At 44.4% G+C, this 60,948-nt stretch overlaps 1 protein-coding gene across 1 annotated transcript; it reads left to right on the top strand.

The window, feature by feature from the left end:
• Positions 1-3,112: 3,112 nt before the first annotated feature.
• LOC145354058 (uncharacterized) lies at positions 3,113-13,848 on the top strand. The gene is made up of 6 exons (XM_080205188.1): positions 3,113-3,385; positions 5,930-6,076; positions 8,259-8,332; positions 10,023-10,064; positions 10,152-10,195; positions 13,625-13,848. The coding sequence occupies exons 1-6, from the start codon at positions 3,142-3,144 to the stop codon at positions 13,626-13,628; spliced, it is 555 nt and encodes a 184-aa protein (XP_080061314.1). The 5' UTR covers positions 3,113-3,141; the 3' UTR covers positions 13,629-13,848.
• The last annotated feature ends 47,100 nt before the right edge of the window (positions 13,849-60,948 follow it).

Below are 60,948 nucleotides of genomic sequence, written 5' to 3'. Positions count from 1 at the left end.
TCATTGGTCAGAACACTGAATACAGGAGTTGGGACATCTTGTTAAAGACATTGGTAAGGCCGCGCTTGGAATACTGTGTACAGTTTAGGTCACCCTATTATAGAAAGGATATTATTAAACTAGAAAGAGTGCAGAAAAGATTTACTGGGGTGCTACCGGGACTTGATGGTTTGAGTTGTAAGTAAAGGCTGGATCAACTGGGACTTTTTTCCCTTGAGCATAGGAAGCTTAGGGGTGATCTTTTAAAGGCCTATAAAATAATGAGGGGCATAGATCAGCTAGATAGTCAACATCTCTTCCCAAAGGTAAGAAAGACTCATACTGGAGGGCATAGGTTTAAAGTGAGAGGGGACAAATACAAAAGAGTCCAGAGGGGCAATTCTTTCACACAGAGGGTGGTGAGTATCTGGAATAAGCTGCCAGAGGTAGTAGTAGAGGTGGGTACAATTTTGTCTTTTAAAAAGCATTTAGACAGTTACATAGGTCAGTTGGGTATAGAGGGATATGGACCAAACGTGGACAATTGGGACTAGCTTAAAAAAGGGCGGCATGGACAAGTTGGGCTGAAGGACCTATTTCCATGTTGTAAACCTCTAGACTCTAACCATTATGAAATGTTCATTTGAATGTTTTGAAGCAGCTCAGAGTGTAACACGACGTATGCAGAGATCTTGAATATTATTGCTCTATCTGTGATGGTTAGTTTGAAATGGTGATAATTTTCTTTCAGATGTTGTACTAATAAAGTATATTTTGCAAAAAAAGAAATTCTCATGTTGTTATGGCAAGGATTCAACAAGCGGGGAGGATAAATTAATTACAGCTTGAGTATTATTACTGGTATTGATGTTGATTTTATACCCTGCCCTATCCTGCCTCTGTCTCATTTTCATTTAAATTTCCTCACTTTCCCCCCCAACCCCTGTAGTTGAATTTCAACGTCTGATCATCTCGGTGAGTGAGACTACTGTGAATGCAGCAGCCGGAGATCCTGTGCTTCTGTCCGCGAGGCTGTCCGTGGAGGTGAGCAGTGGGAGCTGGAAACACAATGGGAATGATGTCGTAGTGTGGCTCGGGACAAGTGTGGATATAAATAACCTTTACACAAATCGAGTGGAGTTAGTCCATAACTACTGTCTCCTGCTCAAGTCAGTGACTGTTTCAGACAGTGGGGACTACATTGTTACCATGAACTCCCACTCTGACACAACAGCAAGTGCCAGAATCAACCTCCTTGTTTTCGGTGAGTGACAACAATGTTTTCTTTGTTCATATCATGAGGAATAATGAAAAACAATCCTTGTGGTCACAGGCTGCCTGGAAGAAGTGAAATAGTCACATCATGAATATCACAAGTCGAAATCTGGCAGTGAACAGAGCAACAATGAGCAGGAGAAGGCCATTCAGCCCCTCTAGTCAGCTCTGCCATTCAATAAGATCATGACTGATGTGATAGCAGCCTCAAGTCTGCACCCTGCCTATCCCTATTAACATTTACCCCCTTGATTATCAAGAATATACCCCCTTCTGCCTTAAAAATATTCAAAGAATCTGCTTCCACCAACTTTTCAGCAAGAGTCCCAAAAGCTCACCACCCTCTGAATGAAAAAAGTTCTTTTCATCTCTGTTTTAAATGGGCGACCCCTTATTTTTAAACAGTGGCCCTTCATTCTAGATCCTCCGACAAGAGGAAACAGCCTCCCCACATCCACCCTGTCAATACCTCCTCAGGATCTTGTATGCCTCAGTCAAAAATGCATTTTATGACAAAAGATTTTGAAGCCGATTCCAAATGGAAATTGGAGAAATGCTTGAAAAATATTAAGTTGCTGGCTATGGGGAAAAGCAGGGGAGTAGGGATAATTGCTCTTTCAATGGGCCAGGCCAGACACTGTGGTTTAAATGATCCCTTTGCATGGTGCCTGATAGAATGGGTTTCCTCCAATTCCCCCGGTTTCCTCCCACCGTCCGCAAGACGTGCTGGTTAGGTGAAATAGCCATGCTAAATTCTCCCTCAATGTACATGAACACGTCCCAGAGTGAGGTGGCTAGGGAATTTTCACAGTAACTGCACTGCAGTGTTAATGTAAGCCTAGTTGTGACACTAATAAATAAATTTTAAAATGTTAAAATTCACACCATTCAGTCTACCCCAGAATAAGCAACTTCCCATATTTGGTTAACACTGGAAGCTTCAGATCACAATTCCCAGACCAGGCCCTGACTCAGAGTAACTTTACAAACTGTATCTGGTTTTAATTATAAGTTGACCAAAAATCCCAGCATGTTTAACTCTCAGCCAGAATAGCCATTTTGAAGCCAATGTTGCCATTATTGTTGTTAAAATTATTGTTATCATCATTCTTTCTCCATTTACACTTGAATGTCATTGTGACTTATGGGCATAACTGATTTGGGAAAACACATGTACAGTCAAACATAAAGCTGGCTTTATGGATCATACTGCCTGTGATATACATGATTTGGTTTTTCATTTGTCCGGATTGAGGACGAAGATCCTCCAATTTCTACCGGGGCACTTGATCCACAATGTCAGGTTTTACACCAATCAGCAATTTAATAATCTATCCCACACCAACAGACAACACGGTGGCACAGTTGTTAGCACTGCTGCCTCACAACACCAGAAACCCGAGTTCGATTCCCGACTTGTGTCACTGACTGTGTGGAGTTTGCACATTCTCCCCGTGTCTGCGTGAGTTTCCTCCGGGTGCTCCGGCTTCCTCCCACAGTCCAAAGATATGCAGGTTAAGTTGATTGGCCATGCTAAATTGCCCCTTAGAGTCAGTGGGTTATATGTGGGGTTACAGGGATAGGGCTTGGGTGGGATTGTAGTCACTGCAGACTCGATGGGCTGAATGATCTCGTTCTGCATTGTAGGGATTCTATGACCTCTGAGGAAGAGGGAAGTTTAAAATTAAATGATGCAGTACTAGTAGTCTGATACATGTATTAAGTGTTGTTCTTGAATGATATGGTGGGGCTCCATACAGATGCAGCTATTTTATCCTCTTTAAAATGAGATAATTCCGCCCAAGGTTGATGATTAATTCACCGTTTCCATTTGTATTCACAGAACCAATCTCCTCCGTGTATATCACATCCAATGTTTCAAACCCAATGCGAGAGAATGTCTCTGTTTGCCTGACGTGTCATGTAGTTGGAAATTGTAGCAAAAGAATTTGGTTTTTCAATGGGAACGTTGTGGATGGCAATGAGAGGATTATACTTTCTTCAGAAAAGACCAATTTGACGATAATTAGTGTTAATGCAACCAATGTCGGTGACTACCAATGTACTGCACTCAGCCCTTTTAGTGAAAAAGCAAGCGGAGTCTACTCTTTATACATTGAAAGCGAGCACAGTGAGTTTGCATTATTTCTGTAGAATAATACATTCTAGACATTGTCTGATAACTGCGGCTCCTTGGGACATTTTGCTGCTGTGTATATCTTTTAGAATACATCTGTTTCAGGGAGAATGCCTCACTGTCAGCAACTTGACGTAGATTCCATTCCTCAATCATTCAACTCATGTTCTTGCGCCGTAACTCACCAGAAGTGTGAGCTGATGAAGGTGTGGCGAGGACAAATGGATATCTGAGACCTGAGTTAACGTCAGATCTGACACTTTTATCTCATTAAGCAATGAGGTTTAGGGTTCGGAAGGAAACCAAGGAATAATCGGAAAGGAAAGGCAAAATGGATATCACTGATCCTTCACCTCCCCGAGATATCTATCGCTGCCTCTTCCCCGCGTATTTACCCTACCAATCCCCTTAACCTGAACATCTTAGGATACTAAGAAGCAATTTAGCATGGCCAATCCACCTAACCTGTGCATCTTGAAACATTAAGGGGCAATTTAACATGGTCAATTCATCTACACATCTTTGGGCTGTGGGAGGAAAGCAGAGCGCCCGGAGGAAACTGATGCAGACAACAGAAGAACGTGCAAACTCCACGCAGACAGTGACCCAAGCCAAGAATTGAACCCGGGTCCCTGGCACTTTGAAGCAGCAGTGCTAATCACTGTAAAAGATTTGCATAGTGGGGTAAATACATGGAATAGGACTTGGGTAAGGTGCTCTGTCGGAGAGTTGATGCAGATTGAATGGCATCCCTCTGCATTATAGGGATCCTATGATATTATGAAATTCAACCTGCCAATTATTGCCCCATGTGCCTATTCCCAATCAGAGAATCAAAGGATAGGGCGGAAGGCGAGACCAGGATATTGAGTTGGATGATCAGCCTTGATTATAATGAATGGTGGAGCAGGCTCAAAGGGCCGAATGGCCTCCTCCTGCTCCATTTTCTGTGTTTCCATCATAAAGTGAGGAAGAATCGCATCACATAATGGCCAATGGGATGGGAAACCCACTCCCTCAAGAAGTTGGAGATATTTCGGGGTTGAATTGATACTGTCAATAGGTACATTTGCTAAATTAAGGCTCGATAATTGTGTCCAATGATAGGGAAGAAAAGCAGGGAAATGAAGTTCAGTGACAGACCAGCCACACTCTAATTCAATGCTTCACAAACGTTTTGGAGGAGTGATTCCCAACTGAATGCCTGAGACACTTGGAATCAAAATTCCGGGGTGTGGAGAGTTGTTGAGCTGAGTTGGAGTGCGGAGGCTTTACTTGTTGGAGGTTGGGGGTTTGTGAAGGGTGTATTAGCCCTTCCTCAGTAGAGGTTGGCGGTGGAACAGGAGTTGAGAGTTGGGGTTTTGATAAAAAGACAGGTGCCAAAATCCTACTGCCCTGCCCACCACGGTAATCAGAGCGAGGGGTGGACAACGACAAGGTCTGTTGACCTTGGGCAGGATTTTACTGTTTTGAGATGAGCGAGGCTGGAAAAACCTGCCAAGGGTTTCCACAAAAAACCCCAACACCTATCCATTCACGGGCTTTTTTCAGAGCAGCAGTTGCACCTCAGGGAGTTGTCCATTACGCCATGTCCACCATGAAAAAAGGTGCCAAGATTTAAAGGGATCTGACTATTACAATTCGGTCTTTGCTAACTCTCCAAAGACTTTGCAAACTGTAGGCCCTGATCCCTCCCTGGACTTGCGAGTATGGCTAACCTATAATCTCAACTCAGGAATCTATGGAAGAGTTGGGGCCCATGGTTTGTAAAGCCCTGCTCCAATTTAATGAAAGAACAGGCTCTAGGGTTGAATGGCCCACTCCTATTGCTATATTCCTTAAGTTTAATACAGAACTAAACCAATCCTGGGGCAGGACTTTATAGCCTCGTTCATCTCAAAACCATAAAATTCCACCTTGGTCAACCAGGTGGCATGTTAGCGCAGAGGTTAGCACTGCTGCCTCACAGCGCAGGGACCTGGGTTCAATTCTGGCCTCAGGTCACCGTCTGTGTGGAGTTTGCACATTCTCCCCATCACTGCATGGATTTTCCTCCAGATTCTCTGGTTTCTTCCCACAATCCAAAGATGTGCAGGTTAGATGGATTGGCCATGCTACATTGCCACTTAGTGTCAGGGGATTAGCTAGGGTAAATGCATAGGGTTATGGGAATACAGCTGGGTGGGATTGTGGTCAGTGCAGACCTGATGGGCCAAATGGTCTTCTTCTGCACTGTGAGGATTCTAAGTGCATGGGGTTACGGGATAGGGCCTCAGTGGAATTGTCGCTGGTGTAGGTTCGATGCGTCGAATCGCCTTCTTCTGCACTATAGAGACTGTATGATTTCTATGACCTCCATGGTCTGCCCCTCACCCGCTTTAATTCCCATGGCGAGTGTAATGGTAAAATTCTGGCCCTGGTCACAATTGATAACTCTTGACAGTAGCTATGGAAACAGTTATCTCAGCATCAATATTTGAATTTATTTAAACTAAGCAGGAATAATCAATTTGCTAATGCCATTGTATGTTTTCTTAGGCTCCTCTCTTCCAGGTGCTGAAAGTTGCAGCAGCGACAAATGGGTAGCTGCTGTGGCAGTTTTGGGAGTGATCTTGGTCGCTGCTCTCGTCACTGTCACTGTATTGGCCTTCAAAATGCAGAAAATGGCACAGGAGGAAAGGTCAGGTGAGTCAACTCTGCAAAGAAAATGATTTGTTCTCTCTGAACATTGAACAGCTACTCATGTTGATTGGTATTAAAACAGTAACAAGTTATATCAAATAACCCTGACACCAACGGTTTAAAGTACAGATAACAATGAGAGCACGTGACAAGATCATACATGATGATAACTAAAACTGAAGCTTCATATTGTGTCACCATTATCATCTGTTGGAGAGCTGACAGAGGAGAAAGATGCTACTCTGTTAGATAATTTAGTTCAAGCATCAGTGCGATTCAGCTAAATCTGTAAACGTGTCCACCAAAGTTTCCTTTTGTAGAATCCCTAGAGTGCAGAAGAGTCTGCACCAACTCTCTGACAGAGTATCTTACCCAGATCCTCTCCTCCTGCCCTATCCCCATAACCCTACACATTTCCCATTGTTAATCCCCCTAACCTACAAATCTTTGGACGTTAAGGGGCAGTTTAACATGGCCAGTCCACATAATGTACTGTTGTTGTTCGTCCATCGTCAACGATGAGGACCTCGACACCATTAGTCGTTCTGAGGCTGGCTGCGGTTTGTCCGAGATGACTGATTAGGCCAATTTGGGCACGGAATGTCCTGGCACATATTGGACAGACTTGTGTAGACTCTGTAGTTGTTGCACTGGTGGCTCTGGGCTTGCACAGCTCGTGCTTAAATTGTGCTTCAGCAATACACCTTGCTTCGTAAGCTTGGCAGCCTTTGTGGATGAGGTAGCACCAGGCAGAGTGGTTTTGTGCCAGCGTTTCCCAGGTTGTCATGTCTATGTCAAGCAACTTCAGAGGGGCCTTGAGTGTGTCTTTGAAACATTTCTTCTGCCCTCCATGCGAGCGTCTTCATGTCCACATAACATACTGCAATAAGTCTTTGGAGATAGAGTCACTTCACCAAAATCCCTTTATTTACAAACTCTAGCAATCTACCTCTGGGGGGTGTCAGAGGAACAGACACTCTGGTTAAGTACAAGGCAAAGACTCCCTCATTGGCCCATCAATTAGATCCTTAATCAGGGAGCTCATACTCTGATGGGCCAACCTCAATGTCCTGACTGAAGCCATTACACCTACACATCTTCGAACTGTGGCAGGAAACTGAAGCACCCGGATGAAACCCACACTGACACAGGGAGAACGTGCAGACTCCATACAGACAGTCATCCAAGCTGTGAATCAAACCTGGTTCTCTGGCACTATGAGGCCACAGTGCTAACCACTGTGCCATCGTGCTGCCCATTGGCTACACTTAGTTAATGCTGAATAATTGGTGAGAGGGTGACTGAGTTCGATGGTAGTTCATCCAACCTCTTTTTTTTATCCTGTTTATTAACTTATAGCAACAATTATGATGAATAACAGTATAGAAAATAACTCATAGTGCGGCAAGAATTTAATAAACTGACATTTGGAAGAGAATGAGAAGGGAAAGGAGTAGTGGGAGCAAGAAGAAGGAAAAATAAGACAATCAGCAGCAATCAGAGGGCAGAAGGTCTTTCTCAAGAGTACCTGGAGATGAGAGATGAACAGGAGTGGGATCATTCGATGTTGAAATGTACAATACAATATCATAACATTCACCTTTGAAGCATCTCAGAGGCACAGAATAACAGAATGGTTGGAAAACATAATGGAGGCCATACGGCACATTGTGTCTGTGCTGGATGTTTTCGAATGGGCAATTTGCCTGTGCCTCACCCCTCCCCATCTTCTCCCCGTAACCCTCCACATTTCTTCCTCTTTAGATTCTAACACAATTCCCTCTCCAATGCCACGATTAAACCTGCCTCCATCGCGCCCTCACCCAGATTTCAGATCCCACCAACTTGCTGCCAAAACATCCCTTTCCTCACGTCACACTGCTTTTCCCTTTTGCTACTCACCTTAATTGGGTGTTTTATTGCTTTTCAATCATTCCGGTCACCCGCTCACAAGTACATGCTCTGTCCCCTCTCCTTCTCCCCTATGTACTCTATGAACAGTATGTTTTGTCTGTGTAGAGCACAAGAAGCAATACTATTCACTGATCCCAATACTTGTGACAATAATAAATAAGACCTAATCAAAATTTCCAACCCCCCCCCCCCATCTATTCTCCTCATCATTTTGAACGCCTTTCTCAAATCTGAAGAAAAAGCTTGAGCCGTGTGTTTGATGTGATTTCAGGACACTTCATTCTTCGGACAGTAAGCGGATCATCATCAGCAGATGAAAACTGTAGTTCAGCGGTAAACAAGGAGGTAAGTCCTTCTGTAAATCTGTTAACCAAGGGATGTTGCGACTGCTCTCATGGTATTCCAGAATGAAAAGGAAAGTCAGAACTGTGGGGAGTTGTCTCCGATGATAAAGAAGATTGGGAACAGGAGCACAGGTTTGATTAATTGGGGGGGGGGGGCGGAGTAAAGAACCGTAGAGCAATTATTAATCCACACAGCAGCTGGTTAACAACCCGGAATGCATTCCCTGTGGGAGTAGCTGAGGCAGATGGATTGGTATCCTTCAAAAGCTACATTAAAGTTTATTTATTAGCGTCTTGAGCAGGCTTACATTAACACTGCAATGAAGTCACTGTGAAAACCCCCTTGTCACCATACTCTGGCACCTGTTCAGGTCTACTGAGGGTGAGTTCAGCATGGCCAATGAACCTCACCAGCACATCTTTTGGACTGTGGGATGAAACTGGAGCATCCAGAGGAAACCCAAGCAGACATGGGGAAAGCATGCAGACTCCACACAGATAGTGACCCAAGCCAGGAATTGAACCCACATCCTCGACACTGTGAGGCAGCAGCATTAACCACTGTGCCACCGGGTAGTTGGATGTTGACTTGGCAATGAAAGAAATGGCAGAGTGGTTGGGGATGAATGGGGGAGTGGGTCTAATTGGATAGTAATTTCTATGAGCCAGCACAGTCACTGTGGGCAGAACGGCCTCCTGCTCTCCTATAAAATTCTGTGAATTGGTGAAGGCCCAATAATGAGGCAGTGGTTGGGATTTGCTTACTTTATTTGATCTGCATTTTCCTCTCATTCCTTCAATAGGGAGTTGCTATGGGAAGAGGCAGCAATTGATATCTTGGGGAGGTGATCGCATTGTGGTATTGTCACTGGGTTAGTAACCCAGCAGAATTCTCTGAGGATCTGGGATGGCGAAATTTGACGTCAATTTTAAAATAAGTATCTGGACTTAATAATGTCAATTATGGCACAGACCCATCGGTTCAATTCCAACTTGGGTCACTATCTGTGCGAAGTCTGCATGCGCTCTCCGTGTCTGTGTGGGTTTTCTACGGGTGCTCTGGTTTCCTTCCACAGTCTCAAAGACGTGCTGTTTAGGTGCATTGGTCATACTAAATTCCATCTCAGTGTACCCAAACAGGCACTATCAAGTCAATTCTTTAATGGATTTTTTTCGTGGGGGCGTGCGTTTCATAGATCAAAGTTGCTGTGCCTTCTGAAGTCTTAGTTCTTCACATTTTGATATCCCTCTTCAAGCCCTCAAATGTGGAGGTTGTAATACATTGTGCACCTGGAGTGACTGGTTTAGGGGACTCATGGTTAGGGGACTCACTGCTGGATTCAATTTGTGTTCCTTTAAAACTGTTGGATGTGCTGCCTACAAAAAGTAATCAGTTTTCAAACAAGAATACAGCTCCTCTTCTATTTTTGTCCTTGGTTTCTTTAGAAAAATAAAGTGAGGAAAAAGTGTGTAAGAAACAATACATTTCATTGTATACTAATACATGTGACAATTATAAATCAAATCAAAGCATACCCATGATTTCCAGATTCCAAGTCCCACACTGGGAGTACTTTCATTCTTGCATTGTTAGCATTAATTCTTCAAATGGTAGAATCACGTTTTCTAAGAGATTAATTGAGAATATTGCACCTCTTATTATCTTTTGCAATATTTATAATTCTTTGCAGCAAGAATGGAGAAATCAGGATCAGAACGATTCAAACTACATGGTATGTTTCCACTTTACTTTGTTCATTTCAGGCATCTTTATTGGTGAAACTAATAGAAACAGACTTTTTTTGTCTCTCTTTCTGAAGGCCCTCCAGTTCAATGATGAGTCAGTTTATGATCAGCTTGACAGGTATGTTACTTTCATTGTTCCTGAATAACTAAACAAAGTACATTTAAATAGTCATTTGGTGGTACAGAGAATTGCTGAAAAAAGACACATGCTGTCGAAGCTTTTCATCTAGCACTCATCAGGTCAGATTAACAAGATCTCCGAATCTCAAAGGCAGAAGCAAATTACATGAACAGTTGAAGTTTAAGTTAATTTATTAGTGTCACAAGTAGGCTTGCATTAACACTGCAATGACATTACTGTGAAAATCCCTAATCGCCACACTACAGCACCTGTTCAGGTACACCGAGGGAGAATTCAGCATAGCGAATGCATCTAACAATCATGTCTTTTGGACTGTGAGAGGAAACTGGGGCACCCAGAGGAAACCCACACAGGCACAGGAGAACTTGAAAACGCCACAGAGTCACCCAATCCAGGAGTCAAATCCAGGTCCTTTTGCAGTGAGGCAGCAGTGCTAACTGTGCCACCATGCCGCTCCCATTTAACTATTCTTGCAAATCGGTCCTGCTACGTTGAACAGATCATGGCATAGTGGTAACATCACTGGATTAGTAATCCATTTGACTGATCATTTGACTCCAGAGCCACCATGCTTTGGATAGACTCTCAACTGCTCCTTGAGATGGTGTGACAATTCATTCATTCGGTTCAAGGACAATTGGAGATGGGCAAAAATGTGATTTCACTTGCCAGCAATCCCCCATCCCAAAAAAGAATAAGAACAAAGACAAAAAGCTTCAGCAGCCTGTCTCAGCAATTTAACTGTTATTATTAGTAGATTTTACGATCCACCCCCATCCCCACTAGGATCAGATAGAATGAAATTCTGGCGGTAGGTATAATGGGCACTCCATCTGGAATGCCCTTTGGCAAGTCTAACAGCTGATATCAAAGGCAGGAAGGAGTACTGGACAGCTGGGTAGGGGACTGCCCATTTGCTATTTCCCCCACCCTCAGCAGTCCACACCCCATTAAAACACTTGGGTCATCAAAGTCTCAAAGAGACCGGCTTAAGCAGCTCTCTCTGAAAGTGTCTGGAGACAAGGGGCGGGGCAGGCTCAAAGGGCTAGATGGCCTATTCTTGCTCCTATTTCTTATGTTCTTTCTTATGAGGCATTTTTATAAACTGAAGATCCTTTCTTAGTGAAAGTTGTTATCCATCCCAGATTGCAACAGATGCAGGCTGTGGGAATGTAGGCAGCATTTAATTTTGCCTTAGTACAATCTGTTTCCCTCAAAAATCTACTTTATACATGACATTTGTGAAAATACATCACAAAATATTCAGACTTGAAAATTAAGGAAGTGTGACAAAATTCAATTTGTCTCCATATTCCACTGTGCCAAAATATATAGAACCATAGAAAATGGAGCAGGAGTAGGCCATTCAGCCCTTCAAGCCTGCTGCACCATTCATTCTGCTCATGGCTGATCATCCAATGCAACAGCCTGGTCCCTCCTTCCCCATTTTGCCTCAAGTGTTATATCTAACTGTTTCTTGAAAACAAGTAGGGCGGGATTTTACAGCCACACTTGACCTAAAACCATAAAATCCCGCCCAAGGTCAACAGCCTTTTTCATGGTCTGCCCCTCGCCCGCTCCAATTCCCGTGGCAGGTGGGGGTAAAATTCCAGCCACAATGTTTTGGCCTCAACCACTTTCTGTGGTAGCGAATTCCAAAGGCTGTCCACTCTCTGGGTGAAGAAATTTCTCCTCATCTCTATTCTTCATAGCCTACACTGTATCCTCAGACTGTGACCCCTGTTTCTGGGCAGCCTCACCAATCGGAACACCTTTGCTGCATTTACCCTGGCTTGTCCTGTTAGTATGTTATAAGTTTCTATGAGATCCCCACTCATTCTTCTGAACTCTTGTGAATACAGTCATAACAGACTCAATCTCTCCTCACATGTCAATCCTGTCATCCCAGGAATCAGTCCGGTTAAACATTCTTTGCACTCCTTTTACAGCAAGAACATCCTTCAGTTAAGGAGACCAAAACTGCACACAATATTCCAGGTGTGTCCTCACCAATTCCCTGTATAATTGCAGCAAGACATCCATATTCCTGTATTTGAATCCTCTCGCTACAAAGGCCAACATACCACTTGCCTTCTTTACCATCTGCTGTACCTGCATGCTTACCTTCAGTGACTGGTGCACAAGGACACCCAAGTCTCGGTGCCCATTCCTCTCTCCTAATTTATGGCCATTCAGATAGTGATCTGCCTTCCCATTTTTGCTACTGAAGTGGATGACCTCGCATTTGTCTACATTGCATCTGCCATTCATTTCCCATTCACTCAGCCTGTCCAAATCACACTGAAGGATTTCTGCATCCTCCTCACAGCTCACCCTCCCACCCAGCTTTGTGCCATTGCGGGATTCTAGAGATTTACAACGTACATTCCCTAGCAAAGAAGGGCATAATGATTTCAAGTTTAAAATGACAAAGTGCAATAGAATTCAGCTTTTCCCCGTGAAACACATTCCATTCTGAGCTTCCTCAATGCCATTAAAATACTCGAGTTAAATTTCCCTTAGACCCATCCTTATTGAGCATTAGTGCAAATGGGCAAGGCCACTTTTTATGGTCTTGTTTGTGGTTGGTGTGCAGCATCTGGAGAGTGCTGCAGTATCAGGGGTGCTGTGCTTTAAGTGGAACATTTTACAACCGCCTCTCAGGATGTTCATTCAACATCCTGTAGGACCAATGACAAAGTGCTGGAAAATGGGAATAGAATGGATAGTTGCTTGATTTCTGACACAGACACAATGGGCCAAAGGCCAGTTTTTGTGCTGTGGGTTCCATGGCACTGTTCCCAAAGAGAACTAGGGGAGGAGACCCAGGCCAATGTGACTGGAAGATTCTACCACCAGTCAATGCCAGGCCACCTCCCACTGCCAGGAAACATGCCATGGCCATGCTAAATTGCCCCTTAGTGTCAGGGCGACTAGCTAGGGTAAATGCATGAGATTATGGGGATAGGGCCTAGGTGGGATTGTGGCTGGTGCAGACTCAATGGGCCGAATGACCTCCTTCTGCACTGTAGGATGCTATGATCATTGAGTCATAATCATTTGGTCCATCGAGTCTGCACTGTCTCTCTGACATAGTGTTATATCCAGGCCCTTTCCCATATCCTAGCATGGCCAATCCACCTAACCCGCACATTTTTGGACTGCGGGAGGAAACGGAAACACCCAGAGAAAACCCACGCAGACACGGGAAGAATGTGCAAACTCACACAGACACTGACCCGAGGCTGGAATTGAACCTGGACCCCTGGCGCTGTGAGACAGCAGTGCTAACCACTGTGCCACCATGCCACCCTATAAATCACCATAAATGCACATCACCAAACATCTCTGATAATGCCCCGAGGGTGCTATGTCAATGCAAATCTTCCTCTTTTTACATGGCAGCTGAACTCACTCTGAAGGGATGGCGGGAAGGCTGCTGGCCAAGCCAGTGAAATCAGCCGATGGCAAGGTGATGTTGGAAATGCATTGAGAAGGTTGAAGAATGGGATGGCCAAAACTACACCACATCAACCTGGAGTCTGCTGACACTGACAACAGAAACTGATCAGTTCGGGGACGAGAGCGCATCAAACCATCCCGCTGTCCCGTCACCTCGTGGGTCGGGAACAGAGTTATACCGTCACTATACCACTATAATCTCTCTGAGGGCCAGCGCTGCTTCTCACTGTTAGTCTCAGGTGTCAGCTTTTGCATAGAGCATTGGAAGTTGAATTATAATGCTTGTTTCAGTAAGAATGTTCGGGTACGTGTAGTGATACAAAAAAGGGAACATACTGGATAAACTCTGCAGGTCTGGCAGCATCTGTATATCGTTTCCCCTGCCCTATCCCCGTAACTCCGCACATTCACCAGAGGTACCCCATCTAACTGACACGTATTGGGATACCAAGGGGCAGTTTAGCCAATCCACCTGACCTGCACACCTTTGGACACTAAGGGGCATCTGTGGGGAGAGAAACAGAATTAACAAGTGAGATTCTCTGGCCTCCCCATGGCATGTTTCTCAGCCGTGGGAGGTGGCCCATCACTGATCCCATTGCGGTCAATGGGATTTCCCATTGAATCCACCTCACTCACCAGGGCTGGAGGATCCCACCAGTGGGGACAGCCAATAGACCTTGCCCAACATTTCAAATCTGCATGACCCTTTTTCAAAACCACAAAGGGGCCAATATTTTACCCCCCCCACCTCTCTTTCATTCTGTAGATGGCTGGTATACACTTGAAATGTGTGCTGGGAGTTTACAATCTCACTCAGGTGAAACTTGTAAAGTCCTTCCCAAGGCCAACAGAGGATTCCGTTCTGCAAGCCTCACTCGCCCCGATTCCGGTAAAATTCCGGCAGTTAACTCCAGGAATCTCCAATCTCGCTCACAATCTCCAGTTCCGCTGCAGTGAGTGGAGATTTGACTGAGTGCCTAATTCTCTGTTTGCCGCTGGCAGTGGCAGTGGGGGGAATGGTGGGGGGGGGGCAAATTTTCCATTCAACGTGGGGGTGGGGGGTTGAGGAGGGCAAGCAACACCGGGAAATTCGGGCCTCTGTTTTTCCATTTCCACAGATGCTGCCTGAACTGCTGAGTTTATTCAACATTTTCTGTTTTCATAGTAATACAATTATTTTTTAAAAATGATACTCCTGATATTGAAGTGCTGTTTGTATTGCTTAGTTTTCTAATTGTAAATCGATTTCTAAAAGGTCATGTTTAATAGTTTGCTCAGATTCAACTCTCCAGGAAAAGTCTTCTGCTGAAGTTCTGGTGAACTGTTATATTTACATTCATGTAAATTCTGTATTAAAATATAATGACAATGTGGACCCATGATTATTAAACTCCACGTTACTGTATCTACTCTGTGTCCAATCTAGTCAAGGCTTTTCAGATCGCAAGGAGCTAGAAAAGTCCATCGGGTGAAGGGAATAGCATGTTTCCCATGACAGATTTAGGTTTTTAAAGAATTTTTTCTTGGAACGTGGATGTCACTGGCAAAGCCATCATTTGTTACCCATCTCCAACTGGCTGAGAACTGACGGACAGTTAAGATTCAACCGCATTGCTGTGGGATCTGGAGTCACACAGGCCTGACCAGGTAAGATTTCCTTCCCTGAAGGATTGTATACTAATACGTGTAACAATAAAAAATCAAATCAAAGACATTACTGAATCAGATGGGTTTTTACAGCAATTAATTCATGGGGCCAGCTTTTCAACCCCTGATTACGCATTTAATTTTAAATACCACCAGCTGCCATGGTGGGATTTGAACCCGTGTCCCTACAGCACTAGCCTAGGCCTGTGGATTACTGGTCTAGTGACATTAACACAGACCCCGCCCAAAGAAATAAAGGGACATGAGAGGATGTTCCATCACCAGGGACTGGTTGGGCCAACTGACCTGCTTGTGTGCTTTTTATCCTATGGAAGCTATGCTAATAAAACCTTTCCTCATATCCCAGTAAATCCCCCACATCCCACTCACCCTCTGGATGGTTTCCTTCCACAGTCACTGCAGGATCACTTCAGCGATGCCTTTACACCTCCTGCACAGATGCCTCATTCCCTGGGTTCCCCGGCCATCTGTGTGACTTTATTTGTCTCAGGCTCAAACCCTGTAGCAGTGGATTGTACTTGCTGAAAATCAACGTCAATTTTTTGAAGCCAAATTTGTTTCTGACCTCAGGGATGGAGAGGGGAGGGGGGCGGGGGTGTGGGGTGGGGGTGGGTAGTGCTGGGAGGACTGGGGTTACCTCCCTTCATTTGACCAAAATGACCTTCTGTGGAAATTAGTTTGGGAAAAAGAAATAAAATGAAAACTTTCCTTTTCAAATCCGAAGGACGTCATAGATGTTAGAATGTAGTCAGTGATAACATTGGATCTGTTGTAATGTGACCAATAGTAACAAGCTGTAAGGATCAGCAGACCCAGTAAACCATTTAACCAATGACAGAATGATGTGATGATCAGCTGACCAGCTGATTTCGTATGAACAAGAATCTGTTGAGAATTGTTAAATTTCATTGAATGGCCCTGGGTGAGGCCTCAAGTTTGGAGTAATGAAGTTTCTTTATTAAACTTTTTCTTTGATTTTGTTAGATTTTTAGTTCTTTCTGAATTAACAATAGGAACATAAGAACATAAGAAATAGGAGCAGGAGTAGGCCGTCTAGCCCTTCGAGCCTGCCCCGCCATTCAATAAGATCATGGCTGATCTGTTGTGGCTCAGTTCCACATTCCCGCCCTCTCCCATAACCCTTAATCCCCTCTCTTATCAAAAACCCATCAACCCGCGTCTTAAAAATATTAAGCGAGGTAGCCTCCACCACTTCAACGGGCAGAGAATTCCAGAGATTCACCACCCTTTGAGTGAAGAAGTTCTTCCTCAACTCCGTTCTAAACCGCCCCCCCTTTATCTTGAGGCTGTGCCCCCTAGTCCTACTGTCCTTTCTGAGCGGGAGGAGTCTCTCCACCTCTATCCTATCCATCCCATTCATCATCTTATACGTCTCAATGAGATCTCCCCTCATTCTTCTAAACTCTAACAAGTACAAGCCTAGTTTATTCAGCCTCTCCTCATAGCTCAACCCCCTCAACTCCGGCATCAGCCTAGTACACCTCCTCTGCACTCCCTCCAAGGCCAAAATATCCTTGCGTAAGTACGGCGCCCAAAACTGCGCACAGTACTCCAGCTGCGGCCTCACCAATGCCGTATACAGCCGCAGCAAGACCTCCCTACTTTTATATTCAATCCCCCTTGCTATGAAGGCCAGCATCTCATTCGCCTTCCTGACCACCTGCTGCACCTGCAAGCTGGGTTTTTGCGACTCATGCACAAGGACCCCGAGGTCCCTCTGCACCGTCACCTGCTGTAGTTTTTCTCCACGTAAGTAATAGTCCTTCCTACCATTATTCCTACCAAAGTGGACCACCTCGCACTTGCCAACATTAAATTCCATTTGCCAGTTCCTGGCCCATTCGCCCAGCCTATCTAGATCCTTCTGCAGACTCTCCACACCCTCCGCGCAATTTGCCGTTCCACCAATCTTGGTGTCATCAGCAAATTTCGACATCCTACACTCGGCTCCCTCCTCCAGATCATCTATATAAATGGTAAATAGCTGAGGCCCCAGCACCGACCCCTGAGGCACTCCACTAGTCACCAACCGCCAATCCGAATAGCACCCATTGACCCCCACTCTCTGCTTCCTATTTGACAACCAATCTTCTATCCACGCTAACACCCTACCCCCACTCCATGTCCCCTGACCTTCTGCAATAACCTCTTGTGAGGTACCTTGTCAAACGCCTTCTGAAAATCAAGAAAGACCACATCCACCGGCTCTCCTCTATCCACCGCCCTAGACACATCCTCATAGAACTCCAGTAAATTTGTCAGACACGACTTCCCCTTAACGAAACCGTGCTGCGTCTGCTCTATCAAGCAATTCCCCTCAAGATGCCTCGCTATTTCCTCCTTGATGACGGACTCTAACATTTTACCTATAACAGACGTTAAACTAACATAGGAATTAAGAGCAGATGTAGGCAAATTCAGCCCTGTGATCCTGCTCCACCAGTCAAACAGATCATGGCTGATCTCTCCCTGATCTCAAATCCACCTCCCCATTGTTCCCCATATCCCCTTATCCCTTTTTTATTAGAACATGTTGCTTTATTGTATTCATACAGCGTCTTTCGCAACCCCAAACACTTTGCAGCCAATCTGGCACTTTTTGTCCACTACAGACTTTGAAAGATGTTTGGCACGGTGCAGCCAATCTTGGGGAAATGTCCCTGCTACTCCAAGTTAAACCACTTCCCGGTTCGCTTTCCAGGTCACGTATTATTCAAAGTAAACAAATTTCTGTTTGTTGACTAATGTCTAATCCTTGCAAGGACAAGGTTGAACAGTCACCGACAGTAATAGTGAAGGCACTCGTCTTGAGGTAGGGGTGAAAAGTGTAAAGTTGATTGTATCTCACTTATTTATCTCTCCAACCCGATTAGTGTGCAGTAGGGAAGTAATGGGGAAAACCAACAAAACAGGAAGACAAATTCTCTGCAAGTCACTGGCAATGAGTGAACACCACACTGCATTTGTGATTTCCCGATATGTTCCAACAGAGAGAATTGTCCCTCCAGTCACAGGATAATATCCCCTTTCCATTCCTCATGGGATGAAACTGTTTTAGGTTAATCGGAATAGTAATCCAGAGACCCAGGGTAATGCTCTGGGAACTTGTGTTTGAATTCCCCCATTGCAGATTGTGAAATTTGAATTAATGGAGTCTTAGGTCGGGATTTTACGGCCTCGTTTGACCGAGACCAGAAAATCCACCCCGAGGTCAACACACCTTCTTGTGGTCTGCCCCTCGCCTGCTCTATTCTCATGGCAGGTGGGGTGGTAGAATTTTGATGCTAGAGTTTTACAGCTCAAAGAGGCCCTTTGGCCCATTGCATCTGTGCAAGCCATCAAACACATATCTATTCTAATCCTATTTTCCAGCATTTGGTCTGTAGCCTTGTATGCCATTCAATCAAAAATAAAACTTGGAATGAAAGTAATGTCTAATGAGTGTTGCTCTCTTTATTGAACTCTTCTTAGATGTGTCCTTATTATCCACTGGTATATAATCGTTAAAATGGTTTTAATATGTTTTACGCTGTGAGCCTTAAAACTGGCCATCATGTACCCATAATAGGATAGCACAGTGGTTAGCACTGCTGCCCCGCAGCACCAGGGACCTGGATTCGATACCCAACTTAGATCACTGTCTGTTCAAAGTCTGCATGTTCTCCCTGTGTCTGCATGGGTTTCCTCCGGGTGCTCTAGTTTCCTCCCATAGTCTGAAATGTGTATTGGTTCGATACATTGACCGTGCTAAATTCTCCCTCAGTGTATCCGAACAGGGGCCAAAGTATGGCAGCTAGGGGATTTTCACAGTAACTTCATTGCAGTGTTAATGTATTTGTGACACTAATAAATAAACTTTAATATGTTCTTTCCTATTTTCCTCCGATTCCTATTTTTTCTTAAAAGTGATTTTAAACTTTTAGTGGAGAAATAGGGACTTCTATACCCTGTTTCTAACTTACAGTAAAGATACATTGTTTTTATCATGTCTAATTCTGTTTTGCTGAGCTAAGTTTTACGAATGTCTTCCCAACAGACATGGAGAAATGGTACCAAGCCGTAGCATCATAGATTCACCTAGGATTCCTTTGTAAGTGAATATGGTAGTGACGAGATATATCTTCCTTAAAAATTCTTTGCAAGCTTTAAGACTAATTGACTCAGGCCCTGGTGTAAAGAATACGTCTGTCTGCAATCAAGTTTGTTAACCTAGTGCTGCCCACGTATTGAGGTTTCTGGGAAAAGGTGGCTGTCTATGAATCTATGTCATTTTCTCAATTCTGCAATAAAATGTCCGAAGTATCTATGAATCCCACTTGAGATTTGTGACAATACTGTGCCTTTAAGAAATGTATTTGTGTCATGTTTCTTTTGAAGGAATTTTATTTATTCAGTCTGACTACGGTGCTGATTTGTCATGCTGAGCCTGCAGAAGAATAATTGTTCTGAGTAAATGGGTGTTTGTTTTAATCTGAGCTAATGCATTTCAGTTATGCGTAGAGATTTCCCCCTGGGGTTACAGAGTAGGAATTAATTAGGTAGATTGACAAGAGAGAGTCATGTGAATGGGCAGAGCTAGACCTACAGAAAGACAAGCAGGCCATTGTTGTTTGAATTTGCAAGGGACAGCAGCTCTTTCTCTCTCTCTCTCTCTGAGAAATTAAAGCCTGGGGCTTGTTAGAAAATAGTTACCTCTCTCTCCAGAGGTTTGCAAAAGGCAAGAGGTGTTTTCTCCCCTCGCCCCTCTCTGGAGTTCTGTTTTTTGAAGACAGGTTTCTCTCTGGAGTTTGGTTGTTTGAAGACAGGTTCCTCTCCGAAGGCTGCTGTCTAAGAGCCAGGAGACAGGTATCTTTCTGTATCTGTGTCCAGAGATGTTAAAAGACTAGAAACTCGTGTAATCATGTGTGATTTTGCTAACTGATTCTGAAGAGGAGTTTACATCTATGAAGAATATTCCTTAAATTGGAAAGTAATAGAGATAGGCTGGCAGTTAAGAATTATATCTTGTCATGTTTAAGTATCTCAATTGATAAAACTTATGCTAATGCTTTTTGTTATAGTTGAACTGCATTGTTGAATAAAGTTCATTTTAATAAAAACTTCATGGGTCAATAGAATCACACCTAGAGCAAAACATGTCATTTTTATTTTATTCATTCATGGGATATGGGCATTGCTGGCTGGCCAGCATTTATTGCCCGTCCCTTGTTGTCTTTGAGGGGTAGTTGAGAGCCAACCACATTGCTATGTCTCTGGAGTTGCATGTAGGCCAGACCAGGGAAGGATTGCAGATTTCCTTCCACGAAGGACATAATGAAGCAGATGGATTTTTCCGACAATCGACAATGGCTTCATAGTCATCAGAAGATTCTTAATTCCAGATTTTTAAAATTGAATTCAAATGCCACCCTCTGCTGTGGCAGGCTTCAAACCCGGGTTTTCAGAACAATAGCTGATTTTTCTGGATTAATAGCCTAGTGATAAATACTACTAGGCCATGGCCTCCTCATATGCTTACACTAATGACAGAATCAAATCGGTGTCTAACTTTATAATACACCTTTGACTTTCTGATCTGGTCCCCGATACCAGAAGTTTTAAATGTATAATACCCTCCCCTATTGATGCCCAATAACAGCCGCGTATACCATCTACAAGATGCGATGCAGGAACTCGCCAAGGCTCCTTAGGCAGCACTTTCCAAACCTATGATCACTGCCATCTAGAAGGACAAGAGCAGTAGATACCTGGGAACACAGACATCAGCTCACACCCACCTTTTCAAGGTGCAATTAGGGATGGGCAATAAGTGCTGGCACAGCCAGTGATGCCCACATTGGGCAATTAAATAAGAATCATTGTGATTCTCAGTTATTCTTTTAGTGAGGTAAAAGTCCATGTTTGCTTTAGTTAATACCTAATCTGGTCCATTGACCAGGCATATCTAGCTGCTCTCTCTCTCTATGACAGGAAATAACATTACCCCGACAAGATGGAGAGAGTCCAACTCACTGCCCTGGCTGTCTGGTTATTCCTACCCGCTGGTGAGAGTGAATTTTATGATCTGTGTTAAATACCTCTACAACATTTTTAGCCTTTACAAGGTACGGTATGGTAGATTGTTGCATAAGGTTAAATCTCACGGGATCCAGAGCAAGGTAGCCAAAACTGGCTTGATGGCGGAAGACAGAGGGTGGTTGTAGAGGTTTGTGACCAGCGATGTGCCTCAGGGATCAGTGCTGGGTCCACTGTTATTTGTCATTTATATTAATAATTTGGGTGAGAATTTGGGAAGCATGGTTAGTAAGTTTGCAGATGACACCAAGATTGGTGGTATAGGGGATAGTGAAGAAGGTTATCTTGGATTGCAATGGGATCTTGATCAATTGGGCCAGCAGGCTGATGAATAGCAGATGGAGTTTAATTTAGATAAATGGGAGGTGATACATTTTGGCCGAATGAACCAGGGCAGGACTTACTCAGTTAATGCTTGAGCTTTGGGAGCATTAGAGAACAAAGAGGTCTAGGGGTGCATGTTCGTAGCTCCTTGAAAGTGGAGTTACAGGTTGGCAGATTGGTGAAGAAGGCAGTCGGCATGCTTGGTTTCATTGGTCAGAACACTGAATACAGGAGTTGGGACATCTTGTTAAAGATATTGGTAAGGCCGCGCTTGGAATACTGTGTACAGTTTAGGTCACCCTATTATAGAAAGGATATTATTAAACTAGAAAGAGTGCAGAAAAGATTTACTGGGGTGCTACCGGGACTTGATGGTTTGAGTTGTAAGTAAAGGCTGGATCAACTGGGACTTTTTTCCCTTGAGCATAGGAAGCTTAGGGGTGATCTTTTAAAGGCCTATAAAATAATGAGGGGCATAGATCAGCTAGATAGTCAACATCTCTTCCCAAAGGTAAGAAAGACTCATACTGGAGGGCATAGGTTTAAAGTGAGAGGGGAGAAATACAAAAGAGTCCAGAGGGGCAATTCTTTCACACAGAGGGTGGTGAGTATCTGGAATAAGCTGCCAGAGGTAGTAGTAGAGGTGGGTACAATTTTGTCTTTTAAAAAGCATTTTGACAGTTACATAGGTCAGTTGGGTATAGAGGGATATGGACCAAACGTGGACAATTGGGACTAGCTTAAAAAAGGGCAGCATGGACAAGTTGGGCTGAAGGACCTATTTCCATGTTGTAAACCTCTAGACTCTAACCATTATGAAATGTTCATTTGAATGTTTTGAAGCAGCTCAGAGTGTAACACGACGTATGCAGAGAACTTGAATATTATTGCTCTATCTGTGATGGTTAGTTTGAAAAGGTGGTAATTTTCTTTCAGATGTTGTACTAATAAAGTATATTTTGCAAAAAAAGAAATTCTCATGTTGTTATGGCAAGGATTCAACAAGCGGGGAGGATAAATTAATTACCGCTTGAGTATTATTACTGGTATTGATGCTGATTTTATACCCTGCCCTATCCTGCCTCTGTCTCATTTTCATTTAAATTTCCTCACTTTCCCCCCCAACCCCTGTAGTTGAATTTCAACGTCTGATCATCTCGGTGAGTGAGACTACTGTGAATGCAGCAGCCGGAGATCCTGTGCTTCTGTCCGCGAGGCTGTCCGTGGAGGTGAGCAGTGGGAGCTGGAAACACAATGAGAATGATGTCGTAGTGTGGATCGGGACAAGTGTGGATATAAATAACCTTTACACAAATCGAGTGGAGTTAGTCCATAACTACTCTCTCCTGCTCAAGTCAGTGACTGTTTCAGACAGTGGGGACTACATTGTTACCATGAACTCCCACTCTGACACAACAGCAAGTGCCAGAATCAACCTCCTTGTTTTCGGTGAGTAACAACAATGTTTTCTTTGTTCATATCATGAGGAAATAATGAAAAACAATCCTTGTGTTCACAGGCTGCCTGGAAGAAGTGAAATAGTCACATCATGAATATCACAAGTCAAAATCTGGCAGCGAACAGAGTAACAATGAGCAAGAGAAGGCCATTCAGCCCCTCTAGTCAGCTCTGCCATTCAATAAGATCATGACTGATGTGATAGCAGCCTCAAGTCTGCACGCTGCCTATCCCCGTTCACATTTACCCCCTTGATTATCAAGAATATACCCACTTCTGCCTTAAAAATATTCGAAGAATCTGCTTCCACCAACTTTTCAGCAAGAGTCCCAAAAGCTCACCACCCTCTGAATGAAAAAAGTTCTTCTCATCTCTGTTTTAAATTGGCGACCCCTTATTTTTAAACAGTGGCCCTTCATTCTAGATTCTCCGACAAGAGGAAACAGCCTCCCCATATCCACCCTGTCAATACCTCCTCAGGATCTTGTATGCCTCAGTCAAAAATGCATTTTATGACAAAAGATTTTGAAGCAGATTCCAAACGGAAATTGGAGAAATGCTTGAAAAATATTAAGTTGTGGGCTGTGGGGAAAAGCAGGGGAGTAGGGATAATTGCTCTTTCAGTGGGCCAGGCCAGACACTGTGGTTTAAATGATCCCTTTGCATGGTGCCTGATAGAATGGGTTTCCTCCAGTTCCCCCGGTTTCCTCCCACAGTCCGCAAGACGTGCTGGTTAGGTGAAATAGCCATGCTAAATTCTCCCTCAATGTACATGAACACGTCCCAGAGTGAGGTGGCTAGGGAATTTTCACAGTAACTGCACTGCAGTGTTAATGTAAGCCTAGTTGTGACACTAATAAATAAATTTTAAAATGTTAAAATTCACACCATTCAGTCTACCCCAGAATAAGCAACTTCCCATATTTGGTTAACACTGGAAGCTTCAGATCACAATTCCCAGACCAGGCCCTGACTCAGAGTAACTTTACAAACTGTATCTGGTTTTAATTATAAGTTGACCAAAAATCCCAGCATGTTTAACTCTCAGCCAGAATAGCCATTTTGAAGCCAATGTTGCCATTATTGTTGTTAAAATTATTGTTATCATCATTCTTTCTCCATTTACACTTGAATGTCATTGTGACTTATGGGCATAACTGATTTGGGAAAACACATGTACAGTCAAACATAAAGCTGGCTTTATGGATCATACTGCCTGTGATATACATGATCTGGTTTTTCATTTGTCCGGATTGAGGACGAAGATCCTCCAATTTCTACCGGGGCACTTGATCCACAATGTCAGGTTTTACACCAATCAGCAATTTAATAATCTATCCCACACCAACAGACAACACGGTGGCACAGTTGTTAGCACTGCTGCCTCACAACACCAGAAACCCGAGTTCGATTCCCGACTTGTGTCACTGACTGTGTGGAGTTTGCACATTCTCCCCGTGTCTGCGTGAGTTTCCTCCGGGTGCTCCGGCTTCCTCCCACAGTCCAAAGATATGCAGGTTAAGTTGATTGGCCATGCTAAATTGCCCCTTAGAGTCAGTGGGTTATATGTGGGGTTACAGGGATAGGGCTTGGGTGGGATTGTAGTCACTGCAGACTCGATGGGCTGAATGATCTCGTTCTGCATTGTAGGGATTCTATGACCTCTGAGGAAGAGGGAAGTTTAAAATTAAATGATGCAGTACTAGTAGTCTGATACATGTATTAAGTGTTGTTCTTGAATGATATGGTGGGGCCCCATACAGATGCAGCTATTTTATCCTCTTTAAAATGAGATAATTCCGCCCAAGGTTGATGATTAATTCACCGTTTCCATTTGTATTCACAGAACCAATCTCCTCCGTGTATATCACATCCAATGTTTCAAACCCAATGCGAGAGAATGTCTCTGTTTGCCTGACGTGTCATGTAGTTGGAAATTGTAGCAAAAGAATTTGGTTTTTCAATGGGAACGTTGTGGATGGCAATGAGAGGATTATACTTTCTTCAGAAAAGACCAATTTGACGATAATTAGTGTTAATGCAACCAATGTCGGTGACTACCAATGTACTGCACTCAGCCCTTTTAGTGAAAAAGCAAGCGGAGTCTACTCTTTATACATTGAAAGCGAGCACAGTGAGTTTGCATTATTTCTGTAGAATAATACATTCTAGACATTGTCTGATAACTGCGGCTCCTTGGGACATTTTGCTGCTGTGTATATCTTTTAGAATACATCTGTTTCAGGGAGAATGCCTCACTGTCAGCAACTTGACGTAGATTCCATTCCTCAATCATTCAACTCATGTTCTTGCGCCGTAACTCACCAGAAGTGTGAGCTGATGAAGGTGTGGCGAGGACAAATGGATATCTGAGACCTGAGTTAACGTCAGATCTGACACTTTTATCTCATTAAGCAATGAGGTTTAGGGTTCGGAAGGAAACCAAGGAATAATCGGAAAGGAAAGGCAAAATGGATATCACTGATCCTTCACCTCCCCGAGATATCTATCGCTGCCTCTTCCCCGCGTATTTACCCTACCAATCCCCTTAACCTGAACATCTTAGGATACTAAGAAGCAATTTATCATGGCCAATCCACCTAACCTGTGCATCTTGAAACATTAAGGGGCAATTTAACATGGTCAATTCATCTACACATCTTTGGGCTGTGGGAGGAAACCAGAGCGCCCGGAGGAAACTGATGCAGACAACAGAAGAACGTGCAAACTCCACGCAGACAGTGACCCAAGCCAAGAATTGAACCCGGGTCCCTGGCACTTTGAAGCAGCAGTGCTAATCACTGTAAAAGATTTGCATAGTGGGGTAAATACATGGAATAGGACTTGGGTAAGGTGCTCTGTCGGAGAGTTGATGCAGATTGAATGGCATCCCTCTGCATTATAGGGATCCTATGATATTATGAAATTCAACCTGCCAATTATTGCCCCATGTGCCTATTCCCAATCAGAGAATCAAAGGATAGGGCGGAAGGCGAGACCAGGATATTGAGTTGGATGATCAGCCTTGATTATAATGAATGGTGGAGCAGGCTCAAAGGGCCGAATGGCCTCCTCCTGCTCCATTTTCTGTGTTTCCATCATAAAGTGAGGAAGAATCGCATCACATAATGGCCAATGGGATGGGAAACCCACTCCCTCAAGAAGTTGGAGATATTTCGGGGTTGAATTGATACTGTCAATAGGTACATTTGCTAAATTAAGGCTCGATAATTGTGTCCAATGATAGGGAAGAAAAGCAGGGAAATGAAGTTCAGTGACAGACCAGCCACACTCTAATTCAATGCTTCACAAACGTTTTGGAGGAGTGATTCCCAACTGAATGCCTGAGACACTTGGAATCAAAATTCCGGGGTGTGGAGAGTTGTTGAGCTGAGTTGGAGTGCGGAGGCTTTACTTGTTGGAGGTTGGGGGTTTGTGAAGGGTGTATTAGCCCTTCCTCAGTAGAGGTTGGCGGTGGAACAGGAGTTGAGAGTTGGGGTTTTGATAAAAAGACAGGTGCCAAAATCCTACTGCCCTGCCCACCACGGTAATCAGAGCGAGGGGTGGACAACGATAAGGTCTGTTGACCTCGGGCAGGATTTTACTGTTTTGAGATGAGCGAGGCTGGAAAAACCTGCCAAGGGTTTCCACAAAAAACCCCAACACCTATCCATTCACGGGCTTTTTTCAGAGCAGCAGTTGCACCTCAGGGAGTTGTCCATTACGCCATGTCCACCATGAAAAAAGGTGCCAAGATTTAAAGGGATCTGACTATTACAATTCGGTCTTTGCTAACTCTCCAAAGACTTTGCAAACTGTAGGCCCTGATCCCTCCCTGGACTTGCGAGTATGGCTAACCTATAATCTCAACTCAGGAATCTATGGAAGAGTTGGGGCCCATGGTTTGTAAAGCCCTGCTCCAATTTAATGAAAGAACAGGCTCTAGGGTTGAATGGCCCACTCCTATTGCTATATTCCTTAAGTTTAATACAGAACTAAACCAATCCTGGGGCAGGACTTTATAGCCTCGTTCATCTCAAAACCATAAAATTCCACCTTGGTCAACCAGGTGGCATGTTAGCGCAGAGGTTAGCACTGCTGCCTCACAGCGCAGGGACCTGGGTTCAATTCTGGCCTCAGGTCACCGTCTGTGTGGAGTTTGCACATTCTCCCCATCACTGCATGGATTTTCCTCCAGATTCTCTGGTTTCTTCCCACAATCCAAAGATGTGCAGGTTAGATGGATTGGCCATGCTACATTGCCACTTAGTGTCAGGGGATTAGCTAGGGTAAATGCATAGGGTTATGGGAATACAGCTGGGTGGGATTGTGGTCAGTGCAGACCTGATGGGCCAAATGGTCTTCTTCTGCACTGTGAGGATTCTAAGTGCATGGGGTTACGGGATAGGGCCTCAGTGGAATTGTCGCTGGTGTAGGTTCGATGCGTCGAATCGCCTTCTTCTGCACTATAGAGACTGTATGATTTCTATGACCTCCATGGTCTGCCCCTCACCCGCTTTAATTCCCATGGCGAGTGTAATGGTAAAATTCTGGCCCTGGTCACAATTGATAACTCTTGACAGTAGCTATGGAAACAGTTATCTCAGCATCAATATTTGAATTTATTTAAACTAAGCAGGAATAATCAATTTGCTAATGCCATTGTATGTTTTCTTAGGCTCCTCTCTTCCAGGTGCTGAAAGTTGCAGCAGCGACAAATGGGTAGCTGCTGTGGCAGTTTTGGGAGTGATCTTGGTCGCTGCTCTCGTCACTGTCACTGTATTGGCCTTCAAAATGCAGAAAATGGCACAGGAGGAAAGGTCAGGTGAGTCAACTCTGCAAAGAAAATGATTTGTTCTCTCTGAACATTGAACAGCTACTCATGTTGATTGGTATTAAAACAGTAACAAGTTATATCAAATAACCCTGACACCAACGGTTTAAAGTACAGATAACAATGAGAGCACGTGACAAGATCATACATGATGATAACTAAAACTGAAGCTTCATATTGTGTCACCATTATCATCTGTTGGAGAGCTGACAGAGGAGAAAGATGCTACTCTGTTAGATAATTTAGTTCAAGCATCAGTGCGATTCAGCTAAATCTGTAAACGTGTCCACCAAAGTTTCCTTTTGTAGAATCCCTAGAGTGCAGAAGAGTCTGCACCAACTCTCTGACAGAGTATCTTACCCAGATCCTCTCCTCCTGCCCTATCCCCATAACCCTACACATTTCCCATTGTTAATCCCCCTAACCTACAAATCTTTGGACGTTAAGGGGCAGTTTAACATGGCCAGTCCACATAATGTACTGTTGTTGTTCGTCCATCGTCAACGATGAGGACCTCGACACCATTAGTCGTTCTGAGGCTGGCTGCGGTTTGTCCGAGATGACTGATTAGGCCAATTTGGGCACGGAATGTCCTGGCACATATTGGACAGACTTGTGTAGACTCTGTAGTTGTTGCACTGGTGGCTCTGGGCTTGCACAGCTCGTGCTTAAATTGTGCTTCAGCAATACACCTTGCTTCGTAAGCTTGGCAGCCTTTGTGGATGAGGTAGCACCAGGCAGAGTGGTTTTGTGCCAGCGTTTCCCAGGTTGTCATGTCTATGTCAAGCAACTTCAGAGGGGCCTTGAGTGTGTCTTTGAAACATTTCTTCTGCCCTCCATGCGAGCGTCTTCATGTCCACATAACATACTGCAATAAGTCTTTGGAGATAGAGTCACTTCACCAAAATCCCTTTATTTACAAACTCTAGCAATCTACCTCTGGGGGGTGTCAGAGGAACAGACACTCTGGTTAAGTACAAGGCAAAGACTCCCTCATTGGCCCATCAATTAGATCCTTAATCAGGGAGCTCATACTCTGATGGGCCAACCTCAATGTCCTGACTGAAGCCATTACACCTACACATCTTCGAACTGTGGCAGGAAACTGAAGCACCCGGATGAAACCCACACTGACACAGGGAGAACGTGCAGACTCCATACAGACAGTCATCCAAGCTGTGAATCAAACCTGGTTCTCTGGCACTATGAGGCCACAGTGCTAACCACTGTGCCATCGTGCTGCCCATTGGCTACACTTAGTTAATGCTGAATAATTGGTGAGAGGGTGACTGAGTTCGATGGTAGTTCATCCAACCTCTTTTTTTTATCCTGTTTATTAACTTATAGCAACAACTATGATGAATAACAGTATAGAAAATAACTCATAGTGCGGCAAGAATTTAATAAACTGACATTTGGAAGAGAATGAGAAGGGAAAGGAGTAGTGGGAGCAAGAAGAAGGAAAAATAAGACAATCAGCAGCAATCAGAGGGCAGAAGGTCTTTCTCAAGAGTACCTGGAGATGAGAGATGAACAGGAGTGGGATCATTCGATGTTGAAATGTACGATACAATATCATAACTTTCAGCTTTGAAGCATCTCAGAGGTACAGAATAACAGAATGGTTGGAAAACATAATGGAGGCCATACGGCACGTTGTGTCTGTGCTGGCTGTTTTCGAATGGGCAATTTGCCTGTGCCTCACCCCTCCCCACCTTCTCCCCGTAACCCTCCACATTTCTTCCTCTTTAGATTCTAACACAATTCCCTCTCCAATGCCACGATTAAACCTGCCTCCATCGCGCCCTCACCCAGATTTCAGATCCCACCAACTTGCTGCCAAAACATCCCTTTCCTCACGTCACACTGCTTTTTCCCTTTTGCTACTCACCTTAATTGGGTGTTTTATTGCTTTTCAATCATTCCGCTCACCCGCTCACAAGTACATGCTCTGTCCCCTCTCCTTCCCTTCTCCCCTATGTACTCGATGAACAGTATGTTTTGTCTGTGTAGAGCACAAGAAGCAATACTATTCACTGATCCCAATACTTGTGACAATAATAAATAAGACCTAATCAAAATTTCCAACCCCCCCCCATCTATTCTCCTCATCATTTTGAACGCCTTTCTCAAATCTGAAGAAAAAGCTTGAGCCGTGTGTTTGATGTGATTTCAGGACACTTCATTCTTCGGACAGTAAGCGGATCATCATCAGCAGATGAAAACTGTAGTTCAGCGGTAAGCAAGGAGGTAAGTCCTTCTGTAAATCTGTTAACCAAGGGATGTTGCGACTGCTCTCATGGTATTCCAGAATGAAAAGGAAAGTCAGAACTGTGGGGAGCTGTCTCCGATGATAAAGAAGATTGGGAACAGGAGCACAGGTTTGATTAATTGGGGGCGGGGGGGGAGTAAAGAACCGTAGAGCAATTATTAATCCACACAGCAGCTGGTTAACAACCCGGAATGCATTCCCTGTGGGAGTAGCTGAGGCAGATGGATTGGTATCCTTCAAAAGCTACATTAAAGTTTATTTATTAGCGTCTTGAGCAGGCTTACATTAACACTGCAATGAAGTCACTGTGAAAACCCCCTTGTCACCATACTCCGGCACCTGTTCAGGTCTACTGAGGGTGAGTTCAGCATGGCCAATGAACCTCACCAGCACATCTTTTGGACTGTGGGATGAAACTGGAGCATCCAGAGGAAACCCAAGCAGACATGGGGAAAGCATGCAGACTCCACACAGATAGTGACCCAAGCCAGGAATTGAACCCACATCCTCGACACTGTGAGGCAGCAGCATTAACCACTGTGCCACCGGGTAGTTGGATGTTGACTTGGCAATGAAAGAAATGGCAGAGTGGTTGGGGATGAATGGGGGAGTGGGTCTAATTGGATAGTAATTTCTATGAGCCAGCACAGTCACTGTGGGCAGAACGGCCTCCTGCTCTCCTATAAAATTCTGTGAATTGGTGAAGGCCCAATAATGAGGCAGTGGTTGGGATTTGCTTACTTTATTTGATCTGCATTTTCCTCTCATTCCTTCAATAGCGAGTTGCTATGGGAAGAGGGAGCAATTGATATCTTGGGGAGGTGATCGCATTGTGGTATTGTCACTGGGTTAGTAACCCAGCAGAATTCTCTGAGGATCTGGGATGGCGAAATTTGACGTCAATTTTAAAATAAGTATCTGGACTTAATAATGTCAATTATGGCACAGACCCATCAGTTCAATTCCAACTTGGGTCACTATCTGTGCGAAGTCTGCATGCGCTCTCCGTGTCTGTGTGGGTTTTGTCCGGGTGCTCTGGTTTCCTTCCACAGTCTCAAAGACGTGCTGTTTAGGTGCATTGGTCATACTAAATTCCCTCTCAGTGTACCCAAACAGGCACTATCAAGTCAATTGTTTAATGGATTTTTTTAGTCGGGGGGCGTGCGTTTCATAGATCAAAGTTGCTGTGCCTTCTGAAGTCTTAGTTCTTCACATTTTGATATCCCTCTTCAAGCCCTCAAATGTGGAGGTTGTAATACATTGTGCACCTGGAGTGACTGGTTTAGGGGACTCATGGTTGGGGGACTCACTGCTGGATTCAATTTGTGTTCCTTTAAAACTGTTGGATGTGCTGCCTACAAAAAGTAATCAGTTTTCAAACAAGAATACAGCTCCTCTTCTATTTTTGTCCTTGGTTTCTTTAAAAAAATAAAGTGAGGAAAAATTGTGTAAGAAACAATACATTTCATTGTATACTAATACATGTGACAATTATAAATCAAATCAAAGCATACCCATGATTTCCAGATTCCAAGTCCCACACTGGGAGTACTTTCATTCTTGCATTGTTAGCATTAATTCTTCAAATGGTAGAATCACGTTTTCTAAGAGATTAATTGAGAATATTGCACCTCTTATTATCTTTTGCAATATTTATAATTCTTTGCAGCAAGAATGGAGAAATCAGGATCAGAACGATTCAAACTACATGGTATGTTTCCACTTTACTTTGTTCATTTCAGGCATCTTTATTGGTGAAACTAATAGAAACAGACTTTTTTTGTCTCTCTTTCTGAAGGCCCTCCAGTTCAATGACGAGTCAGTTTATGATCAGCTTGACAGGTATGTTACTTTCATTGTTCCTGAATAATTAAACAAAGTACATTTAAATAGTCATTTGGCGGTACAGAGAATTGCTGAAAAAAGACACATGCTGTCGAAGCTTTTCATCTAGCACTCATCAGGTCAGATTATCAAGATCTCCGAATCTCAAAGGCAGAAGCAAATTACATGAACAGTTTAAGTTTAAGTTAATTTATTAGTGTCACAAGTAGGCTTGCATTAACACTGCAATGACATTACTGTGAAAATCCCTAATCGCCACACTACAGCACCTGTTCAGGTACACCGAGGGAGAATTCAGCATAGCCAATGCATCTAATAAACATGTCTTTTGGACTATGGGAGGAAACTGGGGCACCCAGAGGAAACCCACACAGGCACAGGAGAACTTGAAAACTCCACACAGTCACCCAATCCAGGAGTCAAATCCGGGTCCTTTTGCAATGAGGCAGCAGTGCTAACTGTGCCACCATGCCGCTCCCATTTAACTATTCTTGCAAATCGGTCCTGCTACGTTGAACAGATCATGGCATAGTGGTAACATCACTGGATTAGTAATCCATTTGACTGATCATTTGACTCCAGAGCCACCATGCTTTGGATAGACTCTCAACTGTTCCTTGAGATGGTGTGACAATTCATTCATTCGGTTCAAGGACAATTGGAGATGGGCAAAAAAATGATTTCACTTGCCAGCAATCCCCCATCCCAAAAAAGAATAAGAACAAAGACAAAAAGCTTCAGCAGCCTGTCTCAGCAATTTAACTGTTATTATTAGTAGATTTTACGATCCACCCCCATCCCCACCAGGATCAGATAGAATGAAATTCGGGCGGTAGGTATAATGGGCACTCCATCTGGAATGCCCTTTGGCAAGTCTAACAGCTGATATCAAAGGCAGGAAGGAGTACTGGACAGCTGGGTAGGGGACTGCCCATTTGCTATTTCCCCCACCCTCAACAGTCCACACATCATTAAAACACTTGGGTCATCAAAGTCTCAAAGAGACCGGCTTAAGCAGGTCTCTCTGAAAGTGTCTGGAGACAAGGGGCGGGGCAGGCTCGAAGGGCTAGATGGCCTATTCCTGCTCCTATTTCTTATGTTCTTTCTTATGAGGCATTTTCATAAACTGAAGATCCTTTCTTTGTGAAAGTTGTTATCCATCCCAGATTGCAACAGATGCAGGCTGTGGGAATGTAGGCAGCATTTAATTTTGCCTTAGTACAATCTGTTTCCCTCAAAAATCTGCTTTATACATGACATTTGTGAAAATACATCACAAAATATTCAGACTTGAAAATTAAGGAAGTGTGACAAAATTCAATTTGTCTCCATATTCCACTGTGCCAAAATATATAGAACCATAGAAAATGGAGCAGGAGTAGGCCATTCAGCCCATCAAGCCTGCTCCACCATTCATTCTGCTCATGGCTGATCATCCAACGCAACAGCCTGGTCCCTCCTTCCCCATTTTGCCTCAAGTGTTATATCTAACTGTTTCTTGAAAACATGTAGGGCGGGATTTTACAGCCACACTTGACCCGAAACCATTAAATCCCGCCCAAGGTCAACAGCCTTTTTCATGGTCTGCCCCTCGCCTGCTCCAATTCCCGTGGCAGGTGGGGGTAAAATTCCAGCCACAATGTTTTGGCCTCAACTGCTTTCTGTGGTAGTGAATTCCAAAGGCTGTCCACTCTCTGGGTGAAGAAATTTCTCCTCATCTCTATTCTTCATGGCCTACACTGTATCCTCAGACTGTGACCCCTGTTTCTGGGCAGCCTCACCAATCGGAACACCTTTGCTGCATTTACCCTGGCTTGTCCTGTTAGAATGTTATAAGTTTCTATGAGATCCCCACTCATTCTTCTGAACTCTTGTGAATACAGTCATAACAGACTCAATCTCTCCTCACATGTCAATCCTGTCATCCCAGGAATCAGTCCAGTTAAACATTCTTTGCACTCCTTTTACAGCAAGAACATCCTTCAGATAAGGAGACCAAAACTGCACACAATATTCCAGGTGTGGTCTCACCAATTCCCTGTATAATTGCAGCAAGACATCCATATTCCTGTATTTGAATCCTCTCGCTACAAAGGCCAACATACCACTTGCCTTCTTTACCATCTGCTGTACCTGCATGCTTACCTTCAGTGACTGGTGCACAAGGACACCCAAGTCTCGGTGCACATTCCTCTCTCCTAATTTATGGCCATTCAGATAGTAATCTGCCTTCCCATTTTTGCTACTGAAGTGGATGACCTTGCATTTGTCTACATTGCATCTGCCATTCATTTCCCATTCACTCAGCCTGTCCAAATCACGCTGAAGGATTTCTGCATCCTCCTCACAGCTCACCCTCCCACCCAGCTTTGTGCCATTGCGGGATTGTAGAGATTTACAACGTACATTCCCTAGCAGAGAAGGGCATCATGATTTCAAGTTTAAAATGACAAAGTGGAATAGAATTCAGCTTTTGCCCGTGAAACACATTCCATTCTGAGCTTCCTCAATGCCATTAAAATACTCGAGTTAAATTTCCCTTAGACCCATCCTTATTAGTGCAAATGGGCAAGGCCACTTTTTATGGTCTTGTTTGTGGTTGGTGTGCAGCATCTAGAGAGTGCTGAAGTGTCAGGGGTGCTGTGCTTTGAGTGGAAAATTTTACCACCACCTCTCAGGATGTGCACTCAACATCCTGTAGGACCAATGACACATTGCTGGAAAATGGGAATAGAATGGATAGTTGCTTGATTCCTGACAGACACAATGGGCCAAAGGCCAGTTTTTGTGCTGTGGGTTCCATGGCACTGTTCCCAAAGAGAACTAGGGGAGGAGACCCAGGCCAATGTGACTGGAAGATTCTACCACCAGTCAATGCCAGGCCACCTCCCACTGCCAGGAAACATGCCATGGCCATGCTAAATTGCCCCTTAGTGTCAGGGCAACTAGCTAGGGTAAATGCATGAGATTATGGGGATAGGGCCTAGGTGGGATTGTGGCTGGTGCAGACTCGATGGGCCGAATGACCTCCTTCTGCACTGTAGGATTCTATGATCATTGAGTCATAATCATTTGGTCCATCGAGTCTGCACTGTCTCTCTGACATAGTGTTATACCCAGGCCCTTTCCCATATCCTAGCATGGCCAATCCACCTAACCCGCACATTTTTGGACTGCGGGAGGAAACGGAAACACCCAGAGAAAACCCACGCAGACACGGGAAGAATGTGCAAACTCACACAGACACTGACCCGAGGCTGGAATTGAACCTGGACCCCTGGCGCTGTGAGACAGCAGTGCTAACCACTGTGCCACCATGCCACCCTATAAATCACCATAAATGCACATCACCAAACATCTCTGATAATGCCCCGAGGGTGCTATGTCAATGCAAATCTTTCTCTTTTTACATGGCAGCTGAACTCACTCTGAAGGGATGGCGGGAAGGCTGCTGGCCAAGCCAGTGAAATCAGCCGATGCGAAGGTGGTGTTGGAAATGCATTGAGAAGGTTGAAGAATGGGATGGTCCACATCAACCTGGAGTCTGCTGAAACTGACAACAGAAACTGATCAGTTCAGGGATGAGAGCGCATTAAACCATCCCGCTGTCCCGTCACCTCGTGGGTCCGGAACAGAGTTATAGCGTCACTATACCACTATAATCTCTCTGAGGGCCAGCACTGCTTCTCACTGTTAGTCTCAGGTGTCAGCTTTTGCATAGAGCATTGGAAATTGAATTATAATGCTTGTTTCAGTAAGAATGTTCGGGTACGTGTAGTGATACAAGAAAAAGGGAACATACTGGATAAACTCTGCAGGTCTGGCAGCATCTGTATATCGTTTCCCCTGCCCTATCCCCATAACTCCGCACATTCACCAGAGGTACCCCAGCTAACTGACACGTATTGGGATACCAAGGGGCAGTTTAGCCAATCCACCTGACCTGCACACTTTTGGACACTAAGGGGCATCTGTGGAGAGAGAAACAGAATTAACAAGTGAGATTCTCTGGCCTCCCCATGGCATGTTTCTCAGCCGTGGGAGGTGGCCCATCACTGATCCCATTGCGGTCAATGGGATTTCCCATTGAATCCACCTCACTCACCAGGGCTGGAGGATCCCACCAGTGGGGACAGCCAATAGACCTTGCCCAACATTTCAAATCTGCATGACCCTTTTTCAAAACCACAAAGGGGCCAATATTTTACCCCCCCCACCTCTCTTTCATTCTGTAGATGGCTGGTATACACTTGAAATGTGTGCTGGGAGTTTACAATCTCACTCAGGTGAAACTTGTAAAGTCCTTCCCAAGGCCAACAGAGGATTCCGTTCTGCAAGCCTCACTCGCCCCGATTCCGGTAAAATTCCGGCAGTTAACTCCAGGAATCTCCAATCTCGCTCACAATCTCCAGTTCCGCTGCAGTGAATGGAGATTTGACTGAGTGCCTAATTCTCTGTTTGCCACTGGCAGTGGCAGTGGGGGGAATGGTGGGGGGGGGGCAAATTTTCCATTCAGCGTGGGGGTGGGGGGTTGAGGAGGGCAAGCAACACCGGGAAATTCGGGCCTCTGTTTTTCCATCTCCACAGATGCTGCCTGAACTGCTGAGTTTATTCAACATTTTCTGTTTTCATAGTAATACAATTATTTTTTAAAAATGATACTCCTGATATTGAAGTGCTGTTTGTATTGCTTAGTTTTCTACTTGTAAATCGATTTTTAAAAGGTCATGTTTAATAGTTTGCTCAGATTCAACTCTCCAGGAAAAGTCTTCTGCTGAAGTTCTGGTGAACTGTTATATTTACATTCATGTAAATTCTGTATTAAAATATAATGACAATGTGGACCCATGATTATTAAACTCCACGTTACTGTATCTACTCTGTGTCCAATCTAGTCAAGGCTTTTCAGATCGCAAGGAGCTAGAAAAGTCCATCGGGTGAAGGGAATAGCATGTTTCCCATGACAGATTTAGGTTTTTAAAGAATTTTTTCTTGGAACGTGGATGTCACTGGCAAAGCCATCATTTGTTACCCATCTCCAACTGGCTGAGAACTGACGGACAGTTAAGATTCAACCGCATTGCTGTGGGATCTGGAGTCACACAGGCCTGACCAGGTAAGATTTCCTTCCCTGAAGGATTGTATACTAATACGTGTAACAATAAAAAATCAAATCAAAGACATTACTGAATCAGATGGGTTTTTACAGCAATTAATTCATGGGGCCAGCTTTTCAACCCCTGATTACGCATTTAATTTTAAATACCACCAGCTGCCATGGTGGGATTTGAACCCGTGTCCCTACAGCACTAGCCTAGGCCTGTGGATTACTGGTCTAGTGACATTAACACAGACCCCGCCCAAAGAAATAAAGGGACATGAGAGGATGTTCCATCACCAGGGACTGGTTGGGCCAACTGACCTGCTTGTGTGCTTTTTATCCTATGGAAGCTATGCTAATAAAACCTTTCCTCATATCCCAGTAAATCCCCCACATCCCACTCACCCTCTGGATGGTTTCCTTCCACAGTCACTGCAGGATCACTTCAGCGATGCCTTTACACCTCCTGCACAGATGCCTCATTCCCTGGGTTCCCCGGCCATCTGTGTGACTTTATTTGTCTCAGGCTCAAACCCTGTAGCAGTGGATTGTACTTGCTGAAAATCAACGTCAATTTTTTGAAGCCAAATTTGTTTCTGACCTCAGGGATGGAGAGGGGAGGGGGGCGGGGGTGTGGGGTGGGGGTGGGTAGTGCTGGGAGGACTGGGGTTACCTCCCTTCATTTGACCAAAATGACCTTCTGTGGAAATTAGTTTGGGAAAAAGAAATAAAATGAAAACTTTCCTTTTCAAATCCGAAGGACGTCATAGATGTTAGAATGTAGTCAGTGATAACATTGGATCTGTTGTAATGTGACCAATAGTAACAAGCTGTAAGGATCAGCAGACCCAGTAAACCATTTAACCAATGACAGAATGATGTGATGATCAGCTGACCAGCTGATTTCGTATGAACAAGAATCTGTTGAGAATTGTTAAATTTCATTGAATGGCCCTGGGTGAGGCCTCAAGTTTGGAGTAATGAAGTTTCTTTATTAAACTTTTTCTTTGATTTTGTTAGATTTTTAGTTCTTTCTGAATTAACAATAGGAACATAAGAACATAAGAAATAGGAGCAGGAGTAGGCCGTCTAGCCCTTCGAGCCTGCCCCGCCATTCAATAAGATCATGGCTGATCTGTTGTGGCTCAGTTCCACATTCCCGCCCTCTCCCATAACCCTTAATCCCCTCTCTTATCAAAAACCCATCAACCCGCGTCTTAAAAATATTAAGCGAGGTAGCCTCCACCACTTCAACGGGCAGAGAATTCCAGAGATTCACCACCCTTTGAGTGAAGAAGTTCTTCCTCAACTCCGTTCTAAACCGCCCCCCCTTTATCTTGAGGCTGTGCCCCCTAGTCCTACTGTCCTTTCTGAGCGGGAGGAGTCTCTCCACCTCTATCCTATCCATCCCATTCATCATCTTATACGTCTCAATGAGATCTCCCCTCATTCTTCTAAACTCTAACGAGTACAAGCCTAGTTTATTCAGCCTCTCCTCATAGCTCAACCCCCTCAACTCCGGCATCAGCCTAGTACACCTCCTCTGCACTCCCTCCAAGGCCAAAATATCCTTGCGTAAGTACGGCGCCCAAAACTGCACACAGTACTCCAGCTGCGGCCTCACCAATGCCGTATACAGCCGCAGCAAGACCTCCCTACTTTTATATTCAATCCCCCTCGCTATGAAGGCCAGCATCTCATTCGCCTTCCTGACCACCTGCTGCACCTGCAAGCTGGGTTTTTGCGACTCATGCACAAGGACCCCGAGGTCCCTCTGCACCGTCACCTGCTGTAGTTTTTCTCCACGTAAGTAATAGTCCTTCCTACCATTATTCCTACCAAAGTGGACCACCTCGCACTTGCCAACATTAAATTCCATTTGCCAGTTCCTGGCCCATTCGCCCAGCCTATCTAGATCCTTCTGCAGACTCTCCACACCCTCCGCGCAATTTGCCGTTCCACCAATCTTGGTGTCATCAGCAAATTTCGACATCCTACACTCGGCTCCCTCCTCCAGATCATCTATATAAATGGTAAATAGCTGAGGCCCCAGCACCGACCCCTGAGGCACTCCACTAGTCACCAACCGCCAATCCGAATAGCACCCATTGACCCCCACTCTCTGCTTCCTATTTGACAACCAATCTTCTATCCACGCTAACACCCTACCCCCACTCCATGTCCCCTGACCTTCTGCAATAACCTCTTGTGAGGTACCTTGTCAAACGCCTTCTGAAAATCAAGAAAGACCACATCCACCGGCTCTCCTCTATCCACCGCCCTAGACACATCCTCATAGAACTCCAGTAAATTTGTCAGACACGACTTCCCCTTAACGAAACCGTGCTGCGTCTGCTCTATCAAGCAATTCCCCTCAAGATGCCTCGCTATTTCCTCCTTGATGACGGACTCTAACATTTTACCTATAACAGACGTTAAACTAACATAGGAATTAAGAGCAGATGTAGGCAAATTCAGCCCTGTGATCCTGCTCCACCAGTCAAACAGATCATGGCTGATCTCTCCCTGATCTCAAATCCACCTCCCCATTGTTCCCCATATCCCCTTATCCCTTTTTTATTAGAACATGTTGCTTTATTGTATTCATACAGCGTCTTTCGCAACCCCAAACACTTTGCAGCCAATCTGGCACTTTTTGTCCACTACAGACTTTGAAAGATGTTTGGCACGGTGCAGCCAATCTTGGGGAAATGTCCCTGCTACTCCAAGTTAAACCACTTCCCGGTTCGCTTTCCAGGTCACGTATTATTCAAAGTAAACAAATTTCTGTTTGTTGACTAATGTCTAATCCTTGCAAGGACAAGGTTGAACAGTCACCGACAGTAATAGTGAAGGCACTCGTCTTGAGGTAGGGGTGAAAAGTGTAAAGTTGATTGTATCTCACTTATTTATCTCTCCAACCCGATTAGTGTGCAGTAGGGAAGTAATGGGGAAAACCAACAAAGCAGGAAGTCAAATTCTCTGCAAGTCACTGGCAATGAGTGAACACCACACTGCATTTGTGATTTCCCGATATGTTCCAACAGAGAGAATTGTCCCTCCAGTCACAGGATAATATCCCCTTTCCATTCCTCATGGGATGAAACTGTTTTAGGTTAATCGGAATAGTAATCCAGAGACCCAGGGTAATGCTCTGGGAACTTGTGTTTGAATTCCCCCATTGCAGATTGTGAAATTTGAATTAATGGAGTCTTAGGTCGGGATTTTACGGCCTCGTTTGACCGAGACCAGAAAATCCACCCCGAGGTCAACACACCTTCTTGTGGTCTGCCCCTCGCCTGCTCTATTCTCATGGCAGGTGGGGTGGTAGAATTTTGATGCTAGAGTTTTACAGCTCAAAGAGGCCCTTTGGCCCATTGCATCTGTGCAAGCCATCAAACACATATCTATTCTAATCCTATTTTCCAGCATTTGGTCTGTAGCCTTGTATGCCATTCAATCAAAAATAAAACTTGGAATGAAAGTAATGTCTAATGAGTGTTGCTCTCTTTATTGAACTCTTCTTAGATGTGTCCTTATTATCCACTGGTATATAATCGTTAAAATGGTTTTAATATGTTTTACGCTGTGAGCCTTAAAACTGGCCATCATGTACCCATAATAGGATAGCACAGTGGTTAGCACTGCTGCCCCACAGCACCAGGGACCTGGATTCGATACCCAACTTAGATCACTGTCTGTTCAAAGTCTGCATGTTCTCCCTGTGTCTGCATGGGTTTCCTCCGGGTGCTCTAGTTTCCTCCCATAGTCTGAAATGTGTATTGGTTCGATACATTGACCGTGCTAAATTCTCCCTCAGTGTATCCGAACAGGGGCCAAAGTATGGCAGCTAGGGGATTTTCACAGTAACTTCATTGCAGTGTTAATGTATTTGTGACACTAATAAATAAACTTTAATATGTTCTTTCCTATTTTCCTCCGATTCCTATTTTTTCTTAAAAGTGATTTTAAACTTTTAGTGGAGAAATAGGGACTTCTATACCCTGTTTCTAACTTACAGTAAAGATACATTGTTTTTATCATGTCTAATTCTGTTTTGCTGAGCTAAGTTTTACGAATGTCTTCCCAACAGACATGGAGAAATGGTACCAAGCCGTAGCATCATAGATTCACCTAGGATTCCTTTGTAAGTGAATATGGTAGTGACGAGATATATCTTCCTTAAAAATTCTTTGCAAGCTTTAAGACTAATTGACTCAGGCCCTGGTGTAAAGAATACGTCTGTCTGCAATCAAGTTTGTTAACCTAGTGCTGCCCACGTATTGAGGTTTCTGGGAAAAGGTGGCTGTCTATGAATCTATGTCATTTTCTCAATTCTGCAATAAAATGTCCGAAGTATCTATGAATCCCACTTGAGATTTGTGACAATACTGTGCCTTTAAGAAATGTATTTGTGTCATGTTTCTTTTGAATGAATTTTATTTATTCAGTCTGACTACGGTGCTGATTTGTCATGCTGAGCCTGCAGAAGAATAATGGTTCTGAGTAAATGGGTGTTTGTTTTAATCTGAGCTAATGCATTTCAGTTATGCTTAGGGATTTCCCCCTGGGGTTACAGAGTAGGAATTAATTAGGTAGATTGACAAGAGAGAGCCATGTGAATGGGCAGAGCTAGACCTACAGAAAGACAAGCAGGCAGTTGTTGTTTGAATTTGCAAGGGACAGCAGCTCTTTCTCTCTCTCTCTCTGAGAAATTAAAGCCTGCGGCTTGTTAGAAAATAGTTACCTCTCTCTCCAGAGGTTTGCAAAAGGCAAGAGGTGTTTTCTCCCCTCGCCTCTCTCTGGAGTTCTGTTGTTTGAAGACAGGTTTCTCTCCGGAGTTTGGTTGTTTGAAGACAGGTTCCGCTCCGAAGGCTGCTGTCTAAGAGTCAGGAGACAGGTATCTTTCTGTATCTGTGTCCAGAGATGTTAAAAGACTAGAATCTCATGTAATCATGTGTGATTTTGCTAACTGATTCTGAAGAGGAGTTTACATCTATGAAGAATATTCCTTAAATTGGAAAGTAATAGAGATAGGCTGGCAGTTAAGAATTATATCTTGTCATGTTTAAGTATCTCAATTGGTAAAACTTATGCTAATTCTTTTTGTTATAGTTGAACTGCATTGTTGAATAAAGTTCATTTTAATAAAAACTTCATGGGTCAATAGAATCACACCTAGAGCAAAACATGTCATTTTTATTTTATTCATTCATGGGATATGGGCATTGCTGGCTGGCCAGCATTTATTGCCCGTCCCTTGTTGTCTTTGAGGGGTAGTTGAGAGCCAACCACATTGCTATGTCTCTGGAGTTGCATGTAGGCCAGACCAGGGAAGGATTGCAGATTTCCTTCCGCGAAGGACATAATGAAGCAGATGGATTTTTCCGACAATCGACAATGGCTTCATAGTCATCAGAAGATTCTTAATTCCAGATTTTTAAAATTGAATTCAAATGCCACCCTCTGCTGTGGCAGGCTTCAAACCCGGGTTTTCAGAACATTAGCTGATTTTTCTGGATTAATAGCCTAGTGATAAATACTACTAGGCCATGGCCTCCTCATATGCTTACACTAATGAGAAAATCAAATCGGTGTCTAACTTTATAATACACCTTTGACTTTCTGATCTGGTCCCCGATACCAGAAGTTTTAAATGTATAATACCCTCCCCTATTGATGCCCAATAACAGCCGTGTATACCATCTACAAGATGCGATGCAGGAACTCGCCAAGGCTCCTTAGGCAGCACTTTCCAAACCTATGATCACTGCCACCTAGAAGGACAACAGCAGTAGCTACCTGGGAACACAGACATCAGCTCACACCCACCTTTTCAAGGGGCAATTAGGGATGGGCAATAAGTGCTGGCATGGCCAGTGATGCCCACATTGGGTAATTAAGTAAGAATCATTGTGATTCTCAGTTATTCTTTTAGTGAGGTAACACTGACCTCAACCACTGTCCATGTTTGCTTTAGTTAATACCTAATCTGGTCCATTGACCAGGCATATCTAGCTGCTCTTTCTGTCTCTATGACAGGAAATAGCATTACCCCGACATGGAGAGAGTCCAACTCACTGCCCTGGCTGTCTGGTTATTCCTACCCGCTGGTGAGAGTGAATTTTATGATCTGTGTTAAATACCTCTACAACATTTGTGGCCTTTACAAGGTACCACATGGTAGATTGTTGCATAGAGTTAAATCTCACGGGATCCAGAACAAGGTAGCCAAAATTGGCTTGATAACAGAAGACAAAGGGTGGTTGTAGAGGTTTGTTTTTCAAACTGGAGGCCTGTGACCAGCAATGTGCCTCAGGGATCAGTGCTGGGTCCGCTGTTATTTGTCATTTATATTAATGATTTGGATGAGAATTTGGGAAGCATGGTTAGTAAGTTTGCAAATGACACCAAGATTGGTGGCATAGTGGACAGTGAAGAAGGTTATCTTGGATTGCAACGGGATCTTGATCAATTGGGCCAGTGGGCTGACGAATGGCAGATGGAGTTTATTTAAGATAAATGCGAGGTGATGCGTTTTGGTCGACTGAACTTACTCAGTTAATGCTTGGGCTTTGAGAGAGTTTTAGAACAAAGATTTCTAAGGGTACATGTTCATAACTCCTTGAAAGTGGAGTTACAGGTTGGCAGACTGGTGAAGAAGGCATTCGGCATGCTTGGTTTCATTGGTCAGAACATTGAATACAGGAGTTGGGACATCTTGTTAAAGTTGTACAAGACATTGGTAAGGCCACACTTGGAAAACTGTGAACAGTTCAGGTCACCCTATTATAGGAATGATATTATTAAACTAGAAAGAGTGCAGAAAAGAAATACCAGGATGCTACCGGGACTTGATGGTTTGAGTTATAAGAAAAGGCTGAATCAACTGGAAATGTTTTTCTCTTGAGCATAGGAAGCTTAGGAGTGATCTTTTAAAGACCTATAAAATATTGAGGGGCATAGATCAGCTAGATAGTCAACATCTGTTCCCAAAGGTAGGGAAGACTCATATTAGAGGGCATAGGTTTAACGTGAGAGGGGAGATACTTTCACACAGAGGATGGTAAGTGTCTGGAATGAGCTGCCAGAGATAGTAGTAGAGGCGGGTACAATTTTGTTCTTAAAAAGCGTTTAGACAGTTACCTGGGTAAGATGGTATAGAGGGATATGGGCCAAATGTGGACAATTGAAACTAGCTTAAAATAAAGGTCGGCATGGGCAAGTTGTGCTGAAGGGCCTATTACCATGTTGTAAACCTCTATGACTCTGTAACATAAGAACATAAGAACATAAGAAATAGGAGCAGGAGTAGGCCAACTAGCCCTTCGAGCCTGCCCCGCCATTCAATAAGATCATGGCTGATCTGTCGTGGCTCAGTTCCAAATTCCCGCCCTCTCCCCATAACCCTTAATCCCCTCTCTCATCAAAAACCCATCAACCCGCGTCTTAAAAATATTTAGCGAGGCAGCCTCCACCACTTCAACGGGCAGAGAATTCCAGAGATTCACCACCCTTTGAGTGAAGAAGTTCCTCCTCAACTCTGTTCTAAACCGCCCCCCCTTTATCTTGAGGCTGTGCCCCCTAGTCCTACTATCCTTTCTGAGCGGGAAGAGTCTCTCCACCTCTATCCTATCCATCCCATTCATCATCTTATACGTCTCAATGAGATCTCCCCTCATTCTTCTAAACTCTAATGAGTACAAGCCTAGTTTATTCAGCCTCTCCTCATAGCTCAACCCCCTCAACTCCAGCATCAGCCTAGTAAACCTCCTCTGTACTCCCTCCAAGGCCAAAACATCCTTGCGTAAGTATGGCCCCCAAAACTGCACACAGTACTCCAGCTGCAGCCTCACCAATGCCCTATACAGCCGCAGCAAGACCTCCCTACTTTTATATTCAATCCCCCTCGCGATGAAGGCCAGCATCCCATTTGCCTTCCTGACCACCTGCTGCACCTGCAGGCTGGGTTTTTGCGACTCATGCACAAGGACCCCGAGGTCCCTCTGCACCGTCGCCTGCTGCAGTTTTTCTCCATGTAAGTAATAGTCCTTCCTACCATTATTCCTACCATTATGAAATGTTCATTTGAATGTTTTGAAGCAGCTCAGAGTGTAACACGGCGTATGCAGAGATCTTGAATATTATTGCTCTATCTGTGATGGTTACTTTGAAATGGTGGTAATGTTCTTTCAGATGTTGTACTAATAAAGTATATTTTGCAAAAAAAGAAATTCCCATGTTGCTATGGGGAGGATTCAACAGGCAGGTGATGATATGATAATTACAGTTTTGGTAATATTATTGATATTGATGCTGATTTTACACCCTGCCCTCTCCTGCTTCTGTCTCATTTTCATTTAAATTTCTCAACTTTCCCGCCCACCCCCGTAGTTGAATCTCAATCTCTGACCATCTCGGTGAATGAGAGTTGTGTGAATGCAGCAGCCGGAGATCCTGTGCTCCTGTCTGTGAGACCGTTCGTGGAGGTGAGGAGTGGGAGCTGGAGACACAATGGGAGTGATGTCATGGTGTGGATCGGGACAAGTGTGGATATAAATAACCTTTACACAAATCGAGTGGAGTTAGTCCATAACTACTGTCTCCTGCTCAAGTCAGTGACTGTTTCAGACAGTGGGGACTACATTGTTACCATGAACTCCCACTCTGACACAACAGCAAGTGCCAGAATCAACCTCCTTGTTTTCGGTGAGTAACAACAATGTTTTCTTTGTTCATATCATGAGGAAACAATGAAAAACAATCCTTGTGTTCACAGGCTGCCTGGAAGAAGTGAAATAGTCACATCATGAATATCACAAGTCGAAATCTGGCAGCGAACAGAGTAACAATGAGCAAGAGAAGGCCATTCAGCCCCTCTAGTCAGCTCTGCCATTCAATAAGATCATGACTGATCTGATAGCAGCCTCAAGTCTGCACCCTGCCTATCCCCGTTCACATTTACCCCCTTGATTATCAAGAATATACCCACTTCTGCCTTAAAAATATTCAAAGAATCTGCTTCCACCAACTTTTCAGCAAGTGTCCCAAAAGCTCACCACCCTCTGAATGAAAAAATTTCTTCTCATCTCTGTTTTAAATGGGCGACCCTTTATTTTTAAACAGTGGCCCTTCATTCTAGATCCTCCGACAAGAGGAAACAGCCTCCCCACATCCACCCTGTCAATACCTCCTCAGGATCTTGTATGCCTCAGTCAAAAATGCATTTTATGACAAAAGGTTTTGAAGCAGATTCCAAATGGAAATTGGAGAAAAGCTTGAAAAATATTAAGTTGCTGGGCTATGGGGAAAAGCAGGGGAGTAGGGATAATTGCTCTTTCAGTGGGCCAGGCCAGACACTGTGGTTTAAATGATCCCTTTACATGGTGCCTGATAGAATGGGTTTCCTCCAGTTCCCCCGGTTTCCTCCCACAGTCCGCAAGACGTGCTGGTTAGGTGAAATAGCCATGCTAAATCCTCCCTCAATGTACATGAACACGTCCCAGAGTGAGGTGGCCAGGGCATTTTCACAGTAACTGCACTGCAGTGTTAATGTAAGCCTAGTTGTGACACTAATAAGTAAATTTTAACATGTTAAAACTCACACCATTCAGTCTACCCCAGAATAAGCAACTTCCCATATTTGGTAACACTGGAAGCTTCAGATCACAATTCCACACCAGGCCCTGATTCAGAGTAACTTTACAAACTGTATCTGGTTTTAATTATAAGTTGACCAAAAATCCCAGCATGTTTAACTCTCAGCCAGAATAGCCATTTTGAAGCCAATGTTGCCATTATTGTTGTTAAAGTTATTGTTATCGTCATTCTTTCTCCATTTACACTTGAATGTCATTGTGACTTATGGGCATAACTGATTTGGGAAAACACATGTACAGTCAAACATAAAGCTGGCTTTAGCAGCTGTATAGGGCATTGGTGAGGCCGCAGCTGGAGTACTGTGTGCAGTTTTGGGCGCCGCACCTGCGCAAGGATATTTTGGCCTTGGAGGGAGTGCAGAGGAGGTTTACTAGGCTGATACCGGAGTTGAGGGGGTTGAGCTATGAGGAGAGGCTGAATAAACTAGGCTTGTACTCGTTAGAGTTTAGAAGAATGAGGGGAGATCTCATTGAGACGTATAAGATGATGCATGGGATGGATAGGATAGAGGTGGAGAGACTCTTCCCGCTCAAAAAAGACAGTAGGACTAGGGGGCTCAGCCTCAAGATAAAGGGGGGGCGGTTTGGAACGGAGTTGAGGAGGAACTTCTTCACTCAAAGGGTGGTGAATCTCTGGAATTCTCTGCCCGTTGAAGTGGTGGAGGCTGCCTCGCTAAATATTTTTAAGAAGCGGGTTGATGGGTTTTTGATAAGAGAGGGGATTAAGGGTTATGGGGAGAGGGCGGGAAAGTGGAACTGAGCCACGACAGATCAGCCATGATCTTGTTGAGTGGCGGGGCAGGCTCGAAGGGCCAGATGGCCTACTCCTGCTCCTATTTCTTATGTTCTTATGTTCTTATCATTCTGCCTGTGATACACATGACCTGGTTTTTCATTTGTGCAGATTGAGAATGAAGATCCTCCAATTTCTACTGGGGCACTTGATCCACAATGTCAGATTAAACCAACTGGCAATTTAAAAATCTATCCCACACCAATGGACAACACGGTGGCACAGTTGTTAGCACTGCTGCCTCACAACACCAGAAACCCAGTTCGATTCCCGGCTTGGGTCACTGTCTGTGTGGGCTTTGCACATTCTCCCCGTGTCTGCGTGAGTTTCCTCTGGGTGCTCCGGCTTCCTCCCACAGTCCAAAGATATGCAGGTTAAGTTGATTGGCCATGCTAAATTGCCCCTTAGTTAGCAGAGGGGTTAGCAGGGGTCACACGTGGGGTTACGGTGATAGGGCTTGGGTGGGATTGTGGTCGGTGCAGACTCGATGGGCCGAATGGTCTCCTTCTGCACTGTAGGGACTCTGTGATTCTATGACCTCTGAGGAAGAGGGAAGTTTAAAATTAAATGACGCAGTACTAGTAGTCTGATACGTGTATTAATTGTTGTTCTTGAATGATGTGGTGGGGCTCCATACAGATGGAGCTATTTTATCCTCTTTAAAATGAGATAATTCCATCCAAGGTTGATGATTAATTTTCCACTTCCATTTGTATTCACAGAAACAATCTCCTCTGTGTATATCACATCCAATGTTTCGAACCCAGTGCGAGGGACTGTCTCTGTTTGCCTGACGTGTCATGTAGTTGGAAATTGTAGCGAAAGAATTTGGTTTTACAATGGGAGCATTGTGGACGGCAATGAGAGGATCAAACTTTCTTCAGAAAATATCACTTTGACGATAATTGGTGTTAATGCAGCCAATGTCGGCGACTACCAATGCATTGTATGCAACCCTGTTAGTGAAAAAGCAAGCGGAGTCTACTCTTTACACATTGAAAGTGAGCACAGTGAGTTTGCATTATTTCTGTAGAATAACACATTCTAAACATTGCGGCTCCTTGGGACATTTTGCTGCTGTGTATATTTTTAGAATACCTCTGTTTCAGTGAGAATGCCTGAGTAAACGGCAGACCTGACGCTTTCATCTGTTAAGCAATGAGGTTTAGGGTTCAGAAGGAAACCAAGGAATTGTCGGACAGGAAAGGCAAAATGGATATCACTAATCCTTCACCTCCCCGAAATATGGGCGGCATGGTAGCACAGTGGTTAGCACTGCTGCTTCACAGTTCCAGGGACCTGGGTTCAATTCCTGGCTTGGGTCACTGCCTGTGTGGAGTTTGCACATTCTCTTTGTGTCTACGTGGGTTTCCTCCGGGTGCTCTGGTTTCCTCCCACAGTCTAAGATGTGCGGGTTAGGTTGATTGGCCATGCTAAAATTGCCCCTAGGATGCTTAGGTTAGAGGGATTAGTGGGTAAAATATGTAGGGATATGCGGGTAGGTCCTTGGTGGGATTGTTGTCGGTGTAGACTCGATGGGCCGAAGGGTCTCTTTCTGCACTGTAGGGTTCTATGATTCTATGATATCTATCACTGCCTCTTCCCCACCCTACCAATCCCCTTAACCTGCACATCTTGGGATACTAAGAATCAATTTAGCATGGCCAATCCACCTAACCTGCGCATCTTGGAACACTAAGGGGCAATTTAACATGGTTGCTTCATCTACACCTCTTTGGACTGTGGGAGGAAACCAGAGCGCCCGGAGGAAACTGATGCAGACAAGAGAAGAACGTGCGAACTCCACGCAGACAGTGACCCAAGCCGAGAATTGAACCCGGGTCCCTGGCACTTTGAAGCAGCAGTGCTAATCACTGTAAAAGATTTGCATAGTGGGGTAAATACATGGAATAGGACTTGGGTAAGGTGCTCTGTCGGAGAGTCGATGCAGATTGAATGGCATCCCTCTGCATTATAGGGATCCTATGATTTTATGAAATTCAACCTGCCAATTATTGCCCCATGTGTCTATTCCCAATCAGAGAATCAAAGGATAGGGTGGAAGGCGAGACCAGGATATTGAGTTAGATGATCAGCCTTGATTATAATGAATGGTGGAGCAGGCTCAAAGATCCGAATGGCCTCCTCCTGCTCCATTTTCTGTGTTTCCATCATAAAGTGAGGAAGAATCTCATCACATAATGGCCAATGGGATGGGAAACCCACTCCCTCAAGAAGTTGGAGATATTTTTGGGTTGAATTGATACTGTCAATAGGTACATTTGCTTAATTAAGGCTCAATAATTGTGTCCAATGATAGGGAAGAAAAGCAAGGAAATGAAGTTGAGTGGCAGACCAGCCACACTCTAATTCAATGCTTCACAAATGTTTTGGAAGAGTGATTCCCAACTGAATTCCTGAGACACTTGGAATCAAAATTCCGGGGTGTGGATAGTTGTTGAGCTGAGTTGGAGTGCGGAGGCTTTACTTGTTGGAGGTTGGGGGTTTGTGAAGGGTGTATTAGTCCTTCCTCAGTAGAGGTTGGTGGTGGAACAGGAGTTGAGACTTGGGGTTTTGATAAAAAGACAGGTGCCAAAACCTTACTGCCCTGCCCACCACGGTAATCAGAGCGAGGGGTGGACAATGACAAGGTCTGTTGACCTTGGGCAGGATTTTACTGTTTTGAGATGAGCGAGGCTGGAAAAACCTGCCAAGGGTTTCCACAAAAAACCCCAACACCTATCCATTCACGGGCTTTTTTCACAGCAGCAATTGCACCCCATGGAGTTGTCCATTAGGCCATGTCCACCATGAAAAAAGGTGCCAGGGTTTAAAGGGATCTGACTACTATAATTCGGTCTTTGCTAACTCTCCAAAGACTTCGCAAACTGTAGGCCCCGACCCCTCCCTGGACTTGTGAGTATGGCTAACCTATAATCTCAACTCAGGAATCTATGGAAGAGTTGGGGCCCATGGTTTGTAAAGCCCTGCTCCAATTTAATGGAAGAATAGGGTCAAGGGTTGAATAGCCCACTCCTATTGCTATATTCCTTAAGTTTAATACAGAACTAAACCAAATCCTGGGGCAGGACTTTATAGCCTCACTCATCTCGAAACCATAAAATCCCACCTTGGTCAACACAGAGTTTAGCACTGCTGCCTCACAGTGCAGGGACCCGGAGATGAGGGGGTTGGACTATGAAGAGAGACTAAGTAGACTAGATCTGTACTCGTTGGAGTTTAGAAGGATGAGGGGGGATCTTACAGAGACGTATAAGATAATGAAGGGGATGGATAGGGTAGAGGTAGAGAGATTCTTCCCACTGAGAAAGGATAGCAGGACGAGAGGACACAGCCTCAAGATAAGGTGGGGGGCAGTTTAGATCGGAGTTGAGGAGGAACTTCTTCACTCAAAGTGTGGTGAATCTCTGGAATTCTCTGCCCGTTGAAGTGGTGGAGGCTACCTCGCTAAATATATTTAAGTCACGGGTAGATAGGTTTTTGACAGACAAGGGAATTAAGGCTTATGTGGAGAAAGCAGGAAAGTGGAACTGATCCACTTCAGATCAGCCATGATCTTATTGAATGGCGGGGCAGGCTCGAAGGGCTAGATGGCCTACTCCTGCTCCTATTTCTTATGTTCTTATGTTCTTATGACCCAGGTTCAATTCTGGCCTCAGGTCACCGTCTGTGTGGAGTTTGCACATTCAACCGTCATTGCATGGATTTTCCTCTAGATGCTCTGGTTTCCTCCCACAATCGAAAGATGTGCAGCTTAGATGGATTGGCCATGCTAAATTGCCCCTTAGTGTCAGTGGATTAGCTAGGGTAAATGCATAGGGTTATGGGAATACAGCTGGCTGGGATTGTGGTCAGTGCAGACCTGATGGGCCGAATGGTCTTCTTCTGCACTGTGAGGATTCTAAGTACATGGGGTTACGGGATAGGGCCTCAGTGGAATTGTCGCTGGTGTTGGTTCGATGCGTCGAATGGCCTTCTTCTGCACTATAGAGACTGTATGATTTCTATGATCTTTCCATGGTCTGCCCCTCACCCGCTTTAATTCCCGTGGCGAGTGTAATGATAAAATTCTGGCCCTGGTCACAATTGATAACTCTCGACAGTAGCTATGGAAACAGTTATCTCAGCATCAATATTTGAATTTATTTAAACTAAGCAGGAATAATCAATTTGCTAATGCCATTGTATGTTTTCTTGGCTCCTGTCTTTCAGGTGCTGAAAGCAGCGACAAATGGATAGCTGCTGTGACAGTTTCGGGAGTGATCTTGGTCGCTGCTCTCGTCACTGTCACTGTATTGGCCTTCAAAATGCAGAAAATGGCACAGGAGGAAAGGTCAGGTGAGTCAACTCTGCAAAGAAAATGATTTGGTCTCTCTGAACACTGAACAGCTACTCATGTTGATTGATATTAGAACAGTAACAAGTTATATCAAATAACCCTGACACCAACAGTTTAAAATACGGATAACAATGAGAGCACGGGACAAGATCATACATGATGTTAGCTAAGACTGAAGCTTCATATTGTGTCACCATTATCATCTGTTGGAGAGCTGACAGAGGAGAAAGATGCTACTCTGTTAGATAGTTTAGTTCAAGCATCAGTGAGATTCAGCTAAATCTGTAAACGTGTCCACCAAAGTTTCCTTTTGTAGAATCCCTAGAGTGCAGAAGAGTCTGCACCGACTCTCTGACAGAGTATCCTACCCAGATCCTCTCCTCCTGCCCTATCCCCATAACCCTACACATTTCCCATTGTTAATCCCCCTAACCTACAAATCTTTGGACGTTAAGGGGCACTTTAACATGGCCAGTCCACATAATGTACTGTTGTTGTTCGTCCATCATCAACGATGAGGACCTCGACACCATTAGTCATTCTGAGGCTGGCTGCGGTTTGTCCGAGATGACTGATCAGGCCAATTTGGGCACGGAATGTCCTGGCACATATTGGACAGACTTGTGCAGACACTGTAGTTGTTGCACTGGTGGCTCTGGGCTTGCACAGCTCGTGCTTAAATCGTGCTTCAGCAATACACCTTGCTTCGTAAGCTTGGCAGCCTTTGTGGATGAGGTAGCACCAGGAAGAGCGGTTTTGTGCCAGCATTTCCCAGGTTGTCATGTCTATGTCAAGCAACTTCAGAGAGGCCTTGAGTGTGTCTTTGAAACATTTCTTCTGCCCTCCATGCGAGCGTCTTCATGTCCACATAACATACTGCAATAAGTCTTTGGAGATAGAAGTCAGTTCACCAAAATCCCTTTATTTACAAACTCTAGCAGTACACTGACGCTAGCAGTTAGCAATCTACCTCCAGGGGGTGTCAGAGGAACTGACAATCTGGTTAAGTACAAGGCAAAGACTCCCTCATTGGCCCATCAATTAGATCCTTAATCAGGGAGCTCATACTCTGATAGGCCAACCTCAATGTCCTGACTGAAGTCATTACACCTACACATCTTCGAACTGTGGAGGAAACCCACACTGACACTGGGAGAATGTGCAGATTCCATACAGACAGTCATCCAAGCTGTGAATCAAACCTGGTTCTCTGGCACTATGAGGCCACAGTGCTAACCACTGTGCCATCGTGCTGCCCATTGGCTACACTTAGTTAATGCTGAATAATTGGTGACAGGGTGACTGAGTTCGATGGTAGTTCATCCAACCTCTTTTTTTTATCCTGTTTATTAACTTATAGCAACAATTATGATGAATAACAGTATAGAAAATAACTCATAGTGCGGCAAGAATTTAATAAACTGACATTTGGAAGAGAATGAGAAGGGAAAGGAGTAGTGGGAGCAAGAAGAAGGAAAAATAAGACAATCAGCAGCAATCAGAGGGCAGAAGGTCTTTCTCAAGAGTACCTGGAGATGAGAGATGAACAGGAGTGGGATCATTCGATGTTGAAATGTACGATACAATATCATAACTTTCAGCTTTGAAGCATCTCAGAGGTACAGAATAACAGAATGGTTGGAAAACATAATGGAGGCCATACGGCACGTTGTGTCTGTGCTGGCTGTTTTCGAATGGGCAATTTGCCTGTGCCTCACCCCTCCCCGCCTTCTCCCCATAACCCACCACATTTCTTCCTCTTTAGATTCTAACACGATTCCCTCTCCAATGCCACGATTAAACCTGCCTCCATCACGCCCTCACCCAGATTTCAGATCCCACCAACTTGCTGCCAAAACATCCCTTTCCTCACGTCACACTGCTTTTTCCCTTTTGCTACTCACCTTAAATGGGTGTTTTATTGCTTTTCAATCATTCCGCTCACCCGCTCACAAGTACATGCTCTGTCCCCTCTCCTTTCCTTCTCCCCTATGTACTCTATGAACAGTATGTTTTGTCTGTGTAGAGCACAAGAAGCAGTACTGTTCACTGATCCCAATACTTGTGACAATAATAAATAAAACTTAATCAAAATTTCCAACCCCCCCATCTATTCTCATCATCATTTTGAACGCCTTTCTCAAATCTGAAGAAAAAGCTTGAGCCGTGTGTTTGATGTGATTTCAGGACACTTCATTCTTCCGACAGTAAGCGGATCATTAGCAGCATATGAAAACTGTAGTCCAGCGGTAAACGAGGAGGTAGGTCCTTCTGTAAATCTGTTAACCAAGGGATGTTGCGACTGCTCTCATGGTATTCCAGAATAACAAGGAAAGTCAGAACTGTGGGAAACTGTCTCCGATGATAAAGAAGATTGGGAACAGGAGCACAGATTTGACTAATCGGGGTGGGGGGGAGTAAAGAATCGTAGAGCAATTATTAATCCAGACAGCGGGTTGTCAACAACCCGGAATGCATTCCCTGTGGGAGTAGCTAAGGCAGATAAGAACATAAGAAATAGGAGCAGGAGTAGGCCATTTAGCCCTTCGAGCCTGCCCCGCCATTCAATAAGATCATGGCTGATCTGTCGTGGCTCAGTTCCACATTCCCGCCCTCTCCCCATAACCCTTAATCCCCTCTCTTATCAAAAACCCATCAACTCACATCTTAAAAATATTTAGCGAGGCAGCCTCCACCACTTCAACGGGCAGAGAATTCCAGAGATTCACCACCCTTTGAGTGAGGAAGTTCTTCCTCAACTCCGTTCTAAACCGCCCCCCCTTTATCTTGAGGCTGTGCCCCCTAGTCCTACTGTCCTTTCTGAGCGGGAAGAGTCTCTCCACCTCTATCCTATCCATCCCATTCATCATCTTATATGTCTCAATGAGATCTCCCCTCATTCTTCTAAACTCTAATGAGTACAAGCCTAGTTTATTCAGCCTCTCCTCATAGCTCAACCCCTTCAACTCCGGCATCAGCCTAGTAAACCTCCTCTGCACTCCCTCCAAGGCCAAAATATCCTTGCGTAAGTACAGCGCCCAAAACTGCACACAGTACTCCAGCTGCGGCCTCACCAATGCCCTATACAGCCGCAGCAAGACCTCCCTACTTTTATATTCAATCCCCCTCGCTATGAAGGCCAGCATCCCATTCGCCTTCCTGACCACCTACTGCACCTGCAGGCTGGGTTTTTGCAACTCATGCACAAGGACCCCGAGATCCCTCTGCACCGTCGCCTGCTGCAGTTTTTCGCCACGCAAGTAATAATCCTTCCTACCATTATTCCTACCAAAGTGGACCACCTCGCACTTGCCAACATTAAGTTCCATTTGCCAGTTGCTGGCCCATTCGCCCAGCCTATCTAGATCCTTCTGTAGACTCTCCACACCCTCCGCGCAATTTGCCGTTCCACCAATCTTGGTGTCATCAGCAAATTTCGACACCACACACTCGGTTCCCTCCTCCAGATCATCTATATAAATGGTAAATAGCTGAGGCCCCAGCACCGACCCCTGGGGCACTCCACTAGTCACCATCCGCCAATCCGAATAACACCCATTGACCCCCACTCTCTGCCTCCTATTTGACAACCAATCCTCTATCCATGCTAACACCCTACCCCCAACTCCATGTCCCCTGACCTTCTGCAATAACCTCTTGTGAGGTACCTTGTCGAACGCCTTCTGGAAATCAAGAAAGACCACATCCACCGGCTCTCCTCTATCCACCGCCCTAGACACATCCTCATAGAACTCCAGTAAATTTGTCAGACACGACTTCCCCTTAACAAAACCATGCTCAGTCTGCTCTATCAAGCAATTCCCCTCAAGATGCCTCGCTATTTCCTCCTTGATGACGGACTCTAACATTTTACCTACAACAGACGTTAAACTAACCGGCCTATAATTCCCTGCCTTTTGTCTGGCACCCTTCTTAAACAACGGCGTAACATTAGCCGTTTTCCAATCTTCCGGCACTTCCCCGGAATCCAGCGACATTTGGAAAATAACCACCAAGGCATCCACTATCACCTCCGCCATTTCTTTCAGAACGCTCGGATGCATTCCATCCGGTCCTGGGGACTTGTCCACAATCAGTCCCTCCAGTCTGTTGAGCACCGCCTCTCTAGTATCAATAATGTCATTGAGACCCTCCAGTCCGACCACCTTTCCATCTCTAACACCCGGCAAAGTATTCACATCCTCCTCCGTGAAGACCGAAACAAAAAAGTTATTCAAGACCTCAGCCATTTCCCCATCCCCTACCACTAAGTCCCCTTTCTCATCCTCTAAGGGTCCAACGTTCACCCTAGCCAGTCTCTTCCTTTTTATATATTTATAAAAACTCTTGCTATCCTTTTTTATATTAAGCGCTAGCCCAGCTTCATAGTTTATCCGACCCTTCTTTATCAACTTCTTTGTCAATCTTTGTTGACATTTAAACCTCTCCCAATCCTCTTCTCGCCCACTACTCTTAGCTACTCTAAACGCCTCCGCTTTTAATTTAACACTTCCCTTCACCTCCTTCGTTATCCACGGCTTATTACCACTCCTCCTACGGTCCTTTTTGACCATCGGAATAAATTTCTGCTGAGCACCAAGAAAGATCTCCTTAAAGATCCTCCACTGCTCCTCAGCAGACCTACCTTCCAAAGCGCTCCCCCAGTCCACATTCGCCAATTCTTCTCTCATCCTACCGTACTCCCCTCTGTTCAAACAAAGGACGCGTGTCCGGGAACCCACCTTCTCCTCCTCCATCTGCACCAGAAACTCCACCATACAATGATCACTCTCCCCAAGAGGATCCTTCACCGCAAGGTCCCTAATTCTACCCGCCTCATTACATAATACCAGATCCAAGATAGCTCGCTCCCTCGTCGGCTCCAACACACACTGTTCAAGGAAACTATCCCGGCAGCATTCCAAGAACTCCTCCTCGAGCCCACCACGTTCAACATGGGTTGACCAATCAATATGCAGATTGAAATCCTCCATAATTACGGCCGTCCCATTCCTGCACGCCGCATTTATTTGCGCGTTAACAGCCCGCCCCACCTCCAGATCATTATTCGGGGGCCTATAGACGACACCCACCAGCGTCTTCCTCCCTTTGCTGTTCCTAATCTCTACCCACAACGATTCCACTTTCTGCTCTTTGGCTCCAATATCATCCCTTGCTACCACCGTGATGCTATCCTTAATCAGCAGAGCTACGCACCCCCATTTTCCCTCCCGCCTATCCTTCCTAAACACTTGATACCCCTGGACATTCAGCTCCCAGTCCCTGTCACCTTGCAGCCACGTCTCTGTAATGGCCACCAGATCATAGCCATTTGTGCTGATCTGCTTGGATTGGTATCCTTCAAAAGCTACGTTAAAGTTTATTTATTAGCGTCTTGAGCAGGCTTACATTAACACTGCAATGAAGTCACTGTGAAAACCCCCTTGTCACCATACTCTGGCACCTGTTTAGGTCTACTGAGGGTGAGTTCAGCATGGCCAATGCACCTAACCAGCACATCTTTTGGACTGTGGGATGAAACTGGAGCATCCAGAGGAAACCCAGGCAGACATGGGGAAAGCATGCAGACTCCACACAGATAGTGACCCAAGCCAGGAATTGAACCCACATCCTCGACACTGTGAGGCAGCAGCGTTAACCACTGTGCCACCGGGTAGTTGGATGTTGACTTGGCAATGAAAGAAATGGCAAAGTGGTTGGGGATGAATGGGGGAGTGGGTCTAATTGGATAGTAATTTCTATGAGCCAGCACAGTCACTGTGGGCAGAACGGCCTCCTGCTCTCCTATAAAATTCTATGAATTGGTGAAGGCTCAATAATGAGGCAGTGGTTGGGATTTGCTTACTTTATTTGATCTGCATTTTCCTCTCATTCCTTCAATAGGGAGTTGCTATGGGAAGAGGCAGCAATTGATATCTTGGGGAGGTGATCGCATTGTGGTATTGTCACTGGGTTAGTAACCCAGCAGAATTCTCTGAGGATCTGGGATAGCGAAATTTGACTTCAATTTTAAAATAAGTATCTGGACTTAATAATGTCAATTATGGCACAGACCCATCGGTTCAATTCCTGACTTGGGTCACTATCTGTGCGAAGTCTGCATGCGCTCTCCGTGTCTGTGTGGGTTTTCTACGGGTGCTCTGGTTTCCTTCCACAGTCTCAAAGACGTGCTGTTTAGGTGCATTGGTCATACTAAATTCCCCCTCAGTGTACCCGAACAGGCACTATCAAGTCAATTGTTTAATGGATTTTTTTAGTCGGGGGGGGTGCGTTTCATAGATCAAAGTTGCTGTGCCTTCTGAAGTCTTAGTTCTTCACATTTTGATATCCCTCTTCAAGCCCTCAAATGTGGTGGTTGTAATACATTGTGCACCTGGAGTGACTGGTTTAGGGGACTCATGGTTGGGGGACTCACTGCTGGATTCAATTTGTGTTCCTTTAAAACTGTTGGATGTGCTGCCTACAAAAAGTAATCAGTTTTCAAACAAGAATACAGCTCCTCTTCTATTTTTGTCCTTGGTTTCTTTAGAAAAATAAAGTGAGGAAAAAGTGTGTAAGAAACAATACATTTCATTGTATACTAATACATGTGACAATTATAAATCAAATCAAAGCACACCCATGATTTCCAGATTCCAAGTCCCACACTGGGAGTACTTTCATTCTTGCATTGTTAGCATTAATTCTTCAAATGGTAGAATCACGTTTTCTAAGAGATTAATTGAGAATATTGCACCTCTTATTATCTTTTGCAATATTTATAATTCTTTGCGGCAAGGATGGAGAAATCAGGATCAGAACGATTCAAACTACATGGTATGTTTCCACTTTACTTTGTTCATTTCAGGCATCCTTATTGGTGAAACTAATAGAAATAGAGTTTTTTTGTCTCTCTTTCTGAAGGCCCTCCAGTTCAATAACGAGTCAGTTTATGATCAGCTTGACAGGTATGTTACTTTCATTGTTCCTGAATAATTAAACAAAGTACATTTAAATAGTCATTTGGTGGTACAGAGAATTGCTGAAAAAAGACACATGCTGTCGAAGCTTTTCATCCAGCACTCATCAGGTCAGATTATCAAGATCTCCGAATCTCAAAGGCAGAAGCAAATTACATGAACAGTTTAAGTTTAAGTTAATTTATTAGTGTCACAAGTAGGCTTGCATTAACACTGCAATGATGTTATGTGAAAATCCGTAATCGCCACACTACAGCACCTATTCAGGTACACACAGGAAGAATTCAGCATAGCGAATGCATCTAACAATCATGTCTTTTGGACTGTGGGAGGAAACTGGGGCACCCAGAGGAAACCCACACAGGCACAGGAGAACTTGAAAACTCCACACAGTCACCCAATCCAGGAGTCAAATCTGGGTCCTTTTGCAGTGAGGCAGCAGTGCTAACTGTGCCACCATGCCGCTCCCATTTAACTATTCTTGCAAATCGGTCCTGCTACGTTGAACAGATCATGGCATAGTGGTAACATCACTGGATTAGTAATCCATTTGACTGATCATTTGACTCCAGAGCCACCATGCTTTGGATAGACTCTCAACTGCTCCTTGAGATGGTGTGACAATTCATTCATTCGGTTCAAGGACAATTGGAGATGGGCAAAAAAGTGATTTCACTTGCCAGCAATCCCCCATCCCAAAAAAGAATAAGAACAAAGACAAAAAGCTTCAGCAGCCTGTCTCAGCAATTGAACTGTTATTATTAGTAGATTTTACGATCCACCCCCATCCCCACCAGGATCAGATAGAATGAAATTCGGGCGGTAGGTATAATGGGCACTCCATCTGGAATGCCCTTTGGCAAGTCTAACAGCTGATATCAAAGGCAGGAAGGAGTACTGGACAGCTGGGTAGGGGACTGCCCATTTGCTATTTCCCCCACCCTCAGCAGTCCACACCCCATTAAAACACTTGGGTCATCAAAGTCTCAAAGAGACCGGCTTAAGCAGCTCTCTCTGAAAGTGTCTGGAGACAAGGGGCGGGGCAGGCTCGAAAGGCTAGATGGCCTATTCCTGCTCCTATTTCTTATGTTCTTTCTTGTGAGGTATTTTCATAAACTGAAGATCCTTTCTTTGTGAAAGTTGTTATCCATCCCAGATTGCAACAGATGCAGGCTGTGGGAATGTAGGCAGCATTTAATTTTGCCTTAGTACAATCTGTTTCCCTCAAAAATCTACTTTATACATGACATTTGTGAAAATACATCACAAAATATTCAGACTTGAAAATTAAGGAAGTGTGACAAAATTCAATTTGTCTCCATATTCCACTGTGCCAAAATATATAGAACCATAGAAAATGGAGCAGGAGTAGGCCATTCAGCCCATCAAGCCTGCTCCACCATTCATTCTGCTCATGGCTGATCATCCAACGCAACAGCCTGGTCCCTCCTTCCCCATTTTGCCTCAAGTGTTATATCTAACTGTTTCTTGAAAACAAATAGGGCGGGATTTTACAGCCACACTTGACCCAAAACCATAAAATCCCGCCCAAGGTCAACAGCCTTTTCCATGGTCTGCCCCTCGCCCGCTCCAATTCCCGTGGCAGGTGGGGGTAAAATTCCAGCCACAATGTTTTGGCCTCAACCACTTTCTGTGGTAGCGAATTCCAAAGGCTGTCCACTCTCTGGGTGAAGAAATTTCTCCTCATCTCTATTCTTCACAGCCTACACTGTATCCTCAGACTGTGACCCCTATTTCTGGGCAGCCTCACCAATCGGAACACCTTTGCTGCATTTACCCTGGCTTGTCCTGTTAGAATGTTATAAGTTTCTATGAGATCCCCACTCATTCTTCTGAACTCTTGTGAATACAGT

The sequence above is a fragment of the Carcharhinus amblyrhynchos genome, chromosome 16, assembly GCF_965287045.1.
Source record: "Carcharhinus amblyrhynchos chromosome 16, sCarAmb.v2.hapA, whole genome shotgun sequence".
In the NCBI taxonomy this organism is placed as follows: Eukaryota; Metazoa; Chordata; class Chondrichthyes; order Carcharhiniformes; family Carcharhinidae; genus Carcharhinus; species Carcharhinus amblyrhynchos.
Note: the sequence above shows the minus strand (reverse complement) of the source record. Positions and strands in the feature narration are given on the sequence as shown.

Coding starts and splice junctions, on each gene's coding strand:
- LOC145354058 (XM_080205188.1), top strand. CDS start 3,142: ATGCGAGAGAATGTCTCTGTTTGCCTGACGTGTCATGTAGTTGGAAAT. Junction 3,386..5,929: donor ATACATTGAAAGCGAGCACA/GTGAGTTTGCAT, acceptor ATGTTTTCTTAG/GCTCCTCTCTTCCAGGTGCT. Junction 8,333..10,022: donor GTTCAGCGGTAAACAAGGAG/GTAAGTCCTTCT, acceptor AATTCTTTGCAG/CAAGAATGGAGAAATCAGGA.